This window comes from Astatotilapia calliptera, chromosome 16 (assembly GCF_900246225.1).
Source record: "Astatotilapia calliptera chromosome 16, fAstCal1.2, whole genome shotgun sequence".
NCBI lineage: Eukaryota > Metazoa > Chordata > Actinopteri > Cichliformes > Cichlidae > Astatotilapia > Astatotilapia calliptera.
The window spans coordinates 21224089-21285036 of NC_039317.1; the positions used below are offsets into that span (position 1 = coordinate 21224089).

At 38.7% G+C, this 60948-nt stretch overlaps 2 protein-coding genes across 4 annotated transcripts; one reads left to right on the forward strand and one right to left on the reverse strand.

The window, feature by feature from the left end:
• Nucleotides 1–7121: 7121 nt before the first annotated feature.
• galnt13 (polypeptide N-acetylgalactosaminyltransferase 13) lies at nucleotides 7122–42221 on the reverse strand. 3 transcript variants are annotated; one of them, XM_026144574.1, is made up of 14 exons: nucleotides 41771–42221; nucleotides 36116–36396; nucleotides 31593–31761; nucleotides 29114–29280; nucleotides 28042–28249; nucleotides 24954–25124; nucleotides 24219–24336; nucleotides 23107–23287; nucleotides 21295–21434; nucleotides 19286–19384; nucleotides 18038–18172; nucleotides 17707–17736; nucleotides 14606–14828; nucleotides 8313–8375 (listed from the first exon to the last, which is right to left on the reverse strand). In XM_026144574.1, exons 2-13 carry the CDS (start codon nucleotides 36255–36257, stop codon nucleotides 14643–14645), a joined length of 1746 nt encoding a protein of 581 aa, XP_026000359.1. In that variant the 5' UTR covers nucleotides 36258–36396; nucleotides 41771–42221; the 3' UTR covers nucleotides 8313–8375; nucleotides 14606–14642. The 3 variants fall into 3 exon arrangements, with proteins under 3 accessions (XP_026000361.1, XP_026000359.1, XP_026000360.1); XM_026144575.1 differs by lacking the exon at nucleotides 17707–17736; XM_026144576.1 differs by lacking the exons at nucleotides 14606–14828; nucleotides 17707–17736 and having other exon boundaries at nucleotides 7122–8375.
• A 2107-nt stretch (nucleotides 42222–44328) lies between these two features.
• Nucleotides 44329–45528, forward strand: rprma (reprimo, TP53 dependent G2 arrest mediator candidate a). Its single transcript, XM_026145204.1, has one exon. It carries the CDS (start codon nucleotides 44639–44641, stop codon nucleotides 44945–44947), a length of 309 nt encoding a protein of 102 aa, XP_026000989.1. The 5' UTR covers nucleotides 44329–44638; the 3' UTR covers nucleotides 44948–45528.
• The last annotated feature ends 15420 nt before the right edge of the window (nucleotides 45529–60948 follow it).

A 60948-nucleotide genomic window follows, 5' to 3' on the forward strand; every position in this document is an offset into this window, starting at 1 on the left:
CAAAGAAAAAAGATCATGCAGTGTTAGTAAGTGTTTTTTATCCAAACATGCAGAACTTATCAACTGTAAGGGAGTCTATAGAAACCATTAATTGAAGCATCATTCAAGCATCCCCAACCCTGCAGACACGCTTCCTTAATTCTGCTCAGCACATACGGTAGGCCTTGTCAGTGACAGCTAAATCCAAGAAAGAGGTTAAAGTCCGGGCTTGTTCTTGTCACACACCAGGAGGCAGCTGATGTGTAACTCTGTGCACTAAATTGGAATATATGCAGATAAGTTCTCATCTAATAATGAGAGAATTTTAAAAAAGTAGTGCATTTTGCTTCAACAAAGAAAAAGGGGTTTTCTCCACCAAAAGCACTTCTTCCATTTGCCATCTATAACTAGCGCTTTCCATGCAGATGTTAGTTATGCAACAGCTAGTGTCATGTGTTAGTCAGTGATCAGAAATACTTTGATGATCTTCTGTAACCCATTTCTTAAAAATAGCCTGGGCAAAACCTGATGGGCGGGTGAGGATGGGATTGATTTATTAATCTAATCAGACCAATGTAGGACACTAGATGCATTTGTCCCCCTCCCTAAATCAGCTAGGATAGCACTTGAGGTTATTCTCGGAAGATCAGCCATCATGTCAGGCAATCTTCTCTTATTTTCTATCTTCCTTTATAATCTCTACAATCAAAGACAGTGCAGGGAAAACCGCCTCAGCTTTGATGCTGGCTTTGATGGATTTGTTCTTCTACGCCCCCCACAAATTTACGACTTCCTCACTAAAAATTCTCTGTAATCTTATTTAGCTGCTACAGTATTGATTTCTTGAATTTTGAACAAGCAATCCTCTTCTTATAAAAGATGTGTGCTATGTCTTTTCTCCCTGCAAAGATTAGGCTTTAACATGATCTGAAGCATGCTGATTGGATGCTGAAGCATTATCAGACTCTCCTCTATACTTGGCATGTAATGTAAAACCATGTGGTGGATAAGAAGAGCAGCATCTCTAAACAAAAGGGCACCCTGGGAGTGCATTCAATGAGCCCATGGGGCAATGCCCTATTTTGCAATTTAAAAGAAAAGGATATATTGCAGACACAAACCATACACATAAACTGAACGGCTTCTTCCTTTGCTACACCTCTGCACCAAGTTTCATGACATTCACCTCAGACCCACCTCAGCCCTTGCTTTGGTGGAGAAATGGGAGTAAAGCAATTGGGTCACAATGTGGTGCCTCCAAGGGACATATGAAATTGTCAGCATCTTGTGGTAATCAAATGACATTACAGCTTTTTGTCAGTGATTGAAAGAGATGGCAACATTTAACCGCAAAACAAACTATCATACCTCTTACAGCTACGCAATCATAGATTTAAAAAGAGATAAAAATTGTAGGTACACTGAACAGCAAATGGGAATATTATTCTGCGTCTGTTGGTTTTTCTGTCCCTAGCTGAAGCGAGACCTTATTAGTTGTTGCCTGGGTCAAAAATAGCATCTGAACAGGAGTGCTTTGTCGAACAGCTCCTGGAGATTGATGATTGATTACCACACAATTACTGCTGAAAGCAGCGGGGCCCTTCCTCCTAATCACTGCTTTCGTCGTAAAAAGGAGATTATCACATAGGAGAAGCTTGTTAGAGCCACTTCCTCCCTGAAAATCAATAAAAAATTACTCAAGAGATGGCAAGCATACATCAGAAATGTCTCAGTTGAATCCCTAGGCTGGCTCTGCACATCTACAGGCAGGTACTGTACATTATTCTCGGTATGTGTGGGTGTGTGGGTGCCTCCTGTGGCAGTGGATGTTACCCCATCTGAGATATTAGCCTCAAACTATGTCTAATTAAAGCTGCTTTCCAACGTAGGCGCTCTGGAACTTTAGGTCCCCTCAACAATTAAGTGCAGGATTTCTCCTTTGGTCTCAAGCGAGGCGAAAAGACACATTCAGAGGTTTGATTATCCCCTCTCTCTCTCTTCTACTACCCATTATTGGATTCACTTAGTTGATGGAAACCTATATATAGTGCAGGGGAGAGCCAGGCAGACCGGTATACAATCAAGCAAACTGCAGATACTTGGAGGGATAGGACACAAAATGTCCAGCCTTGGATTTGAAGTCAGGGCACGAAAGTGTTGAGTTTCTTGTCATGATGGTTTAATGGAAACGGGTTAGGGAGACTATCAGACTTAAGGAGACGAGGTTCAATTGCTCCTGTTGCGTCCTTGGAAATTCCACCAGGATGGGCTCAAGGAAAAAAAAACAACAAACAAAAATGAGCTTTTCTATAAGCAACAGTAGTCATGATTTAAAGGGGAAAAAAACTCAAGTTAATGCTTGGATTTACCTTTAAAAGGATGGCATTTACCAACCTTATTAATAGCACTATTTATAATAACCCACTAAAACACATTGATGCACTTCAACACAATTATTCTATTGTTCATACTGTTACTTTTGTATTAACTATAACTAACTGCAACACACAAGACACAATTTAGTGCACACAAATCACACACTATCGTCTTTTATTGCCACATGTAGCTGAATGCACTGCAGTAAGTCTCACACACCGGTGCTGCAACTTAAATATTTCCTTTGCACTCATTTGATTTTGCTGGTGACACAAATACTACTGTAAACCTAAAGGTACTTTTATAGTGTGCATGCTTGGCTTCTGAATGAATTCACGTTTTTGAATAAAACATTAAATAATTCCCTTGTGTTTTCTAAACAAACAGTCTCAGGAATAATAGGGACTTTGTTGTGTAAAATGGGGGAATTAGACATGGTGTAATATGGTCTTTGGTCTCTAGATAAAACCACCTATTTATACAGTATTTCCTGAGCATAAAAAAGACCATGTTTTAAATAGCGGAGAACTGCAGAGTCTTCATCGTGAGGATGTTCTACCTTCCGGAGCGACAGAAAGCTGCAGACAGCCACAGATAAGGCTTCCATTAGGGCTATTATTTTAAAGCATCTCACCCCTTAATGGACCCTCCTGGTGTGCCCACAAACCCGCTATCTTATCCTCACAGGGCCCGTTAACCAGCCTGGGTTTCGCTTCCTACAGGTGTGAAACTGTCTGAAACCACAGTCAGTCCCCTCAGGGCAGCTGCTGGGAGCGCTGTGAGGCACTGATGTTTTGTCAGCCCCACAACAACAACTGTTAATACCTCTGCAGTGGGCACCTTAGAGAGCTTTGAGAAATACTGATCAAAAAGCTACCATAAGTGAGGACAATGAAAATGCACAGTATATCTGCTATGAGTGTTTATTATTTACCCACTATGTCTAATGAGACTTTAGGCACAAATAGTTTTTGTTTCTAATTTTATGCTTAAATGGTTATTCTTTCTTTTATTTGATGAAAAAATGAAGACTTACACCACTCTCCTCACTGTACTTTAAATGCGAAGCTGAGCAGAAACAAGGAACATCAGCACACCCAACACAGTCAATATTCATTATTGGTCTATTTTTATATTTTTTGTACAAATATTTTTGCATGGACTTTGTTCTGGATTGCACTTCGAGCCAACACATCTCTATGAGGCTGTCAGGTTTTATTCAAAGCCCCTCCTTGAGCCTGGTTCTGCCAGAGGTTTCTTCCTGTTAAAAGCGAGTTTTTCTTTCCCACTGTTGCCAAAGTGCTTGCTCATAGGGGGTCGCCTGATTGTTGGTGTTTGTCTGTATTACTAGGTCTTTACCTTACAGTGTTAAGTGACTTGTATTGACCATTGTTGGGATTTGGCACTATATTAAAAATATATATATATATATTTTTGCTGGATTAATGATGCTATACCCAACAAGTTAAAAAATTAGCTTCAGAGATTCTTTGTTTCATGTAGATGTGAGAAAGGTGTTGAGACTCACATACTTGCTAACATCATATCTAATCAGCCAATCACAGCCAGTGAATTTAGGCATGCAGATAATGACAGGATTATCGGCTGAAGTTCAAATCGAGCATCACCTAGGGGAAGAGATGTCATCTGAACATGGCGTTGTTGTTGGCGCCGGGTTGGCTGAAATTACTTATGTACTGGAATTTTCCCACACAACCATCTCTGGGGTTTCGCGAGAATGGATCGAAAAAGAGAAAACACCAAGTGAGCGGCAATTCTCTGGTCCAATGTCAAACTGGAACATGACAGTTCATTGTACTTAAACGGCCTTCATAGGCACCTGGTTACAATCTAATATAGCTCATGTGGTGGAAAGAGGCAGTTGCATCATTGATGTGCAGAAAACAAATCTATGCAATAGCAAATTCAATTAGTTCGCAAGGCAAAAGTGGGTACTAGTCAAGCCTAACTTACTGTATAAAGTGATGAGTGTAAGGATGTTCGTCAGCATGTTCAAATCGTTTCTTTAATTCCTACGCTCTGTGCTAACAAAGAGTGGCAGCAGATAATATTGTGCTGGATAAAAATGCCGATTTCAAACACATTTGCAGTGAGGAAGGTGTTTTATGCCATTTTTAGTCGTTTTACTAGTTTTTAGTTGGGTGACTAGACTGACACCAGCTGTTCTTGAAAGTATTAACATGATTTGCTATGAAGTCTATTATGAAGCCTGATTTGATAGCTATAATAGAAGAAGTTGGAAATGCTACCTTGTGTTATATCATGGTGGCCACTGGACTGTGGGCAGCACTTTGGAAATCCTGGTTCCAATCAATAAGCCTGACATTTATTGAGTAAGTCATCAAGCCTTTTTTTTTTCCTGATTCCAGCTTCTGAAATGTGCAGACTTGCTGTTCAGACAACTTTGCCTGTAAGAGGTTTGAGTATAGAAAACAAATATTAAAAATATATGCTGTCCTTTTCAACAACTTAAGGCTTCAAGGCTAAGCCGTTAAGTAATCAACTGAACAAAAATCAGAAAAATGAATGAATATTCCAAATAATAATTAGTAAAGTTGTATAATTCATGACGTCCAGTGTCTGCTGGGTATTCTGCTAGCTTTATTTTTTCAAAGCTTTGCTCAAAAAGAACAATTTTGTGTCTCAGACTTTTTCAGAGTCACCTGAAAGGTCGAGCCTTCTGTGATTAAAAGCACACAGAATAATGACAAACTCCTTTACACATAAAGCAAAAAACCAACAACTAACATTCATTACAATGTAACTCTTATAGTATCCTGTTGTATTGGTGTTTTTTTCTAGCTCATAATAAAAGAGACGGTACAATTTGCTACATTTAAAAAGGACAGAGTAACCCCGGGTAATGAGATGTACGTGAGGCCTTAAAAGCTTATTAATCAACCGTATATTTTGGTGCGACAAGCTGTCAGGTGCTCAACAGTGAAGCTAATCATTATTTTATGTTCAGAAGTTTTATTTTTTCTACAAAAAAAAAAAAAATTAAAAAAAAAAAAAAAGCGAAATGTACAAACAGATGACAAATGTGCAACCCACACATTGAAACATTACATTCCTGTTCTAACACCATGCACTTTAAGATAATGAAAAACAATAAATGTGTGTGCGTAATATCAAAGAGGTCACTGGTTTTCAATCTGAATGCCAAGCAGGCACCTGGCATCAGTTCAGTATTCAAGCAGCATGGGCAGTATACCCCACCCCTCATGTACTTAGTCCTTCAGATAGTCTCCGAATTGGTTTTTGTGGGACCAATGAGGATTTCCAAAACAGCACAATTTCAAAACCCACAGTCAGCACTGTTTTTATTACTTCCAAATCTATCACGTGGTTTCGTTTAATCATCATTCAGTATGTTTTGCAAGAATATTCCAGTTTTACAGCATCTTAGAAAAATAATTGGTTCTGTATATATAACATCTGAACAGCATTATGTACAATACAATTTGTTTGCCGAATGTGGTGAAAGATATCTGTAAAGGTAACGATGAGTACTGATATACTTCATATTCACTTAATGCAATGATCAAGACTTTGTATCATTTATTTATGAGATATGGTAATTATTTAATATCAATAAGCTGCAATATTTTATCTCAAACCATCCTTTTCAAACATAAAACGCCTCAACCATCCAAAATCACTAAAAACCAAACATGTAACAACTTTTATAAGGAAAGATTTGCACCCGGATATGTCATGATATCTCCTATGGAAAGAATTTGAAATCATATGGAAACAGACTTAAAAATAATCTTTTTGATGTAATGATGTTTTGATAGCTATAATATTACAGTGTGATTTTCTCAAAAGTACCTGTTAAAATCTACATTCATTCAAAATGTATCACTTGTATTTCTAGTCCAAAACCAACATCATATTTCTCATCACCTGTAATAGATTAACTTCCATGATGTAATTCCTGTTGGAGTAATACGGAACATCAACAGCTGCGTCAGTTAACAACCGACCTGGAATTTCAAAGATATGTTTCAGGTATAGTGCTGTGCAAAAGTCTCGAGTTGCCCCTCATTTCCTTTTGCTTTGCTTCCAAAGTAGTTAGAGTTTCATGCAATTTTTAAAGTGGTCTTGAGCAATAATTATCATTTGAATCTTTAAAATTTTGTCTTTGGACATTGACTGCTTTTTTTGTTGTTGTTTTTAATTTCAGACAAGTTCTTGCACCTGACCATTTTCAGACTAATGTTTTGGGGGGATTTTGCATTTTCTTTGGGGGGGGGGGGGGGGGGGGTATCTTTAGGCGCTTTGTTATTAGCATTCTGTTGCAAAAACATTTTCCCCACAATTTCTTTAAACCAAGACTATGAACAAAGGCATTCAGGAGAGAGGTTCAATAGTGAGTCTCTATAGCCATCTGTAAAACAAGGTGGCGGCTCTGTCATGGTTGTGACTGCAATTCAGCCACTATTACTGGGGGATCTTCAAAACTCATCAAAATTGATCAGATTTAGATCCACCATCCCCAAACACACCGCCAATGTAGCAAAAACATACCTGGATAGAAAAGCACACAGTGAAACACTGTCAATCATGGACTGGCGTCCCCAGAGCCCGGATCTCAACATTAATAAAGCAGTGTGGGATCAACTTGACAGAATGGAAAGAAAGGCAGCCAACATCCAAAGACGACCTTTGAATGTCTTTTAAAAAGCCTGGAGAACTATTCCTGAAGACTTACTTATGGAAGTTACAAGAAAGCTGCCTAAGAGAGTTCAGGCTGTGTTGAAGAATACTAAAAACTGATTTTTTTTAAAGCTCCCTAGAATTATACAAACTGTTTTGTCTTATACTGCATCTCCATGTATGTTTGCATACTTCAATAAAGCACTGCAAATATCAAGAAGTTAAGGGTGGCTCAAGACTTTCTGCACAGTACTAGAAACTTTAAAGAGATTAGTACAACTCTTTAACCAAGTTTAAGGGATCTTCATAAAAATGGCACTCCTCTTAAGTTAAACTGTAACAACTGATATGGGTGTCAGGGCTTCAACTGAAATTTGATTGTTCAGTTTGTTAAGGTTGGGCTTCCGTTTTCTCTCGAGCAGATTTATTACCACACGGTCTCATGAAATGTGATAAAAAGACACGTCCTAAATAGCTAATGCTACAGTGGGCTTGATAAAGAAGAAGGAAAAGCATTTGTAGGTTATACAGGGCTACGACTTTATCCCTTCAGTAAATCACCTTAAGAGGGTAACACCTATCAGTGCTGATCTCCATATGTTAGTCAACAGTTGCAGTTAAAATGACCACCATTCTGCTTCAAGCATAGACACAGTAGACACCGACACGAAAAGAGAATGAGCAGCAAACCAGCTGTTTTCTTTTACAACTGTACCTATAGTAGATACATCAATGCCTGTCTGGATACAGTGGTGGTTATAGAATCTCAACCATTGCAAAGATACGTCTCAGAAAATGACAAATGGTCTCCTGTTTATGTTTTTCCAGAAGCTAATCAGCAGTCAGTGCAGCAGATTCACAGCTAGCAGGTGTCCATCACAGTGTGACTCCTTTGATGTGAGTGTTTTCCATGCACGACCCGATACGTCATTATCCTAGTTCAGATCTGTAAAAGTTCCCAAAGCTACAGCTCATCATATTTTTAGAAATGCAGGTGCCAGTGCAGTTTATCCTCAAACCTGTGTTGAACTGTAATACGATCAAATGGAAGAAAAGCCGCTGCTGCCCAGTTCTCTGCATTTCTTGGCCAGGATGTAAAAGCAAGAGGTGCATGATGTGTGGTAAGAGCCATCTGGTGAGGGTAAGGAAAGCCAGGACTGGTTGGGTGGAGAACGACAGAGGACTGAGGTGAAGAGTCAGACGCTAAGGGTCATGTTACGGAGCAGCCACTGCTGGGAACGGCTGCCATTGCAGTCTCTCAACGTGGGGACCATCTTGTCGTCCTCAGAGGGCATGTCCAAGCACTGGTTGCTATTCACATGCAGCAGAGTAAGTCGCTGGAGAGAAAAGATGAAAAAACAAAACAACAGGCAGTTACAACTGATGTAAATATATACGCATGACATTAAACAATTACAAGTTGAAGACCAACCTCCCCTGTGTTTTACAGTCATGTACTCTCAAAGATGCAGGTCATCACTGAGGGCATCAGTGTCAGCTGCCAGTGCCTCACTGCTTCAACTGTGGTCTGAAGAAAAGCTGAATCTATGCGCATCACTCAAACCAACCCTCAGATTCATTTTAACTACCAATTTCCCAAATTTCAGCTTTGTTGTACCATTGACCCAGTAAATAAACTTAAGTCTGTGCCTGCACCATTTATTAAAACAATAAAAACAGAATGACAAAATAAGGAACATAAAAAAGGGTTACCCCTCATACAATACATCTCTCACTGTGAAACGCTGTGGAAATCGAGGCTCCTGTCGGGGGAGAAACTTGTCATTGGCACTTTAACAAAAGGATGTTTCTGTGATTGACTGAGCTTCAAAAGCATCAACCTCTCTAGAGCCAACTCCCCCCCACATTCAGTGGTAATGGGAAAAGGAGTTGTTTTAATGTTAAAACCACTGCAACAAACTCGCTACAGTGTTTTCAGTTTTATCACTATGTTTAGGTTTGCAAACTCCTGTATGTTCATTGAATAGCAGGTGAAGACACATCATGAACAAGTGGATCGCATACAAAGTAAACGTAGACCTGTGCATACATTTGACCTTAACAAGGAGGTCTACTGAGGCGTTTTCTAGTCTTTAAAGCTGATTTTTGGACCATTAAAAAAGTGATTATATTCTGATTACGAATGTAAATAACACATTCTTTACACATCCCGAAATTACAAAGCAGCTTTAAAAATTAATGTAGGGTCTGTTTATACTCCGTTTTTATCTCTGTTTTGGTCTGTGCCATCAACAAAGGAAAAGATCCGGTCCTGTAGCTCCTAATTTTCACCAACCATTCACTGCAGGCCAGAAAATCAAACCAAAGAGCTGAAATGATAGCGATGTGAGGTGATAATAATGTTTGTTCCTCTGAGTGACCCTTATCACATACATGTGGTGATCTGGTCCATTCTCAGGAACAATAATAAACAGTTTTAAATATTTATTTATTCCAATTATTAAAATAACCTAGGAAAAAGAGTTTATTGTTAACACTGCAGCTCATTATATTTACTTTTTGATCAAAGTGCTACAGTATAATAGGCACCATTAGCACCAGCAGTAATACTGCTGGTGCTTGTTAGCACTGACCACATCACGATTATTTATTCAACACCATGCTTGGGATAAACTGTGTTTTTATTGTTAATGCGACACATTATAGCAGCATCTTTTTTCAGAACACATAAGTAACCAGGGATCACGAGGAGAAGAAAAAGGTTACAATGTGACATTAGTTGCAACAAATATCGCTACCCTAATGATTGTGTGTGCCTTAATCAGTACACCACAATGACCGCCTCTCAGTTGCAAATTGTGTAAAATCTGATAAAAATTTTCCATTTTTGTTACTATGGTTGCTGTAGCTCAGGAGGTAGAGCAGATCATCTACTAATCAGAAGGCTGGTGGTTCGATATCTGGCTCCTCCAGTCTGCATGCCGAATATCCTTGGACAAGATAGTAAATCCAAGTTGCTTGTATGGATGGGTGAATTAGGCAAGTTGTATAAAGCACTTTAAGTTCTCAGTTAGAGTTGAAAAAAACCTATATAAGAACCAGTCCATGTATTAGCAGTGTGTCACAAAAAACAAACAAACAAAAAAAAAAAAAAAAAAAAAAAAAAAAAAAAACACAATTTGTTGCCATTTTTCAGCTGATTCAAAGACAACACAGTTTGACAGCATTAAATTGCGTCGCCAGGTGTTTCATCGGATTTGAGGTGTTACCTCCTTTGACAGTATCACAGTATCAGCTTAAAGCACTTGTTGCAGGCTGCTGAGTTTGCATCTTTTGCTGTGAAGTACAGCCAGACTTTTGACCGCTTCGCCTTGGGCATTTTTAATCTGTAGCTCTGCTCTAAAAGAACGTAGGTACCTGGACCCGCCTACCATCCTCGGAAACGTAAAATGATTGGCTAGAATCTAAAGTGTATCACAGCTCAGGAAATAAAGCACCGTAATAAAGCACCGAAATGTGCGCTGCTTTTCGGTCTGGTTACTACCGTTTATGTCAGATGGCACCGGACACCGGTACCCATCCCTACCAACAAGGTGATTTGTAAAGAGTTATTAGCAGAAAACCTGCCATATTTGAGCAGGGTGTGCAGTGTGTCCTTAAAATTTTTGAGGAAACTAGACAAGTGAAGGACAAAAGAAGTGGCTACAGCAGATTCACTGTATTTGTCGTGTCCTTATAAAATAGGGGGGGGGGGGAATCCAGCAAAGACCTGACACAGAACCAGAGAGATGTATCTGGCCATTGAACTGATCCATCTCTTGTTCACTGACACATCATAAGAAATTGTTTGAAATTGAGGCAGAGAAGATAAAAGGCCAAGACATGCCAAATTATATTTATAGAGTGATAAATCCAGTTTAGAAAATTTAGGTTCAAATCATCATGAACAGAGGAGTTCAGGAGAAAGGTACAACAGGGAGTGTCCACAGTTATGTATTAAACATGGCGGAGGATCGGTCATGGTTGGGGGTTCAATTCAGCCAGTGGTGCTAGGGACCTTGTCAAAATAGATGGAATTATTGACACCGAGAAGTAAAGTCAGACTCTGACCCACCAACAACTATAAGGCATCTGATTGGCAGCAGCTTCAGTTTTCAGCGTGGACTCAAACACACTGCAATGCAGTAAAAGCACGGAACAAAAGAAGAGCTTTGACTGTCCTTCAAGAGGCCTTGAGAATTATTCCTAAAGACTACTTTAACACAGAGTGAACTGTCTTAGGCAGCTTCCATGTCATTTTTTAAAGTATAAAGTCAGTAACACCAAATATTGACTTTCAAGCTCATTGCAATTGCTCAAACTCTGTTGTTGCCTTATAAACTGTATTTCTATGTATGTTTGCACGTTTTGAGAATCACTGCACTTAGTTCCCTTTTTCCTAGCAAAATATAAAGAAATAAGAGGTTGCTCTAGACTTGCACAGCATTGTATACCAGTAAAAACACCTGTACAGAACTAATGAAGGTGTGTAACTGCAAAGCTTATCATTATAGAAGTATTTTAATAACCTTACATTTCTCACAGTGGCTTCATTACACATCACAGGCCAAATATGCCATCATCTGCTAACTAAATTGACCGTGGGACAAGTTGGATTGGGCTCTGTCTAACTGGGCTCAGGTGACAATGACTGATTAACTGGCTTTCTTCATGAAAGACATTTTAGTAAAATAATGATGAGTGAAAACCATTTACACTCTCAGGGATCTGGTACTGTGCATACTGGCTCACTATCACTGCCATAGCTCATCAAGACACTTAAATAGAACAGGGTCCCCGTTAATGTAATTACAGTATTCCTTCTCCTGCTCCACTCCATCGCTCCTGTCTGTCCTATGTGATGCTTTTTCGTGGAAACCAGAAAGGCTAGAAAACAGGACAAACTGGACCAGACTGGAAATAACACACCTGTTGTGATGAGCTCGAACTCAAGCACCACACAAGTGGTATGTACCACAGGAGAGAATCTGTGGCTATCTGCCACACGTCACCAGAGATAACACCCCCCACTAACAACTGTGAGAGAGCCCTCAATAGCCTTGATTAACCATTTATGTTTAAACCCTCAGTAGTAACATGCTTCCGCAATTTCATTCCTCACTTGAGTTGCTTTTCTCATCCTAATGATCACATGCAGAGGAGTAGGGGACTTGAGAGTTGGTTTGTAAAGAGAAGCAGAGCCTCTGCAGAGAAAAACAATGCCACGAGAGAAATTGGGAAAATTATGTTAGGAGCTACAAAGATGCCATGTAATATATGAAAATGTATAAGCGTATAAATGAAAACCAAAACAGAGATAGCCTCAGGTTTAGCAGTTTGCAGCTTAACACAATGTTATATTGGCATAAAAAAGAAAACGCAGGTGAACAAGTAACCTAAAAATACATCATGGCATAAAAACTGGTCATTAAGCATGATTTGGGGGGTTTTAAATTCTGCAATCGAGGCATAATTCTTCATTAAAACAAGATTGTGCTTTGACAGTTAACAGAGGATATTCAGACTAATGAGCTCACGGAGACGCTCAGGCCATGTTTGATCTCAAGCTATAAAACACAAGGGCCCAACACTATCTGCCTGGATACAAAGAAGTGCATGCAAACACAGCCACACACACACACACACACACACCTTTCCTGAAGTACACATTGCAGACTGCCCTACAGGGCACACTTGTTCAAACAGAGTGAGAACAAAGAGAGCAGGTGGCACACAACCTCACACACCTGTCTAAAAACAAAGGAAAAGAACAGTAAGCTTGTGCTACACTATACTTTAATTTAAAAAGTAGTTCTTTAATAGTAGTTGTAACTTCATAGCAAAGTTCTCCCTAAACTATTGAGAAGAAGAATAAAAAAGAAGCAAAGATCAACAATTTTTTCCTAATCCAGACTGAATGAATACTACATTTTTGAGCCATGCGCAGGGCATAATCATTTACAAAGCCTTTCTAAACAGCCTTAAATCATAAAGATACTATTTTTCCTTTCATTCAAAATCTAAATTTACTCCAGGGGAACATGTGGCACAAGAAAAGTATGATTTGAAAAAGAAAAAAGTTCCATGTTCAATGAAATTACTCGAAATATGGAGGCCCTGTCCTTTGCTCATAATTATTTCATGCTTGCTTTGGGGCAGAGAAAACTCCCATCTTCCTCCCAGCAAACCAAGCACAGTCTCCAGAGCAAGAAACCGAGTGTGTGCACAGCTGAGACCAGCTAATTAAATGATGACCGTTTCTAACCATAACCCAGGTTGAGGAATAGCATCCTCTTTATCACCACACAGCACACTGGACTTGCTGAAAGGCAGAGAGGTTCTTGTTTTGACGTGATCTTCTGTGCTTGCTGCTGGGGATCTAGATAGAGGAGTGGCTTTTTTGTGGGATACAAACACAGCAGATACTTTTGTATCTCAGGGCAGATTCAGCAACAGTGTCATTTGCTTTAATGGAGCCCTTCTCTTGTGTACGTGCTCCTCTCTGCTTGCTATGCTAGGAGGACATCTGAGAGTGAACAGCAAATCAGGCCATCTAACAGCAGGTCACTATACTGCCACAACTCTGACACACACCAGCAGTCCCGGGAGCTCCTTACCCAATTTGCCCTGCTTGGACACAGAAACTGTGGCATGCTACAGTGAAATTGCTCTTTAGCGTTTTGAGAGATACAACAGTACAGGATTCTGAGATGTTCACTCCAAATTACTCAACAGAACAGAATTGGCTACAGAGAGAATGACTGACAGACACAAAGCCTGGAAAAGGCAGGAAAATAACAACTCCGAAATGGACAGAAATGCTGAGCTGAAGAACATTCCTCACAAAAGTATGTAAATAAGAAGGCTTAGTGGAGAAAAAACACTGATAATGAGCATTTTACAATGTACATGGAACACTGTGTACACAGCTGCTTTTGGCCAATAAGAGAGTGGCCTGAGCAACTACAGCCATGAAAGATGGGTTCACAAAGAAGGATCACTTCAAAAGAACTTGTAAACAATGGCGAGCCCATTTGAATAAGCTCCGCATGCAGATAATCAGCTAAAAATAAGCACGTCCTCCATCTCGGCCATCATTCATCATGTGCAGGCAGTCCAGGGGACAGCCAGTGAATTTTCACATCAAAATATAATATTTATTTTGGAAAATAAATGTCAATTGAGATGTAATTTAGCAAAAAGATTAGCTAAAGGTCTTCCAGATAGCATCTTATACAGAGAAGCATCTTGACAGGACATCTGTCATTGTGTAATGAAGCTCTTCCCACGTCTCTGTGCACTCCCCCCTTGAAAGGTCACCAATAACAAAAAAGTGTTAATGCTTCCTAAAACACATGCACATTCAGGCGTACACCTGGAAGAACCACAAGTCTACTCTCACTGACAAAAATCAGAAAATCAAACATACTCTCAAAACAGCCAAAGTTGCCTATTACAGCCCAAACAGGTCTAGTGAATTCTAACAGTGTGAAACTACATTGCTACAGAGCAACTATGATGACCACCAACCTCTAATTCTACACCTAACTTGTGCTAATCTGCTCACCTCACGCCCCCCGTAGCCCCCGAGAGCAGACTTGAGTTTAGAGAAAATAATCCGTGGGACTGAAGTAGAGGTGTCTAGCGACCTCCAGACGAGTGTAGTTGTGGAGGATCCACGACTGTATTGGACTGTTGTTACAGTACTCCACAGTGGGGCCATAGGTGCCGTCCTCCAGACGGCCGATGGTCAGACATGATTGGGTGATGATGTGGAGGAAGGTGTGCTTCTGCAGTGAGCCAGGAGGGAAAAGGGACAGATGGTTTTCAAGGTAAGTCACAGAGTCATAAAGTAATTCTTAAACTGATGCGTCTGTTCTTCGCAGTAAACTTTCCCAGACACTGACTAAATGTCTGACTTATTTAGTCCATTTCTTGTTTTATTTAGTTATTAGATGGACCATATCTTCATAAGCGATATGGGTCATGTTTCAAATTATTCATGTGACTATTGGCTCAGTCACCCACGAAAAAAGGTAACAGGATGGCAACCTCCTTGCATCAAATCAGTAGCAACAATCACTTGTAGGCAGATCTCATTGATGCAGACAGATTGGCAACACATTAAAATCTGTCTGCATTTATGAATCTGAGTGTGTTTGCACCAATAAGCGCTTGCCCATTGAAAGTCTCCTGGTTAAATTCCTATATAAAAGCAAGCAGAGTGCCTATGTCATTCTTTAGTTAAACTGCCATCCTGCAGCAATTACATCACAGTTTAATGTTTAATATAAAGGTGCCATATTCTGCTGATTTATCACAGTGAATCCCTCTGTTCTCACAGATTGCATGTAACTGCCAACTTGACCCCATTCAATGGCAGACTGTTGACAGTCTGATAGGAGACCCACTTATTTTTAATAGACATCTTGATGCACAAAGTGGCTTTGGGGTCAGCAACTGACTGCAAGTAGTTGCAGGCCTGGTTGCTGTCTCCAAAGCAACCACTTGAAAGTCTAGGAGGTTGGTTTCAAAGTTCAAACCCCTGAGAAAATGACCACATCAACAATTTGAACATGTCCTTACAATGAGGCAGACGATATTTGCCAAAATTAGCACAATGCAAATAATTTTGGGGGGCAATTTATAAAACGAGATGGACAATTAAAAAAAAAAAAAAAAAAAAGTTAGATGACATGTTTTTACTAAATATCTATGTTCTAATTCGTGGCAGGGCGTGGTCGGCAGGGAAAGCGGACCCAGCTGCACAGGATCGCAATCACGCCTCGGCAACTTAAGATCGGTATAGAGTCCTGTTGTGGTGTTGCTGTTGTTGTTGGTATGTGGCTGGCAGCTGGGAAGCTGAGCCGACTTGTGTGAGCTTCAAGCGTAATAAAGAGAATGTCCAACAGTGGTGAAACGCGGTCATGTCATGCCCCTTACCTGCAGGAATTTGAGTTTATCTATTTGATTCTCCCATTTTACTCCCTGATACAGCCTGTGGCTTAGTGTGCCTCACTTGTAAATAGCTATTCAATCAATATGCCAATCCATGCCTCAAACTCTTTATCTCCAATAAACTCATTACTTGCATTTTGCTGCAATAGTTCAAGTGTGAATTAAATAACGATTAGCTCAAATATTTTAAGTCTTAAAAAAAATAAAGAACATTCTGAGTTTCTTTAGCCAGAAAACTGGCTGGAAAAAAAAAAAGTTTAAAAACTACATTAATTAGACTCTACTAAAGCTAAAACACAACTTGACAAGCACAGCAAAGTTAAAAAGTACAGATAAATTGGTGAAAACTTCAGCGCACTTAGAAATTTTGGCTATCATGTGTTTGAGTGGGATATCCATGCGAGGGAAAGCACAGCAAATAGAACTTATTGCTGGCTGAAACAGCAGAGTAGGTGAACAGGAAAGTGGATGTCGGTCACAACTGTAAATGAATACAGGAGGAATATGGAGAAGCCAGGTATTTCTGTGAAAGTGAAACTGATGACCAGATGAAATGTTAATGGTACTGTAGTCATCCAGGATTCAGTCCCTGTCAGTCACACCTGGGCTAAAAATAACACCGGCTACTGACAGCGATGAAACCCCAGAGCTGTTTACAACAGAGACCGGTCCTCTTCGTTATGAATTATTCATTTTATTCTCTTTTTTTTCCCCCATTTTAAGGAAAACACACTGAGAGCAAAGTGTAATGAAAGGATTTCTCCATGGATTTGTTCAATGCTCGATGGAAAGGCCTCTGAGCTTCCTCACTTTGTCATACCGCCATGTCAGTGATAGGACATCTCAATCACTCATAGACAACTCTGCATGCGACGCTGCCTCGTCTAACCATCTCCCAGAGGATTAAAAATGCATAAATTGTTCATATAAAAATGCTTTTTGAGTTGTGTAATCCATAATGTATTTTGATGTATTCTAAGGAAACAAGGCTTGAGAAGAATATTTAGTTTTCCTATGAGATTCAAAATGTCTTTGTTTCCTGCCCACAACATCTGTTTCTTCATTTGACTGAATATCAAAAATGCAAGCTTATTACTGCTTGCATACCCAGGAATATTAGGTAAAGTGAAACCCTGGTGTTCAATATGCAGCGTCTAGCTTTGTCAATTATATTTTCTAATTCAGTGCTATTGCAAAAGGAAAAGACTTTGATACATACATATATACACACATATAGAAATACCTGTAATGAGCAACACAGCTAAAAAAAAAAAAGAAAAAAAAAAAAAAAGAAAAAAAAAAGACATAAGGTTATTATTTTTTCATCTCACCATTTTGCACCTAATGCATGCAATCATTTGTCTTTGATATTTGTAGGTGATACTTGTGTTTTGGTTTGTTTGCTTGTTTTTGGGGTGGGGGGGTGGGGTTATAGGTTAGACTTCAGTTTCTCTCTGCGATGTAAATTATTTGGTGACTTGATTGTTCTGCTGCACATACAATATATTTGTCTACAAAATATAAAAGGATAAATTGCAATGCGTGATTCCAGGTCACCGATGTAGAAAAAGACTTCAGTACACATCCAAAAAATATATTTATATAAACGATCTACCGTACTAAACACTAACACTTCAGCGTCCACACACTCATACTCACAATACTAAATCACAATGTGGCACTTCAGGAGGGACAAATTGAACAGCTTACCTCAAAATCATATTCCCACTTGCCAACATACTACATAATGAGACGAGAAAAGAGAAACAGCTGCTGGGTTGAAATAGCAACTCAACTTCCGTGGTGCTTTAAAAAAAAACAAAAAAAAAACAACAACAGCACACAGCACCATCTTGTGGCAGAAAACAGTCATTCTAGTTTTCCCACGACCAAAGATCCTCAGTGTCCTATTGCTCATGAAATTACCTTTTGACAGGTAAAGGTACAAACGTTAAATTGAGGAACAGGGGAAAAGAATGGCCACTTGCTTTAGAACCCTTATTTTGAATTATTTGGATCCTAAAAGGGCCACAGATCCTACCTCAGCATCGTACTCAAACATCTGATTGCCCTTCATGTGGTGACACTTGAGCATGACAACAGGCCCGTTGAGGCGGGAGACATCCAGGCAGAGGTCATCTGTTCTGATTTCTTTATCCGCAGTGTACGAGAACACCTACAGGAAGAGGTTTTATTTAGCTCTTGAAAAATATCAGTAACATCAACATCACAAAAAATAAAACAACAGTATTGTAAGGGGTTTTAGGGATAGATGACTAAACTGTAAATATTTTTTAAACCTTAATTTATTTTTTATTTTTTATTTTTTGTTTTTATTTACACTCCAGAGCTTTTTAAAAATTTATTGTGTACTTTATTGGGCATTTCCAGGATGTTCTACAGATATTTTTTATACAAGACTGGACAGATATTCTGTCTTGTGTGCTGCAGAAAAAAAAACTATAATGAGATTCGAGTATAAAGAATATTGATTGGACCAAAGTGAATTCTGGGTTAGAAATCTTTGAGTCTAATCAACACTGGGCTTCAGAAATGAGAGAGAGAAAGCATTGTATTGAAAATCTGCACATTGACTTAGAAGTTGGAGATTAACACACTCCTTGCTTCCAACCTGAAGTCAAGTTTTTGGGCAAGATAATGTACTGCTAGAGGCTGCACTTTAAAATTAAGTACACCCCATGATTTAGTAGCTTGGAGAACCATCTTTAGCAGTAATAATTTGAAATGATGAGCAATAATTTGAAATCATCATTCTCTCGAATCACTGTGGAGTAATTGAAGTTTGTTTCTGCGCAGCTCTCTTAAGCTCCTGCCATAACATTTCAGTCAAGTTGAGGTCTGATTTGACTGGACCATTGCAACACCGTGATCATTTTATTTTTCAGTCCTTCGGCTTTAACATGCTAATTGAAGCCTGGATGGTCTGAGATCTAGTTCTTGGGATTGTGCTTTAAATATCTTTAAGTATTACATGCCCTGACCTTGGAGTAAATTTGTTGGCATGTCTACTCCTGGGAACATTGTGTTAACACCTAAATGCTCCAGATCAGCAAATTATAGAGGTGCTCACACCTGCTAATGATCAATTAATCAAGTATGTTTAGTTAGCAACACCTGGCTGCTACCCAAGTAGAACGCTTAAGGCTGTGCTTAGTTTCATTCAGATTTAAAGTTACATTTGCAAATTCTATTATAATATAGACAATAGTATTTCTTTTCACAATTAAGCATAATACTCTCAATACAGTATTTCCTGTTATCTCCTCACCTGGTTTCCACCCATGCCATGGCAGTTGAAAAAGCCAACCTTCTCGTTCTCCTTTCTCCCCATGTTGTCCATACACTGGTTGGTTTCAACATTTCTGATCTATAGACAGGAAGTTCAGATTTACAAATAAGAAGTACAAGTTTATTAACTTTGTAACACTAAAGTCTTAAAGGGTTACATCATAGCATTTTATTTATGTTTCTTTTGACAACAGCTAGGCTACAGGAACAGGAAAAAACATACATTACCAGAATAATGACGTCCCATTTAATACATCAATAAAAAAAAAATTCCTTTTCTAAGTCCTTGTTTTTTGTCCTCCCTTATTGTTTGAATTCTTCATCCAAGGATCTCTTGTGCAAATTGATTATCAATCACTACATCTTAAATATTGTCTTCCAAAGAAATTAATCTGTTAATATATAATTAGCAACAGCATTTTAGTTCACTCAGTTGTACTGAGTATCTTTAGGGTTTGATTAGTTTTTTAATTAACCTTTTAAACCCAAATATTTGATCCATGAGTTTTGGAAACATACATCAGTGTTTTGTTTTTAATTCTTTGTCAGAAGGTTTAATAATCACTCGATTTCCAAAATCTTTAATTTTCTGGCAATTATTTCATGGTTCAGGCTTTAAAGGGTTAAAAAATTAACCTATTTCTTGGCATTTGATAAAATAATCATATAAGCAAATAACAGAGAATAATGTTAGTTGCCACCCCAGGTTTGCAAATATTGCAGCATCACTAATGCTGAAACCACTTTAAATGCAAGTCACAGATTTAATGATGCTTTCTTTTTGGAAACTGGAAAAAGTTTGTCACCATCTTCCATAAATCCTATAGCTAAAATCATGTATATACCATGTCACTGAGTTAATTTAGTCCAACCTCTGCTCATTATATCCACTTTTAAAGATGAAACTGAGCTAAGTTGACTGCACACTTCTCAATAAGCAATTATCACAGCTCCTACTGACTTCCAGTCAACTCAGCTATCTAATGAACTCCTACATTCACAGAGCTGAAGCGGAGCTGACTATGTATGTTGCCTAAGCCATTACCATGCCTATCATGCAGGAACGGAATGGCATTCATAATAATTAAGTGATATAAAACCTAATGGTTCCGGCTGTTAAGGAAAGGCTGACTGTGTGTTATGGGGGATGAGAATCAGCCAGAAGTAGTCTGGTTTAGAGGAAAATGGAAAAAAAAAAAAAAAAAAAAAAAGGTGCTGCAGTGGCTAAAGGGAGATAGAGAAAACCAGTTTTTACTGCAGTATAGGAGAGCAGTGCAAAGGAGAGAGAAAAGTCCCCTCATCCTCAGCTGTATGAGTGTTAGAGGATTACAACCTCATTTCACACTCAGTTCTTAGACTGACATTACTTTTACATGACCTCCATCTATGTCCAGATAGCACGGCCCATGTTAGCACTGAGTTGACCCCCGCTTCAATGCTTCCCGCACAAAGCTATGTTCATCAAGAAGCTGATTGTGGTCACTTTAAAAAAGCAGAAGGGAAATAACTAAAAAAATCTCTCGTAAAATAAGCTGTGTCAAAACTGTAAATGAGTAGTTATCAAACCATACTACATGCTTACAATTTCTACATATTAACAACCCTATGAAAAATCTGATTTCTAAGGTAGGTACTCGGAAACAGTCTTTTTTTGTTCTTTAAAGAGCAGAATACAAAACTATCTAGAATGCATACACGAGCTTTATCTCACTGCCTCAACATGTGGGGGGGATCAATACCGACTCCTTGAACAGCCAAACGTCTGTTTATTATGCACGTTCAATACAAACTTGGTTATTTGTTTTTCAGCTTTTTTTAAGCCTTTCCTAGATCCTGATATTTTCAGGCTATATCTCACAGAGATATTGTCTTTCTGAAAGAAAATGAAAAAAATGAGGCCAGGCGCTAAAAGGATATATCTGACTGAACGCAGAAGGAGCCGGTGTATGCGATACATTATAGAAGATTAGAGTATAAGAGAGCTCATACTTCACCAAGAGAGTAGTATCTTCTTGGGATCTGGGAGTCTGGGTAGATGTTCTCTAGATACCAGGAAAACGGTTTGCACTTTAAGGCCTCACGGAGGGTTTTGCGAGAGGAGACGTCTCCGTACTCCACCCGCATCACGCCTGCAAATGAAATGTCAAGACAGGAAATGCAGCCATATGTATCAGTGAACATCATCCGTCACATTAAGAGACACATTTTCTGCTCTGAAAAATAGGATGGTTGTGTCTGTGCACCACCGAGACCCGACACCAGAGGGAACCTTTATGAAGGGAAACAAAGCGCTTTACCTGAAAATATCCCAATCATAATGTTAGCCTGCAATCCCATTTACAAACAGTGTAATGTGGAAGATGCATCTCCTTCAATAGCGCACAAGTGCAAAAGCTGTGCAATAACTGTGGGCCATGATGTAAGTCACTTTAGCCAAATGTGAACTGCCTGATGTATCAGCCTTGATGAAACTAAAGACTAAGAAAGGATTAGACAGCGACTGGGCACAGACACTTACAAACACATTAGACAGATGGTTTCTTCCTAAAGTGCCGCTTGAGGACTCGTAGCTTGAATGCAGATAGACTCAAGGTGGTAATTTAATATGAAAGAGCATGATTGCAATGAGGGAAAATAGAGGACAGCTTTCAAAAACCAGTCAACATGTAAGACATACAGCACTGTATGTATCTATCTATCTATCTATCTATCTATCTATCACACATAACTAAGATATTGCAAACAGCTTACCAATACCATCTCAGGCTTTAATGTGGGAAACAGAAATATCAAGTTGGCAGATAAAAACAGTGAGCTGAAGTCTACTTTTCTCTCCCTTTCTTTTTTCTATCTGCGGGGGCTAAGCATCACATATTATAGCTCATGATGAATAGCCTCTTAGATCCAGTGCAGAGGAAGGACAAGGAAAGGGGTACACTTTTAATAGGATCACCAGATGCCACTCCCAAATTCAGCCTGAGCAACCTACTGTGCTCTTCTCCACCAATAAGGGAGGTCTGGCAGCAGCACAACCCAGATCATTCTCCCTAATGTCCTGGAGGAACAGACAGTCATCGCGGGGCCACAATATACAGAGAATCATCCATCACAGCCCTGGCTCTGTCTGCACACATGCCCGTGGAGAATCCTGCCTGACTGAGAGGAAGAGAAGGTCACAATTTGTGCCGTAAGATCGAAAGATTGGGGATGATCCCTTATAGGTTGGCTGGCATCTAAAACAGTTAACCCGAGATTTCTGGGATACCGCTTCCTGCAAAAGGGTAATCACATTACTAAGTCGACAGATGGAGGGGTACTCATCTCTCAATCTGCACAGTCGTATTGTTCTAGTTTGTCCATATGTGTTTGAGCTCTGTTTGAAAGATGGCCGTTCGTGACTAATTTCTGAACCCAAGTTCAAGAGAGCACTAAAAAAAATGTATCTGAGAGAAGGAATTAATTAATCCCACTTTGAAGATGGCAAAGCTGCATTAAATTCAAATATAAAAGTAAAAGAAAATGTACATTTGCATAAGAATAAAAAAAAAACCTTGCAAGAGAATGAAAGACTAAAATGGAAGTGACATGTCTTTCCTTTTACACCAATTTGCTAAATTAACCACACAGGGGTCCAGCAATGAGGTTTGTTCACGTCTTCCTTTGACCAGCAGTGCACACTGAAACCTTTTTTATAACATGTAAAATCAGCAGAGCTGATTTAAACTCTTGGTTTTCAGTTTTCTGCATCATTTTAGTGGCTGAGAGTAGTAGTGACATGGTGGCGGTTTCATTGCTCTGTACCTGGTGATATGATATAAAAGAAGTCTTTGAAATCATCCATCCAGACTTCGGCCAGGCGCCTGTTGTTCTTGTTGATGACTTGGCCCGTTCCTCCAGGGAAACTGTATGGGGTGGCCTTCCGGAAAACATGGCCCACATGTGAACATGTTACAATTTCCAAGGAGCCACCGCATTGCCAAATCTGCAAGCGTAGAGACAAGGCAGATTTATGTAGTATGTGACAGGAAAGCAGACAAATAGGCTGGATAAAAACTGATGAAACAGTCAGTGAATGCTTGTTCCCTTTGTTCTACCCCCTTGATGCTTAGGTGACCTACATAAATGATAACGTTTGTTACCAGTAAAAAGATTTGCTCTTAAATTTTAACAGCGTACCATCGTACCACACACACACTTACTGTAGATCTGTTTGTGACTAGATGCTGCAGCTCACAGGCATGCCTTATAACAGCACTTCATGTTTTCTGATTACTAACGACAAGCTGTGACAGGAAGACAAAAACACCTTCTATAAACTGCCCTTGTCATAGTTTCTGGTACAGTAAGTGTCCCCAGAACTAAATTTTCAATGATAGCAAATTCAGAGAGACTCATGAGGTGAAGTACGAACCACACTATCACTAACTGGTAATAATAACATATACTTTTTACAATAAACTGTACAAACATAAAGCAAAGAGACTAAATATTTTTCCCTAATGTTTGTGTAAGCTCAAAGCTAAGTACACACCAACATGTAATATGAGCACACACATCTAAGGCTTTCATGTGATGTCAGTTCCACATCTGCAAGGTTTCATGAGTACATCCTGTACAGTTGTGACATTACAACAATGACAAAAATCTGTCCACAGATGTCTGCCAAAGTGCTCAAACCCATCAATGTACAATGTACATTTGCCAGGATGATGCACAAAGAGAGACTCTCACAAAAAAATCAGCAGCAGCAACCACATGGTTGCAGCAGGAAACAAAAAATGTTTGCAACAGTGTATTTTTTTATTTTTTTTATATTTAGAAAGATCATCCAATTTTATAATATCTATAAATATCTATAAAAAGGGAACATCAAAAGGCAGAAACATGTGCTGGTACACAGAGAAACCACTCACTCTAAAAGACATTTCCAGGTTTTCTCCTCCCCAGATATCCATCCCTGGATCGTAACTCCCAATTTCTTCAAAATACGTCTTGTCTATAGAGAATAATCCTCCTGCCATGGTGGGAGTCCTGCAAAAAACATAAATTAAGGCAACAACACAAAACCTTTTTGTAATATTTCATTTCCTCATACTGAATTCGTTAGCATCTTTTTGTAACTAAGAGGAACATTGAGGATATAATAACAGGCCAATTTGTTTGACAATTTGAAACAAAGCCTTAGAGGGGCAATTACTTTTATCTTTTAATTCATTCTATACTCAAGTCAGTCCTAAATAAAGGATATTGTTTGCTGCTTGGAGTGATTTGCATACAGATGAGTTTTGTGAAGCCAAAAAAGGCAGCTCTAAGCAGTTTCTATTTTCCTGTTTCAAAATACATGGATGCTTATACTACAAAGAGAAACATCACAACTCTGTGGATGCCATTTAGGCAGAAGCTGGCATCAGTGGGACACAGAGGGAAAGATGATCTATTTCTAGCTCTAGATAAAAATGGAGCTTTTTATAAAATAATATTTTGTAGAGAAATTTAACTTTCAGCATTTCCTCTGTAGCCTGCTGTACAGAAAAAAAGCTGCATTTAATTAAGCTTACAAAATATTTCCAACTTTTTCAGCGTTTAATCTGATCTCGCCTCTCTTATTTCAAGACGATATGCAAGTGCAAAGCCACACACAGATGTACCTGACAGGGAGTGTTCTATCCCCTTTGCGTCGATCCATCTCCCGCTGGGGAACAGGATACCATCGAAAATTCAGCTTCCAGTTGAATCCACCGTAAGTCATATCAGAGCCTGCCATGTATTCAAATGTCTCGTCGCTGATGACATCTATGATAGGGCACACCACTGCAGTCCTGAAACACACAAAGTGCCATAATGTTCACATGTATGATGAAACAGGCTTGACTGAAATGAAGCATGTGGTTCATTATCATATTCAACGTGCCTCAACATCCCACCATCATAAAATCGACCGCATACTGTGAAGAAATCAGGTTCTGGGTTGTAACTGCAAATTCTATGCACACCATGCCAGCAACTAGCTATTACTCACATTATTAAATGTTCTGAAGAAAATGATCATTAATCGTAAAGCGCTGCAATCAGCTGAACATTCACGTTTTGATTAATCAATTAACTGGTTAGTCTTTAAAAAGTTACAAGAAAATATGAAAATTAAATCATCAAATGTGTTGTTCTCCTTTTGTCCACTCAGCTGCTGTAATATAAACAACATTTCTGTAAAAACAGAGATGAATCCCAAAATAAAGACAATATATTGAATATTAGGTGGAATATATAATAGCTTAATATGTTGAATTTATATCTAACAACATTTTTAAGGTGGAGCTGGGGGAATGAGGATTGTGTAACAGTTTGAAGGGCAGAATGACATTGTGTTTTAAAGGACAGGGATCTGAGAGGCTGATTGGCTTTGGAGAAGGAGTCAAGAAGATTACGGGATCAGAGGGGATGACGACAAAATTAAGAATGAGTGGAATTTAAAATAGTGGGAAAGCGGAAGTGACCAAAGAAAAGATCAACAGTGACAACAAAAACACCTAGAAAAGCAGGCACATGGAATAACACAATAATTTCATTTCTGAAATTATGCAAGCAATATTCAGAAAATCCGGGGAGATCTCGGTACACAAGGGACACGGAGAAAACCAATATTGAAGCTTGAATATTTTGAATTTGCCCTCAGGCAACACTGCAGTAGAAAAAAAAACAAAAAAAACAAAAAACAACAGCTACAATTCTGTAATGGAAATCACTTCACGGGCTCTGAAAATCATTGCAACTGAACGCAATTTTATCGCAGCTAAAAATTTACCATGCAAAGAAAAACGGAGCCCGAGCTCATTTAAGATGGATTGAGAGGAAGTAGGCAAACTGTCAGGTGGTGTGATGGAAATCACAGATCCTACATCCTATGGGATAAAGAGGAAAAGGACCACCCAACTTATTACCAGCGCAGTTGAAAGGCTAAAATCTTATGGGATATATTTTTAAAAAGATATATTCTATGTTTTATATGCTGCCATCCAGACAATGTCTATGTTTATTTGATCGAGACAATTTTCTTGCATGCATTACAACAGCACAGTAAGACTGTAGCTACCCCACAATAAGAGGTTTTATTTAAACATTTTACATATTATACATTGAACAAAATCGAACACAGGACCACCGAAATTCTTGGGCAGCTGACAAACAACGATAAACATTCTCAGTTCTGTGTGTTGGAAGACAATGTAAATACAGTTTCTTGGAATCCCTGCGTTGTTTTTATTGAAGGGCGGTGCAGATGTGTAGGAAGTATGGTTGCACAGGTATTATTTTGTAAGATAAATGCATGTACTTCCTCTCAGGATAGTCACAGACAAAATTATTTCTTTATCAAAAAGAGCAGGTCTGGAAATTTAATCTTTGAACATACAGTGTAATTTCTGCACCATCTCAACAGTCTGCACTCAGACTTAAAGACATCAATACATGTGCAGCAGCATTCAGTAAAAGTGTAATGGCTCCATAATACAATATTCGGAGTCATATGATACCAATTTCCTCCTGAGGGTAAATTAATGTGTCTGACCTCAGATAAGGTAAGAATCACAAGAGGATCATCATCATTCATTACTGTCACACAGAAACAGTGGATGGCATAAATGTGTCTACAGAGCATGGGCAAATGCCTTATGTAGTATCTTAATATTTTGATAAACAGCATAAATTAAATGAATTCTTCATCACTTTAAATCAAAGCTATTTGTTTAATGGTTTTACAGATGCAGCAAACTCAAACCTTTGCCCACTTAATACAGATACTGCGTAAGTCATATAGTGTTGACATGATGACGGTGTTAATTGTCATGGTCCCAGGATTCTTATTTGTTGGTGGTTTTGTTTATTATTACAGTTTCTTTTTTGATGCTGTGATTATTTTGCTTTAATGACTTTCTTGTATAACTTTACTGAAATTTTCCAGTATTTGCCTTAGTGTAAAGCTGCTGTGTGTAGGTGTGTGTCTAATCTCTGCATTTATTAGCCATTTCCCTTTTTTTCCCTGTAATGATTCGTCTCCGGTGTTTTGGATTTAGTCTTACTTCCCCACCTGACTCGCTGTCTTTGATTATCTTCACCTGTGTCTCGTTACAGGGCTGTGTCCGCTTTCCCTTAATTATAAATACTGTCATATAAGTGTTGTTGTCTTCCCCTCTGTCCCTGTCTGTGATCATCACCCGGGTGGTTTTGTCTTCATGCTCTTGCGGCTTAGGTTTTGTTTCTCTTCGTGTTTTGCTCTGTGGACGTCTGCCATCAGCCTAATTAAACGGCTTACCTTTTGTTAAACCCTGCTGCCTCCTGTGTCTGTTTTTTGGGTTCTCAACCTTACACTCTACACAGTTTGCATAACCTGCAGATTGACAGAAGCTATCTTTTCCTCTGAGGTTGCAGCATAATTATTATCTCATATCAGCAGTGCCAGGCAGCGTATTAATAACTGAAAGTTTGCTTTCCCATCAGTATTCAGATAGTTTTGGCTCAAGTACCCAGTGATGCAACCAAGGCGAAATATGATAACAACTGCAGTAATAAAGCATTTTTAGGGCTCAATAGTAACACTAAACTGTCAAAACAATAGGAGGTTTTGCAGTAGTGTGGCGCACTGCTGCAAAAACGTCAAACATATGTGTGATTTCCTATCAGTGCCTTCAAAAAAACAGCATTAAATTCAAAATACTTAGTGATGTCAATTTTAGCTCCTACCTGTCCTCTTTGATGCGAGCCAGCAGGGGCTCTAGCCAGCCAACAGTACACTCGCAGTGAGCATCAAGAAAGGTGATGACCTGACCGGTGGTGGCGGCTGCCCCCCTCAACCTGGCTCTGATTAGACCTGAACGCTGCTCCATCCTCAGGATCCTCACCGGCACCTCCAGAGTACGCACGTAGTTCTCCAGTTTCTTCTTTAGGAAATCTGAAAGAAATTATGCAAAAGAAAATTCATAACAAGTTAAATATGGACAATATGATGATGAGATTTCAATCAGGTCATCAAATTATCAATTCGAGCTAGTCAGCTTATGTCCAGCTGAGATCTTATGGATTCCAAAATAAAATAATAACATTTGAAAACAAGGTTTTTAGCTACTACCTATTGGGATTATATGTCATATTTATGGGTTACAGAACTGCAAATTAAAAAATAAGGTAAAGATAGTAAGACCATAATTACTTGAGCGCATAAATATTGTTTCTTGACTCATCAGAGGTGGATGTGCCACCTAAAATAATAGCATAACCAATAAAGGAAGAAATTCTTTACTTACATGTCTTTCAATATTTCACGATTCCTTAAACTGTGATATGGCTGAATCAAAACCTGGAAACCCGACCGTTATTTCTATAATGCTCAAAAATGTACTTATCAATGTGTTTTTACTTGAGTCTTCAACATCACACTCCTCATTTGTTTTTTCCAGGGTTTAGTGAGGAGTTCTCAGAGTAAAAAACCCCAAAATTATGTAAATTTGAACCACAAACGTTCCATTTGGCTTTTTTATTAATCTAAAAGATCTTAAATGGTTATTTGAAGATTACAAGAACAAATGGGACTCACAGCCTTACATCGAAGGTTAATTGGTGTATTTATTCATCAGGTTCTAAAAATAAATACTAACACCATAAAGTCCTTATGTTGTAATTTAAAAAAAAAAAGCTAGATTAGCTTTAATTTATCTTGCTACACAGCCAGAAACGTGGATCCCTTTTATCATAATCATCCTACAGTACTTCATCACATACATCCTGTATACTTTGTTAACGTACACAGATTACAAACCTCGCTCGCTGGCATCATCAACTAGGATAATTTCCACCAGCAAGTGTTTAGGAGAGCGGTTGATGACGCTGTGAACAGTTCGCAGCAGCGTGCTCCATGCCTCGTTGTGAAACACGATGACAATGCTGGTGTTGGGCAGGTCATCTGAGTACACTTTGGTCTTACAGCTGACAGAGTAACACAGGGGGGGAAAAGGCAAATCAGTGACATAAGACTTTACAGAGGAAAGTTCCCTTAGATATGCAGAGTCAACAAACTAGGTGAAAAGTCAGAGCTTTAATAAACCCTATTAATTTAAATCCATATCTGCTGACAGTTAATTTAAAGAGTGTTTTTGTCCTTTGTTGATAAAATAACATTAAATTTTTATTTTTTTTATAGTTCAAATATTTCACAAATATTTTAACTATACTGGATGTTTTTCATACTGATAATTATTAATATGTAATCACCATTTTACAATATATTAATCTTAGACTGTTTAGATTTTTACACTGACAATTGTTGGAGATTGCAGATTATTGTGTAACAATATGTATTACTGTATAACAAATTTTAAAAATATTATTTCATTTTTTGAAAGAAAAACAATTATACTTTTAGTCTCAAATAATTTAGTCCTGTAAAATTACAAGCTGTGACAATTAAAGTTTCTAAAAGGTTAATATATGGTAAAACTGTAATGTTACGATAGCTGATGATCTGATTATCATTTGTTATAATCTTTGATATTCTGTTTATTAAAAGGATTCATACTTTGAAAATGTATCCCAAAACTAAAATGGTCATTTACAATGACAAACATAATTTCTCAATATGTTTGAACCACTGCACAGAGCATCTAATCTGTTGCTGTACTACTACTGAGTTAGTTTCAAAATGCAGCCCATTATTTTGTATCAGAGAACATAAAGTTCCCAAGTGTTATCCAGTTTCGCCATCAGTGCAAAAACACTGTCACAATAGGTTTACTGAAAGATATTGAGAAAGAAAGTAGAAAAAGTTAAACCAGTGTTGACAGCTATGTCAGCATGTCCTTGGATTAATGTGACGTCTGTCAAAGCCAAAGGGTGTAAATGTGGGACGGTGCTGTAGTCAGTGCTGTTGAATAAAGAATTAGCTACATTACAGAAGAGGATGTGGACAGTGAAGGCAGCATGTATGGCTAGAGGAGGTGGTGATGTGGGGGAGGGGGGTTACCGGAGCAGGCAGCATTGCTAGTTCTGTCCTGTCTATTCAATGTGACAGCACTGACTGACATAACTAGGCCAGGAGGCTGCCTTGAAGACATAATGCTGGTGAAATTTTGCACAGCTCAGCTGTGCGCTGTAATAAAGATGCTGTATTATTTATATGGACCCATATTGGGCAGAAATACAGAGTTCACATCATCTGAATGTTCAACTTTTTCTCTCTAATATAGATCTTCTTTTGCACTGTATAAATTTTTATGTATTGTATTTTATACAGTTTTTCCACATCCCAGACAATCTGGAGTGGTCTTCTTCTTGAAACAGGCAAAAACAGGAGCTAAAACAAAAAGAATGTAGGAGTTTAGAAAGATAATTTTGTGGCTTATTTCTCATTTGACAGGTAGAGACTCTGATAACCACTTAATGAAAAGTGCCGTGAAGAACTCAACTGGAATAGTTAAACATGAATCACTTGGATATTGTCTCCGCACTAGGCAAACGTCTGTGCATATCAGCAGCCTTAAATGAATGTGCCCATGTTTCATACAAGATGCATTTTGAATTTTCATTAGGTGTTCAAGAGGCTCTTGAATGACAGTAAACAAACCCTACTCCCATTCAAATGTCAAGCCTAATGCAAAACGCGAGGGACCTAATAGATCCTGCATGGAAATGATAGTCATTATTAAAGATATCTTTCACAGTGGGTACAGTTGTTATTACTAATAACATGTAATGGACCCAACTGTTTAAATTCTATTTAAATTATCATAAAACTTTTCTTACATTTCCTTAGTTTCTGCAGTCCTTATGAGACTAGATAAGCATCTTTCAATCAATTTGATAGCATAAGTTCTTGATTTCACTTTCAGATATCATTAAGCTCTCTCTGCAGTCTCCTTCGCACTCAAATAGTCTCCGTACAGCTTCATTCAGCTCTTGCTCAAAACTGTAAGTGCGTCACATACTTGGCTCTGGTTTTTGTGTAGCGGCTTATCACTATAAAAATTCCTCCAAGAATAAAATGCCAGATATGGTGTCGACCATGGAAGTCACCTCTGTATTCTTACCAGGCTGTTTGCTTTGAGTAGAGTGAGTCAGTCTTGTTCTATTATTCTCTGTTGCTTTCTCAGTAACTCTGAGTTAATTATATGTTAGTAAAAATCTGACAAAAAAAACCAAAAACAAAACAAGCCTCTTAGCAATGACGGTAAAAACATTATGTGCCATGAAATGTGATGGATATCAAAGATCTGCTGTTAGTGAGGACACACGAGCCTACGCACCCATCCAGCCTCACATCTGGCAGACTCCTGTTGAGTGCAATCATATCACTGGCCATCAGATTGAACTGGTTAATCTTAAAGAGCTCCTTCATTTTCTCCTGGTCATCCTTAGGGATGTTTACCGCTTTGCCCATCTCACCTGGACCCTCGTGGCTCCGTGATATCACTGCTGTAACGTAACAAGGACACCACAGAAAAATATTTGATAAGAAAACATATTTTTTCTCACCAATGAGGCAAAAAATTAACATCAAACTGCATCATAAAACAAATCCTACTGCATAAAAAATGGACCTTGTGGAACAAGGAGAGTGCAGAAAAGCGTGCGTGTTCTATTTCTGTCCACTTTGTAAATTTTCTAAACTCATATAGCACCCAGAGCATGAAAACCTAATTTTCCAGATCAATGTGCATGTGCGTTTGATAACAGAAATAAATGTACTGGCAGCTGGTGTTCACATATGAACAGTACATCATGTTCACATTTATTACATTATTATAATACTGTATATACAAAAAAAAAGTGAAAGCCTCTAAAAGCCTGTGTTATTAAAAGCAAGGAAAAATGTGTTTCTTCAAACATCAGTGCATGCTCAGCAGAGAAAAACCTTTAACACAGCGACAGTGCATCCACTCCGCTTAAGCCCTCTCCTGGTGGTTCTGGCTTAGGCTGACAGGGTATTAAGCACTGTACACTTTGCCAGCTATATTTAATTTAAAAATTTAATCTATTAGGAGGTTTTGAATTCAGAGATTTAGGCCGATGTATTAATAGGTGAAAAAAAAGCAGCATGACAGCAAAACAATTGCTACAGTTTTTGCTATGAAAGGCCTGGAAAATATCAGAATTGCTACTGGTGCTGCACAGCGCAAGCTTCTTTCACCGAAGGTAAGTAACCACCCATTGATTTATGGCTCTGCTCTCTCTCACTCTCTTTCTCTCTAATAATCTCTTAGAACAGAGGCTGTGATTTCCATGAAAGGGGGACACATAGTTCACATTAGCTGCATGGCCTCCTGCTAAGAGGATTTCCTAAGACCCCTTTGTGGAGACGGACTGGGATCGGTCGGATTATAACCTAAACTGATCCTGGGTTTTCTTTATAATGCTGCTGACACTCTTCATTTGGACACCAGCTGACATCTGATGGACACAGCTCTCGAGCTGCATGACTGAGCATCAAAACATTCTCAGCCTGCTCCAGCCATACTCCAATCCATCATTCTTTGTGTGTGGATAAACGTCCTGCTGAAAGAGAGAGAGCACCAAGCAAACCATCAATAGTAGTTTGGGTTTCTAAAGAAATTGTAGTGAAATTGCCAGCTGCAAAGCTGAGACTGTGCAATATTGCTTGATAGATGGATGGCGGCCAAGCAGCAGTGCAATGACTAAAAGCTGGAAGCTGTACAGTACAGGTTTGTGTTATCTGAAAGCTAATTTGTACTTTTTGCCTAATTTATAGCGGCTGACAAAGTATTAGATATGCTAATGTGAAAATAGGGTTAAAAGGGCAAATGAAAGGCAGCGAAAGGTGCTAAAATGAGAGTTAAATGTGTAATTATGCGTAAATTCTCAAGATCCAACTTAAACTATACAGGTAAGAGTTGTCATGTTTTGATTGTTAGCTACGAACCATGTGCACTAAACACATCCGTGCATCTTTGTTGTGAGCTTTGTGTTGGCATTGTGATTTTTTTTCCAAAGCCTTCAATGGTCATAAAGCTTGTCCTAGTGGAAAATGCAAGCTGGAAGGGACATCTTTTAATAGTCTTCCCCTACTCTGTAGGCACCAATTAGCTTCACTTCACATCATCGGTCACTTTCTTAAAGGAGCCCATAACATTTGAAGGGCCTGATAATTTATCAGTCTCTGAATTATCATAAACTGACACTCCCTAATGACACTTCTTGACCTGGTTTCCAAGTCCTTATCAGTTGATTAGGGCCCAACTTCCTAATGACGTTCTGAGCCCGAGTCAGTGTACGCATGGATAAGTGTTGAAACAGTCTGAACCCAGGATTTTAACAAAAGAGAGAACCTAGAGGCCTAAAGAAACACTTCAACAGACCAGTGCAATTAGCAATCTAATTAAATTGCTTGGTTTTCTAGAATATTTCCAACCTTCTGTAATGCTGTGGTAGCTAAATCAGAAAGAAAGGTTCTGGAAGAGAGAAAGATGTAAAAGTGGAATATCAGAACAGTAGCCAACATGCTATTTAGGCAATGCCAGGTAAGAGAAGAAGCCACAGCTGAGACCAACACACACGTGAGCGTGCAGATTTTGTGCAGTCATCATCACATGGCTCCTAAGGTTCCCCTGTTGTTTTCATTCTCGTTTACGTAGAAAAAGATCTGTGTAGTGTTACACAGTTGGAGTCTCCTCCTTAGGCTCAATCCATTCTTTTTCATCCAGACATTACCTCCTCTTCTTCCCTCTCCTGCTCTGCTCTGCTTCCTGCCTGGCACAGCTGCCATTTCATTAAAGATCAGAGAAGCTCCTCTTGAACACATAACCACAGAAGACCATGAACACACATCACACAGAGTGCTTCTACAAGTCTCTGATATGTACTTTAACTGTAACTCTCTCTGGTGGTACATGACAGGTAAGGGGCTTTGTTCATAGAAAGATTCCAGCCAATTAGAATTAATGTACCATCTGTGAAATGTAAGTACACAGAACTGGCTTAATTATTCTTGGCATAGATGTAACAAAGATTCCAGGAAGATTTTGGTCTATATTGATATGACAACATCACACAGTTGTTGCACATCCAAGAAGAGAATTTTCAGTTCCACCACATCCCAACGTTGCTCTATAGTATTGAGATCTGGTGACAATGAAGACCATTCACAGCTTGAGATGATCCGAGCTTTGTAACAAGGTGCATTGTCCTGCTGGAAAATGCCATCTGAAGATGAGCACATAAAGGAATAGATATGATCAGCAACAATGCAGAATGGAGATCAATCAAGTGAGACCATGCGAATTATAGGAAAACAGGCAACTGAGGCTGACTTGACAAGAGTGGCACCCGGTGTGGTCTTCTGCTTCATGGTTTGACATGTAATAACGCACCCTGATTCTACCAGCCTAAACCAGTGTGGCCATTTTCCTCTGACCTCTCACATCAACAAGGTATTTTCACAAAGACAACTGCAGCTCATTGGAGATTTTCTCTTTTTTGGACCATTTTCTGTAAAGCCAAGTTTATGAAATCTCCCCATCTGCCACCAACAACACCACCAAATTCAAAGTCACTTAGTTCACCTTTTTGCTCCCATTCTGATGATCCACTTCAGTGGGTCATCTTGACCATGTCTAAATGCACTGAGTTGCTACCACTTGATTGGTGTCATTGATTACACATTTTGTTTATCAAGCTGTTGCACTGGTGTACCAAAGCAGCCATACTCCTGATAACCTAAAACTGCCTTGTAGATATTTTTTAGAAAGAAGAAATTTGTTATGGAGACATATACAAAACTTATTTTTATATTAAACTGCAAGAGATATGAATTTTCTGTCTGAAGTTAAGCATTTTTAAATCATATTCTATAGGGAATACTTAATCGGCCTCGAGCAGTCATTCGTGGAACCCCAAGGGCTTCATTATTCAGCCTCAGAGCTTGTTTTGTCTACTTAACATACTAACACGTGCTTTATTGTGTTTTCAGCAGGTTTGCAGTACTGACAAAGCAAATTTTTCATGCAAGACTTGTTTTCACTAATGTGAATCCAAGCAAAGAACTATTTTAAACCCAAAATATAGCAGTGAATTTGTGCTAGACTAAAAATTATATTTTCATTTGACAGCTGAAAAAACAAAAACAAAACAGGGGTACACTAAACAAGATAAAACTTGAAACACCTGCAGAGACATTGCAAAATCCAGTGTTTGACAGCAATCCTAAGATATAGTTCATATACACAGAAAATCCTGCGATCTTAAATGCAAAATAACATCCAATGTAACTGCTGACTTTTGTATGGTAATGAGACAGTAACTTGGAGCTCAGCATCATTCTAACCTTAAAAGCAGATTACTAAGCTTCTTAGAAACCTGCTTACTTGAGGACATGTGAGGAAATTAACTCTCCAAGAGGAAGTGTGTTAAAGTGATTTGAGCAGCACACCTTTATACAGAAAAGCACAGTTTTACAACAACAACAAAAAACTCAATTTCATCAGTTTTGTTTCATAGTCCATTGAGCAAAAAAGACACTACATCAGAAATATCTAATTCCTATAAATGTATTAATGTTTTTGTAGTTATAAAACCAGAATTCCTACCTTTTCTTACATTACCATCAACTATTAACTGTTTCATATGTTTTATGTGTTTTTCTGCTCTTTCAGGCAAAGCTTTCCCCTCAGTGAACACTGTTTTAATAGGATTTGTCACAGATGATGAATATTTTACACTCAAGTGAAATTTTAGAAGGTATTATTGTCTCCAGCTTACATTCTCATGCATGTTTGATACAAAATAACAGGGAAATTCTGCAACATCAACTTACCTCGAAGAGCAGGGAGCAGCGAGCGGTCCTTCCTATCATCACATTTGTTACACTCGCTGAAGTACAACAGCAAGAACACATCCACCAGCACCCACACTAAAGAGGTGGTCAACACCACCTTGCAGTAGACAAACCGTCGCATCACCTCTCTAGGATGACAGCCAGGCAAGTTGATAGCGAGCACTTAGGAGCGCTCAGGCTGCCAGTGAAACATCTGAAGTCCAATGACAGGGTGAAGTAACAGGGACGAAACCAAGCAGGTTTGACCGCGGGGCATCATCCTTCAGGAGATGGGAGAAGAAAAAAAAAAAAAAAAAAAAGAGGACAGAATACTAAATTTAATGTGAAATGACATCATAATAGTTTAAGTATTCCTGCTATGAATCCAACTGATATCAATCCTTACAGTAAAATGACATAAAATGCAAAGGAGGAACTACATTAAAGTAGATCAATATTAACCTCTTTTAACCTTTCTCAGGCTTCACTTTATCAGTTCCATTGCTCTGTTAGCATCCTCTGTCAGAGGTTTCCAGTAGCTACTTAAAAGACCTGCAAAAACATTAGTATGAGTATGACCTGCTAAACTTAAGTAAAATTTCTATGATCTTTCTAAGATATTGATTGATCAGCTATAATCTAGTAATGACACTGCTTCTTCACTGTTTTAGGAGGAGGACCATTATGAAGCTCAAATATTTCCTTTTGTAATTTATTTTGTAATTGATCTACTTTTTGCTTTGAGTCATTGCCCTAGAAAGGTTTAAAAATATCCAGGGGGTCTTATACAAGCTGCGATTTCTTTTTTTTACTAGTAGTGGTTCAGTTTGTGGCAAAACAACAATGAAGTTCATGCATAAGTTTAAGAAGTAAGCTCTCTATTTACTCATCTGTGTGTTTGACCTGCTAGTCCATTCTTAAAACACTCGAGTCTGTCTTCATCACTTTAGCCCATTCATTTTCCCACTTTCTACAAGCTAGTGACCCACTTTTTCATGTCCTTCTGATCTCAGCGCTCTTCTATCATTCTGCCTTTCAGAGTCTCATTCGTGCGACCTGCCTCCTCCCTGCCTCCACCTAACTAAAAGATCTTCATTTAACTTTTCATTACTTCTTCTCCACCGTCACCAGCATCTGGGTTCCAGGGGATCCTGTCCCAGCATTGTTGGGACTCCACTCTGCTATATGGAGTCACTGTAAAAGTACACTGCTCTTTCAGTTCAATGGTTTTCATGTCAGGACATAATAAACATATGGTGAGATCTGCCAAAACCAGCTGTTAGTTTCTGTGGAGCAGTAAGGATGCACTTGCATGTGACACAGTGCAACAGCTGAGAGGACCACCAGGCTACACCCCATGAAAAATGATCTTGCTTGACAGTAGCCTGTTTTGTATTCAACTGTATATCACACTTAATTTTTCATTTTTTCTAAGCATGACCTCCCTGTACTGATTTTTGCAAATCATATTTTCTTCCGGTGAAGTATAACTGACAGCATATACAGACAAAAATATACTCTTCTTCAATGCAACAAATTCCTTTGTTGGATTATTTTTTCTTGTTCAGCTACATGAGTGTGACTTCAGTGTCTGATCAGGTTTTTTGATAGGAACATTTTCGTAGTGGTCCCCTACGCTTTGTTTTGGTGAACTTTGGGTCTTCGCTTACAGTGAAGAGCTTTCATGCTAACAGCATGTAAGTGTGTGGCTGTGAGTGAACACTCCACGTTTTTTATCACTATTTTTTCCACTGTCCACATGTTATGCAGGAAACCCATGAGCTACATCTCAGACTCAGTTAAATGTTTAAGTTTAAGACAATATGTTTAGAAAAAGACTGAACAAGAATGAATGGCTTTTTCTCTCAAAAAAACAAAAACAAAAACATGTCAGCACAGCCTAGCTTTGCAAAATCTGGAACAATTTCCTTTGGACAGATGAGACCAAAGTGGAGATGTTTGCACATAACCACGTTTGGTGAAAACTAAACAGAGCAAATCAGCACAAACATGTCATGCCAGCTGTCAAGTACGGTGATAAATTGGTGATGATTTGGGTTCGTTTTGCAGTCAGAGGATCTGGGCACTTTGCAGTCATCGAGTCAACCACAAACTCCTCTGTATGCCAAAATATTCTAGAGTCAAATGTGAGGCCATCTGTCCGACAGCTAAAGCTCAGCCAAAATTTGGTCATGCAACGGGAAAATCATCACAAGCACAGCAGCAAATCTACAGAATGACTGAAAAAGAAAACAGGCTGTACCTTAAGAAAACTGTGCATGAACAAATATCTGCAAAACTAAATGAATTGAAGCAACATTGGAAAAAACAGTGGGACAGAAATCCTCCACAGTGATGTGAGAAAGTGAACAAATAATACAGTTATTGTTGCTAAAAGTTGTTCTATAAGCCACTAAATCATGTGGGTATGTAGCTTTTCACACACCGATCTGCACTTCAGTTCATTTTCTGTTAAATAAATAATAACACAGCGTACTGCAATTTGTCATGTTTTATAGGTCATCTGATGTCGTATTTACTTAACTTTATGACCTGGTAACATTTACATGCTATGTAAAACCATAGAGTGTAAAACCTTAGGGCATACTTTCCTTTTATCATGACTCTAGGTTCAGCTGAGTCTAATTCACTTTAAATTATATAGCGCCAAATCACAACAACAGTTGCCGAAAGAAGCTTAATATTGTCAGGGAAAAGACCCTATAATAATAGAGAGAAAACAGAAAACCCAACAATCAGACAGCGCCCTGTGAGCAAGCACTTTTGCGACAGTGGGAAGGAAAAACTCCCTTTTAACAGGAAGAAACCTCTGGCAGAACCAGACAACCAGACAGGGGCGACCTGTTGGGGGTGAGGAGAGGAAGACAGGGCAAAGACATATGGTGGAAGAGAGCCTAGATTAATAATAACTAATGATTAAATGCAGAAACGTGTATAAACACATAGAGAGTAAAAAAGGTGAGTAAAATAATAGCCAAATAGCTTATTACTCAAACTCTGTGCTTCTATAAATCACGGTCAATTCTCAAGCAATCTTTGCTTCTCTACAGGTGTTTAACTTTACTGCAAACATTTTCTAATTATAACTAATAATGATGAGCAACATATGAGACAAATAGCACTACACATAGTATATTTTCTTCATACACGGTTCTCATTTTCTATTTCCATTCTTTATTGCTTTTACAAGAATAATAAATAGATAAAAATTAAAAACTGAGGAATGAAGGTCAAATCCAGTCTCCCACATTGGACTGACCACAGTCCCTTCGCATTCTTCCATTTGAGAGGATGAGTGAATGCTCATTTCCCTTGTACAGTCTTCACCCACTTCATCAGTAGTGCTGCTAAGACCATCTGGGATGCTTAAATACCAGAGGCAATTTGCAGAGGTTAAATATCTCATTGGCATGGAAAGTGCGCCTCACAATATTTCTGATGAAAGACAACATAATTTTCTGTCTAAAAGGATACTTGACTGAAATTATAGGTTTTTGTTAACTGAAAGACTTACGAAAGTACAATCTGGATGATATTACAGTCATGAATAATGCTTACATTCAAATACACAAACCAAGCACAGAAATGGTCAGGAGTTTTTTGAACATCTGTAACAAAATACACCACAGTGCTTTTACATTACTCTGGGTAGTAAAACAGATCAAAAAGATTGGATGGTCTACAGATTGTTTCCAGCCTAGGATGATGTGGTACATCCCATGTATTAAAGCCACACGAGCCTCTTGATATTCTCAAAATGTAAAATACATTAAACATAGTTTCCATAAATAACTATGCATTTAATTGCCAATGCATTTAGATATAACTTACCTGAGTAGTTACTTTCATAACTAGCTGAAAAACGCCTGCAGAGGAGTAAGGACAGATTTCCTTATCTTTCGCATGCAGCATGGTAAAGACTTTGCACTACACACACACACACACACACACACACACACACACACACACACACACACACACACACACACACACACACACACACACACACACACACACACACACACACACACACACACACACACACGCATCTCTCAGTCCAACTCTGTGCCCCCTGTCTAAATGTCCATCACAGAGGCTGACACGCTTACCTTAGGCTAACTCTTATCTCATTCAAAAACAAGGCAGCCTCTACCCAGCTGCATCAAGACTGAAATCACAGTGCAGTGGATGATTTCAGTCACTCAGACAGAAACTGCACACTACTCAATAAAGTAGATGGATGCAGTCTACACTTAATGATTGTAATGAACAAAACTGTGACATTAAAAGCGAAACACAAGTCTGCATCTAGCATATCACCTCCACTCACACTGTAGACAGATCAATGATGATTCTGCCTTTATGATGTCTGTTTGCATCTCTAACCATCTGCTTTGCTGCATGTGTGTTACAAACATATTTGGGTGACTATGACTGCACCAGCCACACCACCAAGAGTTTGCTGGTCTGAAGAAGTCTGACTCAATTAGTCCCACCATCTGGAGAGATGAATATTTCCTGTCTGCTGTGCACAGCTCTAAAAATACATGTCTACATTCTCGACTTGAAGCAATTTTTTTTTTCTTTCAATCTTTTCAATAGGAGTGTAAACCACTGGCCATTATTAACTGCTTCTCAAGTGACACTTAATTGTGTTGTTAGCAACACTCTTTGTTGTGAAATGTCTGGTGCAGTGCTACAAGTTAAATTATGTATTCCTCGCCCATTCAACAGGAGTGCTTCTACTGTATGCAAATGAAAGGCTGTATACTTAAGCTGCCAAACTGCGTTTCACAGTAATATAATTGGACACGGCTCACATCAGCATCTGACAATGGAGCTGTGACAGTAACAGGAGACTAAAAATTTAATAAATTAAAAAAACATAACATTTTTGCATGAATCTTTTTCTCCTCCACATTTACAGTACAAACCCTGCTGACCATCAAAGCACCCACTGAGGTTTGGGTGCTTTCTTAGGAGTAAGAGAGACCAGGCCAGCTAATAATTGACTTTGATATTTTCCCATCACGCACCTGCATCTAAAAGGTCACAAGCATCATGTAAAGCTGCAGTACTTTCTTAAGTGTTAAATGAAAACTGTATTTGTTATGTATGGTAAAAGAAAAAAAACTGGCATACAAACAATTAATAATTGGGTTAAACATATTGGTACAAACTGGAAGTCACACTGGCAGTGGCACTGAAAAATAACAATACATACACTGATCTTAGATTGCCCACTATGCATATGCAAGAGATTGTGGCAGCAGAAAATCATAGGCTTACTGGAAGAAAAGACTCCATCTATATAGCTCACTGTGGTGGTCTTAAAAGTGTTGATTACCCTCAATCTGTCAATCTTTCATTCATGTTCAGGTACATTAGGCCTTGGCTTCAAAGACTGGTTTATTAATTGTTAGATGTCACATGAACAAGACGACAAATACTGTAAGAGCAGCCAACCAAAACCACTCATTTTATGGTAATATAGATTAAATCTAAACTATAACCAAGCTCTCGACCACATTAAGATCACGGTTTAATGGTGTGATGTGTAACCATAGGAGCCAAATTTTAGTCTTGCTATGCAAGGTGTGCACGCAACAGAAAACGGGGACACTCTTTGCTTACCTAAATTATGGATGGAGTGAACCATTGACCTGTTCCTGACTCGCTCCCGGGCAACGTGTTGAACGTGGACGACATACCCAAATCTAATGCTAATTACTGGTTTTAAAAAACGGGGCCAAATTTACCGCGCGAGCGCATAACATCTCGTAAAAAGACACCTAAGTTGCAGTCCATCTCAGCGCAGAGTAGTCCAAAATCCAGTCCGTCCAGTAAACCTTCTCATGGTACCTGTGTGGACTCCTTAATGTGATAAGTCTCCGGCTGAGCCGCACTAAACCGGTGGATATGAAGAGTCTCCATTATTTTTCCCCTTTTGCGTTTAAATGGATATGCGGTCACTGCAACAGACGCCTCTCTCCGCGCACCTGTTTTCCGAGTGAATATTGTAACGCTAAGAGGACAGGCTGAGATAATAGTCAGCACAATCTAACCTCAGCTCAGACCGACCTGCATATATACCGAGTCTCCTCTCTGATTGGCTCACAGCGACGTCGCTCACGAAATCCCTTTGAAGTAGGGCTTCACGGGCGTCTGGTAAATGTAGGCGCGTGCATGCCACCAAATATAGTGTTTGTTTTTTTAAATCATATATTAACATACATTTATCGAAATACGCTTAATTTGATTTTAGATACTTGAATTTTTATTTTGTTTTAAATTCGTTTTCACGGAATCTTCTCAGACATATATTAGGAGGTCAACTTGATGACAGTTATTTCCCATACTTTTCATTTAGCATAGGTTACCTGCAGCAAGAAATACAGCTATAAAAGCAATCAAAAGAAACGCCCAAATACCTATGCTCTTTGTGAAATGATCTTTTATTGACATTCTCGGTTTTAACTTTGTCCTAATATTCTGAACTAAGCCTGATTCCTCGTGTGGTTTTGTAGTTTCGCCTTTATAAAGCTTATAAGCAACTGTTAGAGCGTTTTCCTGTTTATGTTTCCAGTAGGGACAAGGAGAAAGCTGGTTAAAATGCACTCTAAGGCAGATTACACCCGGTCAGGGTCTAAAGGTCAATTCACTGAAAATTTCCAAACGACACAGACACTTGTGTACATCACAGCTATTTTGAAGCAGACTTTTGGTGGATCGTGTTGAACAATGCTGCCATCTACTGTTATTGATAAGAAACTCGGTTTTGCCCCTGGGCAATTAGCCAGATAAAATCTAACCGAAGCATTTAATAAACATTCAGGGAATCATAATAACTCTGATGTACTGTCAACAATGTGCAGCCACAGACTCCAAACTCTCCTTTATTGCTATTTCATTTACCTCAGCGACAATAAAGAAGCTGCAATAAATACTGCAATCTGTTTTCTGTGAAATAAATCTTCCGTTCATATCTGCAGTGTATGCAGATGAACACTGGCTTCAGATCAGACCCAAATTATCCACTAGATGTCACTACACGCCCTCCTTGAGTTAGAAAGTAATAAAAAAAAATTGAAAATAATACTTCTATTATCATTATTATTAGTAGTAGTAGTTTTAAGACTTTGAGTAACTAGATGGCTTTGGGGAGTATGTTTTTCTACGACAGCTGATGTATAGTATAAAGTTTTTTTCAAGTTTTAGAGTGAGCTCTACTGGCTGGGTAATTGTGAGGGAAATGTAAAGTAAAACTCAGTGGAAATAACCTGAGTTTTGAACTCAAAACTTTATTTCAAAAAAATTCAGAAAGGATTCCTTTTATTGTTTATGACAGGCCAAAGCTGTGAGGTGTGAGGCATAAACCTCCTAAAGGCAAGATAGGAAAACACTGTGCTATAAGCAGGCCTTTTGCATGTGGCAGTGGAAAAAACACTGATTCATATTATTAAATTTGCCTCCAAGCCATTTCAGGGTCCTCATATTGTGCATGTTGGTTCACTGTCATGAACAAAGCCATTGTTACAAACATCTGCAACACTTGTGTTCTTATTATTATCACGGGGAGCTTAAATCAGCCAGCTAAGCATTTAGTCTGGGCGGCTTTAGATCATGTGTAGGAGGGAATATATTTTGGACTTTTAACTTATATTCATAGGTTTCAGCTTTTCCGGGTAATCTGATAATCATCGTTGCCATTCATAAAAAGGAATTAAGTAACAGATCAACAATAACAATTAAAACTACAGAAATTTCTCTCTCTCTTTCGTTTTTTGTTTGCTTTTCAATTCACAGACAAATTCATCAGGACTTTTTCTGTAATTTTACGCATGTATTAACTACATCTTACTACATTTACTACATCATTTACTTCATGTAGAAAAACTGAGACGTGCCGTTTCAGCTGCAACACGCATTTGTAAAGCTTATGAAGCTCACTTTGCATTCGTATATTGAACAGTTCTGGTCTTCAGTATGGCTGCAGGAACACGATGCAAGCTGCTCTGGCCTCTCTCTGACACGGGGTCAGCAAAGACCTGTCAAGGTTTTGAATGAACCACCAACTCAGTAAACCATGCATGCATACACACACCAACACACAGATGGCCGCAAACACCCAAACATACGTAACAGACAGTACGTAATGTCCTACATACATGCACATTAGTATGGTCGTATGGTGGCGCTCTTGCTGTGCCTTCCTGCCACTGGAAAACAGCGACAGTCTGGCTATTTAACGGCGGGGCTGGTGGCTTCATTCCGCTCTGAAACTGGCAGCACACCACATGAAATCCCCAGTAATGCGATGCCAAAGCAGCTTGTTAAACTCAAGAAGAGCGCTGTCTGATCTGAGGGAACTTGTTCAACTCGCCGCCTCCTCATCTTCACTTTTCACTTGATGACAATTTCTGCCGGATCGTGCCCAGCGCGTCTTTCTCTCTCCGCCTTCCGCATCTGTCGCACTGAAAGTTTGGTTTTGCGAAAGTAGACATGAATAACACCGGCTTCAACCAAACAGAGAGCGGCCTATTCAACAAGACAGAGGAGGTTTTTTGCTGCAACTTTTCATCCGTGGTGACTGATAATGGCTTTGTGGCAGCCGCTCCGGATGAGAGGAGCCTCTTCATCATGAGGGTGGTCCAGATAGCTGTCATGTGCGTTTTATCCCTCACGGTGGTGTTTGGCATATTTTTCTTAGGCTGCAACCTCCTCATAAAGTCAGAGGGGATGATTAACTTTTTGGTAACGGACAGAAGACCGTCAAAAGAAGCGGAAGCAGTTATTGTTGGAGCCTACTGACTGATAAAGACATATACAGTGATCACACTCTGATCAGATGGCCACAGATCGGAGACAGTGTGATGATCAGCCGCCAAAACCGGGCCCCGTTTTCATAATGGTACTTAGAAAAAGAAACAAGAACTCAGAGGAGCGGTCACCTTGCAAGAGGTAACTGAACTCTGCTGGTGGCTGATACTCACGGGGTGGGTCTACCTTATTTCTGCTGGCCTTTAAAGCCAAGAAAGACTCATTCATCTTCTAGAGGTATAGTGCGTTTTAAGCCTATTGTTGTATTAAGTACTGTAGGCTATTTAATCACGCACTGTTGTCATTTCAGTATAGTTTCCCTGTTTGTAAAGCAGCATCCTTTGTCAAAATAGTGGCAAAGTCTTTGTATTTGCTGCTTAGAAATACCTCCTTGCATCGAAAATGCAAGGGCAAAATACATGAATGTTGTATGCCTCTGCATGCAACATGCAGCTCTCTATTTTCTGGTGACAGTTGTTTGCGTGTCTTTGTCGGCAGCGGTGAAAGTCCGTAATGCTGTGTATCATGTTCATTTGAATAAATTCATTCTGTAATTAAAGTTTTCTTCTTAAGATCTGCTTTTCTGTCATATCCTCCACCACGCCCTCTGCCAAAGTAACTGAGATCTCAGAAGCTAAAATTACAGCAGGAGAAAGAGCTCTTTGATTCATACTGTGATAATGACATGATGTTAAAATACAACAGAGGGTACTGATCCCGATGAATATATATTTTTAAGCTTTATCTATATCTATGAAGAGTTGTACAGTTACAGGGAACAAAGAAATAGCTGCTTTTCCCTCTTTTGATTTTTTAAATTAGATTTAGATTTAACATCTAAATATGAATTATTTTACCCAAAAGGATGCCTTAAAAATGCTCTAGAGTCCAAGAAAAAAAAAAAGCCTTCCCGCCTTCCCAAGAGAGCCCTGTCTGGGTCAGATTTTGATCCATGCAGCTTTTTACATCCTTCCTCCTTCTGCCAAAACATCTGTTATGCTCATCCCCTGCTTCACCTGGATTCTACCTCCCCTGGAGCCTTAAAAATGACTTGCTTTCTCAGTTCAGAGAGGATGAAGCTATCGGACAATACGCTGCTGTCTGATTGCCCACCTGTGCTCCGCTCGCAGTTAAATAGAATCAACTTAATTTAAAATGCCCTTCACCCCAGTTACTCCATCTGTTTTACCCTTTCTGATCTATGCATCTTGTCTGACACGGCCTTACTCGTCTGATGAATGTTTGTCAAGGTGGAAACTGTCTCAGGCCACATTTGCTGTCCTCATGCTGGATCTGAAGAATTCAAGCAAGCACTTATTTTACTAATCGTGCTGAGGAAAAATAAATGAGTAAGCAGTAATTAGATTTTATACTCTTATAGGTGGAAGACCTACACATGGGTTACATGAAATTAAAACAACTGCTATCAAATATGGCACAATCCAGTAGAGTGGCAATAAATGCTGCATTTGTGAAGCTTATGATGTTGACTTTACTGCGGCTATATTTTATAGTCTTCAACAGTGGGGGGCAAATATTGCCTAGATTCTTTAGAAGAGAGGAGTTTAATGAAAAACCACCAAAAACAACAGCTTGAGAAATTGCAACAACTGAATCAACACCTCTCGGAGTCAGCCTCCACAGAAACCCAGAGCTGGAAATCTTAAATATACAGCTGAGCTGGGTTTATAGGGTTCATATTCTGTTCTTGTCTTGCCTTCTTCAAATTTCTAATAAGAAATAACTGCAAAAGCACACAATCCTGGGAGGTTATTCATAGCAAGTTAATAGGCTTCTTTACATGTAAAATTCACACCCCATAAATTTACCTCTGAATAATTAAGCCACATTTAGTTTTTCAAGCTGAGCAATAGATTTTTTCACATTTTCACCTCAGGTATGACTCTCTGTAGTTAGAGCAACACATTAACAAAGCAAATGATGCAAAGAGAAACATGTCTTTCTCTGTTAATAACAGCATGAAGTGTTATTAATATAAGTAAACATAAAACATAAACACAAAATTTTTTTTGGCCTAACTGAATATGGGATACAATAACAGTAAAAATGCAGCAGGTATAATTGTATTTGTATATATGACTCCAAGTGTTTCTCTTTTCTGTGATTGCTTCTGTTAGGTAGTGCTGAGAATAGCTCTCAAATATTAAATATCCAGCAGAGAACAATCTTCTGTCTGCAGCTGAGCTGTAGTTAGTTTATCCCGCAGTGCTTCACATACACATTTATATAGGCTGAAATCTGGCTCATTTTAGAGATCCTGAAAGAAGATCCTGAAAGAAGCAGATCTAAAGTTGGAAATTCAAGTTTAAATACTATAATTTTTCTTCTTATTTAGGATTTTACTTTGGATTTACCACTAGAGGCCATCTCAAAGAATACACACACCTGTCACACACCAATGCTGAGGGAGATTTAGGAGATTCTAACAGCAAACAGTCATCTATACCGCCGGCCTTCCTGCTCTCAGCAATCTGATAGTTCCCCGCAAAGCTTATGTTAAAGTCCTCTCGATATATTTAGGCACACATTAAGAGTTTTACTCGGTGTAAAACAAAAGCACCAAGCTAGGGCTTCATAACATGGTTCAGTTTATAACTTGATGTTACCTGGTTTTGTGTTAATCATCATTTATTCACAAAGTGTTTGGGATTTAAAAACAAACAAACAAACATGTTCTTATTTTGTTAATACACTTGCAGTCTGGTTAGAGTAACTTATATCACAACCGCAGCACAGGTAAAAACAGCATTAACTCACTTTATCCCATGTGGACTGTATGCCAGCTTTGTTCAACTGTGACTGCATCTGCAGGGTGTTGATTGTGGGCTAAAAGAGGCTTCGGGTCCTGACTCGCTCTCATATGATTGGCTGGTAAGCAGAGATTCAGTCGATGAACTGGATAGTGACTAAAAGCTCCAAATAGCAGCAAGGCACCACAGCCACCTCCTCGGTTTACTCCTATTCTCCCACAGCTTTATTCCCATTCAGTTTATTTTATAGCCGTGATGTGGGAGAAATAAATCTGTTAATGTCGTCTTATGTTTATCTCATTGAATTGTGGTTTGATGAAGTTTTTCTCTGCTGTGTCTTTAAACAGTGAGATGTTTCTTCTCAAAACTACTCAGGCTCAATGTAATTCTTTATTACTTTCCCATTTTTAAAGAGTTGGTACACTGAAATAAGAGTGAAAATTAAAATGTGAAACACATTTTAAAAAGAGGAAAAAAACATAAGCAAATTTAGCCAATTCTCTATTGCTGAATGTGATTAATTTAATTGTATTTAAAACAAAATAGTGTTTGTGCCCATTTCAAAAGAGTTAGGACAGGGGCTTGTTTATATCTACAATTCACTTCTTCTTTGAAAAACCTTGCATAAGCATCACAGGCAAGAGATTTAACTCGTACTATATTTTTATTACAGATACATGCTGCTGCAGCATGTGCAGAATCTGGTTTGACATTGTCGTTCAGAAATAAGCAAGCCTCATCTGGGTACCATATGACACTCCTAAATCTGTATATAATGCAGTTTACACCCAGAATATGATATTATTTTAATGCAGTGTTATCCAAGGGCCTTAAGATTACAACCCTTCTGTATTGGTTTTCACCCATATCACTTGTATGTGGACAGATTTTTAAAGATTTTACATACCACAGCTGAAATCTACTGAAATCTAGACATTTAGACATTTTATTTTATCTTTTATTTTTCTAAAATCTCAAAGCATTTACCGACACCAACTTTCACAGAGACCTGAACCCCCCTTTATCTGTACTTCTGAAAAACACAGGATTTATGGGATTTTCTTTTTATATCCCGTCATTTTCCTAATTAGCGTCATTAATTGTGAGACGTTCTACCAGGTGTTTCTTTTGCAGTATTTTCATACCTCTACTCCAGTTTTTTTACAATGTTTGTCTTGCACCCAATTCCAACTGAAAAACATTTTTCATTTTATCTTTGTTGTGCTATTAAATCAATGTAGGGATTTGCCAGTCATTTGGATAGTTTTTTTTTTTTTTAGCATTTACCACAGCCTTCTTGCTTCTTTGGAAACATGGCTGGAAAAAAGCTGAATGCAGACTATAAAATGCAGATATTTTCATCAACAGTAAAATGTATTCGGTCTGAACCAGCTGGTGCAGATGTCATGAGATGCCAAAATCTAACAAAAGCAATAATTGTGGAAGACAAGTTGTGATAAATCCACGAGGACTAGTTCTGAAGACTGATTGCATTACTTCACATCTCGAACAGCAGTTACAGGATGAGTCATGGCTCTGTTGTACTGTTGATTGTTTCACACTGAAGCATCACTGGGATTTAACATCTGAGGAATCCTGCCACTAACACTTTAGTGTAATCCAACGTGTGTGTGCATACATTACTGAAAGAGTAGGAGCAAAAGTCTGTTCACTTTTAGATTACTCTCAAGCTGAACAACTCGTTCACTTTTTGTTTCTTGAAGTGCAGCTGGTAATGAGTAATGCAAAATCCCAACTTGGCTGAACATCACAGCTCCATGAAGCATCATTTTCAGTTTACGGAGTGACTTTAACTGCTTAATGCTGTTGTGTTCATTCATGTCAGGTTCCCGTTTTTTGTGAAAAACCTCTGATTAAGTTACCGTTCAAGCAATTTTACCACTCAATGTAAGGTTTATGGCACAGCTGCCTGAAATTAACACCATTGTTAATTATTGAAATAATTTTTTATGTTTCTGTGTGCCAAATTACAGCTATTTGCTTGCACTCCTGAACAGGAAGAAGTGGAGGAAATTTGATTAATTTCATAGAAATCCAGTGTGCCTGCTCAAATGTTGGTATAAAAACATGAATTCAGTTAGGTTTTTGTTTTTTGACTAATATATAACAATATGATTTATAGTTATAAACAAGTTTTTGACAGATTTCTAAAACATTTGTTGCAGAAATTTAACAAATGACGGGTTGTTAAGAACGCTAACTTGGACAAAACAATAACTGACTGACAAGACTGACAAGATTACTATCTCATAATATAAATGCTAGAATCTATTTATTAATCAACCAACAGGAATACCACATGAGAGGTACCCTGACACTCATGTTGGTGTGAAAAAACAAAGCAAGTCCAAACCCAAAAGCTCATACACTGCATGTGCTAAACAAGAAAGAAAATCTCATTTAGTTTGGCCAGCAGACGCCTTGTTCGTAGAATGTGTCTTCCAGCTGTTATCATGGCTGCATCAAGGAGGAGATAATACAGGGATAGAGAAACTGCATCCATGCATGCTAGCCTACAATTTAATAAGTATTATCATCTCTCAGTCTACTTACATAAAACTTGATGTTGTGTATGCAGGTTTGTTATCCATGCTGGACAGCGTGGCCTGCAATAAACTTATAAGACTTCTGAAATCTGACAGTCAGTTGGTGCCTTAAAAAGTAGGTTAATATGAGTTTAAGGACAGAGTTGGGATAAAGGTGTGTGTGTGCATGTGTGTTAGTGTGTATTGAAGAAGTAATCGGGTATTTCTATTTTCTAAATAGACACTTGTTAAGTTTTGTAACAGGATCTTACACCGGTTGTGATGCTATCGTGTTGGGAAAATCCACAGTGATAATAAAAAGAACCTGTCAACGTACTCAAAACCTCTTTTGTGACAACGGCCATAATAAAACATCAATAAGTGAAAGACATAAGATACATTATCATGTAAATAAATCTTTAAACATTTGATAAACTTACAAATACAGTCAAAATTTAAAAACAATGTGGGAAGAAATGTGAAGTGTCCCTTTGTAAAATAAAATGTCCCCTTACTCAAAATTTATGGATGCTCTCAGTGCTCTCTGCCAGCTCATATTTGACCTGTAACGCAACAAATGGGCCTTTTTTTGAAGATCTTTACTAAAATGGTGAAAGTGAAAACACATTTTTGTTGTTACATCACTGTTAAAAAACCTGCTTCTGAAGATTGACATGAACCCTTGTTTCAAAAAAAAAAAAAAGCAGAGTGCTTTTCACATATCTAAACTTGAAAACAAGTCAAATGTGACCCAAACACAATATAAGCGTTCCTCCCTTGTAGTTTTAGGCTGATCGACCACCTTAATCTTGATTATCCTCACTCCATGAGGCAACATCTTGCATGGACCTACAGGCTGAAGGCGATTGATGGTCATTTTATATTTCTTCCTTTTCCGGATAATCGCACTAACAGTTGTCACCTTCACACCAAGCTTCTCACTGATGGTTTTGCAGCCCATTCCAGCTTTGTGCAGGTCTGCACTCTTGTCCCTGATGTCTTTTGACAGCTCTTTGGTCTTGCCGGTGGTTGTGGAGAGTTTGGAGTGGAAGAAACTGATTATGTGGACGGGTGTGTTTTATATACATAGCATTTTTTATTTATTTATTGTGATTGATTGATTGTAATCACAAAAAAATCAGCACACAGCTGATATGTAGGACTCTGGATGAGTTGTAGGGGATCAAATTTCACTCAGTAAAATACAAATCAGTTCATAGCTTTTATTTAATGTGATGTTTTTTTCTGAAATTTTTGCTTAATATTCTGTCTCTCACCATTAAAATGAAACTGCCATAAAAACTAGAGACTTTTCATTACCTTGTAAGTCAGTAAACATACAAATTCAGGAGGGGATCAAATAATTATACCCCCCACTCGGAAGACAGACAAAAATGCACCTGCCAAAGTACGCACAGCCACCTTTGTCATAGATGCGGCTGTGGTAGGTGTACCCAACACAGCGCAGTCACAAATAGACTCACAAGGTAAAAGCAATACCAGCTTTGCTATGGCAGCTTGTAATTAGAGGATACATCAGATTTTGCTAAACCAAACAATTTTCACGCTAAAGACAAGATTCATGACAGACAACAGCAGGAACTCATCATTCACTGCAGTCATGCAAGCACAGTGCAGCACAATATGTAATGAGTCTTTGTTGTTTTAAAATAATAGTGGTGTCGATGTGTTATTGAACCTGCAATCCATTACAGCTGTTGCGTGAGTGCGTTTCAGACTTTACTGACCTTCTAACCATGCCACTCTCTGCCAGCTACAATCAGAACAGTGTTGTCACCGAAAGGGAATTATTACTTGGCTTTCGGGGGGAAGTTTCTCTATACACCATTACCACCAGGTAATAACCTTTTCAAGAGACCACTCTGACAGAGTATCAAGGGAGGGAGTTGTTTTTTTTTTTGCTTTTTTCTTAAATTGCACTTTCAAACTGATTTTTGATGAATGAGAAGACTTTGCTATCTTTCATTCCTGATATACAAACTGTTTTAGTGTAGTAATATTTCTGGGTAATGATTTGAATCTGTAATCTGTTCATGTGGATGTAGTGTTTTCAACAGCGAGAAGTAATACTGTAACGTGACAAAATGTGGGAAAAAGTGAAATGTTGTGATTATTTTCCACACATCGACAGTCAAGAAGTCGAGCTCACTAACTCAAATCACCAGAATAAGCTACAGCTCCTGTCAATCAAAGCAGCCACACCCCTAACTTATTGTCTTATAGATAAGACACACACGAGGGATATCAGTGGCTGCAAAAAGACCCTCAGTTCTGTATGAATCCATAAGAAAAACAGTCCACAGCCCTGACCTGAATGAGTAAATGACTTTAGATTATGGTTTCAAAACATCAAGATGGTGATTTCAAAAACACTCATTGTAAAGCTCACAAATCAGTAGATGATCTCACAGTAGGATCCATCTATTATATACCTTTAACACAATGGACTGAGCAGGAGAGAAACTACAGTTTTTGCCATTTCTGCAATGTCTTCATTTTTACAACTGCTTGATTCTCCAAGAAAACCCATGAATTTGAAAACATTTGGTAATCTATGAGGAGCTGGGCAAGTTTTAGTCTGTATTTCTACTCTACCTGAAGCATTCATCCAAACTACTTCAAGCTTGGCTCTGCATTATCAGCAATAGGCCTAAACCCACCAAGTGTAAAGCAGACTGGATGAATGGTACACAACAAAAGCTAAGACCAGCCCCACACAGACAGATTCTTTTATTTATTAATGAGATGGTTTCAACAGAACAACAAAAGACCTTCTGCGCTCTTCCTGCTTTTACAGTTTGCTGCATCACATTTTCCCTGACCTGTCACCATGACCAAAGTGTATTTTTAATCAAGCGGTCTTTATTTTGAGTCAATTGTGTGTGAAGCTGTTTGTGCACTTTCAGTGGCCAGGAAAACAGCTGAAGACCTCAGTTTGACATCTGGCTCACACTGGCATCACACACCCATCTGTGGGCTTTCATCATCACCACCACCACCTGCTCTCGTGAGACCTGAATGACATAGAGGAGTACTCATTCGAGTGCTTTACCGTTTGAAAGGATAGAGAGAAACAGTGATGGTGCAGTACAATAAAAACAAGCAATTATAAGGTCACACAACCTCTAATTAATAGAGTTAATAACTATTCTGTTTTCAAAAGTACAAAGTCTTCTGCAGCGTTTATGTGAAGAGCTAATCTTTTGGCTGAGCAAAGATACACTGATGAGAAGTGTACTCTTCATTCCTGACCGTAGAAATGAGCCGTGACAGTTTTGGCCTCCCTGCCAAGCACCACTGTCCTATCTGCCTATGCAGTGCACTCCCATGCCCCAGCTGTCAGCTGCACTCAGTCACTGTACCATTAATGAACTACTTTTGGCCAAGCCATACTTTACTATAACATACAGTATTTCTTAACCTGATCATCTTCATCCAAACTGCATCATTTCTACGCTTTGGCCACAACAGACTTTATATACAGCTATACAGTTTGCCCCATGCAGTATACAGATATAGAGTCAAGTCAAGTCATTTTATTTATATAGGAAATGTAAATACAACAGATGCTGACCGAAGTGCTGCACAATGAATAAAATCATCAAAACACAATGTAAATGATTTAAGGGCAATAAAATGAATAAAAATAATAGTTCAATATTTTAAAAAAACATGTAAAAATCTAAAATGATCACAGTAAAAACAACAATTAAAATAATAAACGTAAACAAGAAAGCACTAGGGGAAATGCAGCATGTTCAAAAGTAGTACGAAGCCCAAAAAGCTATTGAAAGGAAATATGTCTTAAGATGGGATTTGAAGAATTTTAGCGAGGTAGATGGCCTAATCTGAGGAGGGAGACTATTCCAGAGTGTTGGTACTGTGACTGAATACACAGTCACCTTTACAAGCCAACTGGGAATTCATAATAATAATAATAATAATAATAATAATAATATATTTTATTTATACCACCTTTAAAGAGCCTTAAGGTCACCTTACATTAGTGCAGCAAAATAAAAACCTATACAATAAACAGAATCACAATTATAAACCTAATGAAGGTAACAATAGACTAAGACCAAGAGATACTGGATGATGATCCACAACTCTAAGTGAGCAATATGGGGCATAGGAATGTAAAAAGAAATCCACTAGATAATCTGGGGCAAGCCCTTTTAAGCACTTGTATATCACTTTTATATGAGCAAATATATTTTAAAATGGATCGAATATATTATTACAGGACAGATCTGAAAACAGAATGACTACATTTGTAACCTATTCTATGCATCCAGTATGAACAATAGGTCAAATGTGACTTGCCAGCTGGGCAAAGTGTCCTTTCTTTCCGATCTGATGCCGTACCTTGGGAATTCATGCCTAATGGTGCACCTTCTGATTCTGTCACAGCACATGAAAGCCTGAATGCTGCATGATAAAACCTCTACAGGGTCATGACTTATTGAGCTACCTCAAATTGCTTCTCACGGTGTTGCAAGCTCTTCCTCCCCCAGGCCTGGCTCCATTATCGCCTGACTCTGTCTGCAGGTTACGGTCACATCCCTGACTTCCTCTATTTAAGTTATACTGCAGCTTAACTCCACAGTGCATGCGATTGATTTGAATTGAGAAAACTTTTAAATTATCACAGGAAAAATAATAATGCCACATGGCTCAGTTTGTGTTAAAGGTGAACACATGAAAGTATACTACAGTAAGCCTTATGAAAGACAATAATTACTCCCATGTATGACTTTTCTATTAAAAGCATCATATTTTATAAGAAAAAGACAGACTTGGTGAGTAAAGATAAGAAGTTGCGTTGACAGAACAGATCTATCATATAGCCGAGGAGACGTGGCGATAGAGAGAGCGAGCAAGAAGAAAAAGTAAAGATAAGAAAAAGATGGAAGTTGAAGCAAATGAGTCAGAAAAGCAGATAACTCGAAGTGCTCTTTCTGTGCAAATGATTTTCATCTGAGTGCAGAAGAAGAGTGCCAATCACTCAGTGTCAAAATTATCCAGCGCACAAGTAACGTGTGTGACATTCAGAAATGTCACTACTGTAACATATAACAGTGCTTCTCCCACATACAGTAAGTGCATGAGCAACAGCCGCTGGGAAGCTGTTGTTGTTGTGTTGCCAAAATAGAAGTAAATAATCTGGCAAATTGATTTTGACTACAACCGTCCTGATAACATCTTCCTTTCAGGTCTCTTTTCTTCAGCTTGAGCTGCAGTCGCCGCGGTGTTATCTCCACCATGTGGCGTGCGTCTTTATGTGTGTGACACCTTTCTCTCCTCTGCTCATACACTATAAGGGTCTGCATCGCAGGTGCAGCTGCGACCACAAAGTGTTGCAGCAGCGCGTGTGCGAAATGACTTCTCGGCCTAGCGGAGCCGCACCTTACCGCACAACAGCTGTCGCAAAAGATCAGCGCCCAGCCTGCCACACTCCAGGAGCTGCTTTCTGAAAGACCTCTGCTGTTCTGTTGTCCGAGCTGCTTATTCTTACCAATGAAAGGTCAGCTCCATCATATGACAAATAAGCGCCCACCTGTTTGACTGTGTCGGTTTGCATCAGCTCAGGTGTACGGTGCCACAAAGAAGTGTTTGTGGGCTATTAACGGTATAACTTCCAGGTAAAATTAATAAAGAAATGAAGTTTTTCTTCAAAATTATCAAAACATACTTTGAAGTGTTTAAGAAGCTCTTGCTGGATATTAAATATAATGTGCAATAAACGTCTTATCTAAAGCACCAGTCATCCAATCAGCCACCTCAGATGCTCAGATATTATTAGCCTATAAATGGCTATGGTGAGTGACGTCGCTGCATTTTAATTGCCATAGAACCACCAATTTAAAAGACAAAGTCTGACTATAATATTGTGAATTAGCTACACATAAAAGGTTTGATCCCAGAGCTTTGCACCTGGCTAGTGTTAGAGACGCTTTGATCTATTTCTCTGCTTGTTTTCCGCTTTTTTGTAACCATTAAACAGCTCTCTGGTTCCTTTGAGGGGAAATTGATTAGCGATTAAAAAAAGAAAAAAACAGGAAAGAGGAGGAGAGGCGTCTTTGTGTCTGAACAGACTCCCGGGTCTGTGGGTGGTTTTTACAGTGCAGAGTCACTGTTTGGAGAGGACAGCAAGAAGATGTCCGCAATATAACATCTATCTGAAGCTGCTAAAGCAATCGTTTTATGCATATGGAGGTAGTGAAACACTTCACTGTATTTCACATGTACTCTTACTTCCTCTGTGTTAGAAAATTGAATAAAAAGAAACTGATGATGTGATCTTGGCTCATGCAGTAGACAGACTGTGACGCTGGCTGCAGATTCTGAAAGTACTCAGACCCCTGCGCATTTTGCACTAGATTTAATTCCAGATGGATGAAGCTTCCTTTTCAGTAGAAGGCTTTACACATTTGATTTTAACAGCAGTGTAGGTGATTTTTGCTTTAAGGATCCTGTCCAGCACCTTGAGATTGGGTGGTGTCAGTTGTTACATAAAATCTAAAGGTCTGTGCACAGTCAGGGTTCAGTTTGCTAATATTTCCACACATTACCTATTATGTGGAGGTTTGAAGGAACACTTATAGAACAAAGCAGACAGAAACAGAAAAGAAGCTGTAAGAACTTGAATGAACTATTCAATAAAGTGCATTCCTTAAATCTGTATGAATTATCTGATCTCTGCATTGCACTACAAACAAATGTTTAAAGCTCACATTAAAGTCCATTCAAACTGTATTCAAAGATTGTTTGAAAGTATGCAAAGTAGGGCTGGGCCATATCATACCGTTCACGGTATGACCGGTATAATGTTGGGCAACGATATGAAAAATGAAATATCGCGATAGAATATGGGTAAAACACGCATGCCTTTTTTCATACACACCGTGGAAAAAGCATGGCGGTGACGCAGAATGAGAAGGGCGAAAGCAGATCGTTGAATGAAACGGATGAACCAGAATTGGTTTGTAAAAATGCTGCAACTTCAGGGGTGTGGAACTGGTTTAGCTTTCGTCCATCAGATACACAACAAAGCACTATTTTTGGTAGAGCATGCTAGCAGGCCGTCGTTATTACCGTGTTTCTTGGAAAATACGGCACACTTAAAATCAATCCTTTGATTTTTCTGAAAATCAACAGAAAAATAATACCATGTGCCTTATGTATGAATTCTGGTTGTGTTTACTGACCTCGAAACGATTTTATGTGGTACACGGAGCTGGAAAATCTGTCAAATGTTTCAGTACGACTTTGCTAAGCTACGAAGCCGCACCGCTTGATGGATTGTCGGAGCATTACGGCTATCGTAGGCAGGAGCCTCGAGGAGTGATACATACTGTGCTTCAACATAATATTACTGTATTGTGTGTGTATAACCTCTTTTGTGGATATTATACATGGTTATGCTCAGTGTTGGTCAAGTTACTTGAAAAAAGTAATCAGTAACTAATTACTGATTACTTCCCCAAAAAAGTAATCCCATTACTTTACTGATTACTTATTTTCAAAAGTAATTAATTACTTAGTTACTTTACTTTTAAAAAACACGATTTACAACCTGAAGAGGTGATAAAGCGATAGATCTTTCAGCCCAATTCTACTTTTTCTGCATAATCCATCATACAAAATGTAATCAAATGGAAAAGTCTCTTTTTTTAACTTGTTTTATCAGTTTTATTCTTTTAACTTTATGCATCAAGCAAAAATTTAACTATAAGCAACATTCTCTGACTTGAATAAATTCGTTTAACATTTAAACCTATTTTCTACACATTCCAGCACATAAAATAAAATATTTTTGGTGTTTACACTCAGTCTTTCAAATAGATGCAAGTAAAACACAGCAGAAAATAAATAAAGTCAAAGACTCAGCGGTCCTGTTGCTCTATTTTCACCTGTAAAGCAGGACTGCGGTAGGCGGAGGTTTACCCTGGTGCAGGTGTGCCGCGGTCAATGGAAGAATCCGCAAGTTTCTCTGTGAATTTCCCATTACGTCGTAGCGCACTCGGTGCTTGCTTGGAAGTTTAGGGGTTTTTTTCGCTGTAAAAAGAAGTTTTCTTCCCACGCACGATGGACGCTAATGTTTTTGTCACTTTTTATGGAATCAAACTCAAAGTAAGGTCAGTACTTCCACGCTTTAAACGCTGCACGCTCATACTCTCTCTGCACTCGATATATGATCCATTGTTGATCTGCACACAGCTGTTGTCACTAACGGCGCACTCGCTTATGTCACTGTCGTGAGACATTCTCGCAAAAAATCACGGTTTTAGTAACGCAGTGTTCCTACGGGAACCATTGCAATAACGGTAATCTAATTACCGTTTTTGCAATAGTAATCCCTCACTTTACTCGTTACTTGAAAAAGTAATCAGATTACAGTAACGCGTTACCCATCTCTGGTTATGCTGAGGATATGTCGGCCAATTTCCACTGGAAATGCCTTTTGGTTAAACTGTCAGAAAGGAATTTGCATTTGCACTGTTACATTTTTATATAACTTTAATGCACATAAAAAACAGCTGCTTGTTTAAGTTAAAATACATTAATGTTGTTGTTGGGTTTTTTTTGCACTAATAAAGTTGTGGAGTTGTGAAGTATTTTGTCCAGTGTCAATTATATCGTCAGTTATATCGTTATCGCAAATTTTTAAATGTATATCGTGATAAATATTTTTGGTTATATTGCCCTGCTCTAATGCAAAGTATGAACTTGGAGGAAAAGATGTGTTTAAAAAAGCATGAATCTAGACAATTATTTAAATTATTTTCTTTGGTCTTAGAAATGCGTTGCCATTTGGAATATGCTGTACGCAAAAAAGGTTGTTGTAATGTAGAGTAAGTTTTTACACTTCCACTTTTACATTAGTTTATTTTCACTGAAGTTATGCAGGAAACAGTTGGTTTAATAAATATGGTTAATTTGTCTTAATACATTATGACACTACATTACACTTTTCTTCAGTTATCCGTCTGCTGCTCCAATCCTTCCTGGTTTAAATAAAAGAGGAGGCTCCTGGTTTTTTTCTTCTTCTGCTACTGCTCCTTCTTCTTCTTGTGCAGAAGGTCCCAGCATTAACAACCTCTTGCAACAAAATACCCAAAATTAAGTCTATCTTTATTTCTCTATTTCACCTTGAGAACTTCTAAAGCTCTTCTATATATTCATTACCAGTGTTGGGACTAACGAGTTATTAAGTAACGCGTTACAGTAACTACGTTATTATTGTGGTAACGAGCATAGTAACTAGTTATTATGCCAAAACCGGGAACGCGTTACTCGTTACTGGGATTTAGATAGGCTCGTTATTCGTTACTTCGTGTGGTGGCTATCGCAGAGCTTCTACAGATTCAATAAAATTAGCAAGTGGTGGAAGCCAGCAGGTGGATGAAGGAAATGGGAGGCAAGAGGAGAGACCCGAAGCGGCCGCTGGTCCGAGAGTGTCAGCTGAACTGAACTTCAGGTAAGAAGTTATGACCTGCAGTCTCTCTGGGTCAGATATGAACCAAGTTTAGGTGGAGTTTATTTTCGTTATTCTGACTTTTTCGTACTGCATGCTAGCTAGCATGACGGAGTTTCTATACAGCTGGGTGGTGCTATGTTACTGATGTTGAACTTTATTTTGTTCATAAGGTTAATTATTAGAGTTGCCAACCTTCACGTAAAAAACAGAATCGTCTCGTATTCAGAGAAAATATTACGCATTTCGTATTTAGGTGAAAAGAAACACAGTTTGTCCCGGACTTCAGCTACAATGAAAAATACACAAAGCTGGAGTTACTGTGTGTTTGCTGCACAGCTGCCTCTTCTTCTCTCCTGTTTCTGCTTCAATCATGAAACTGATCAATGATCAGCTGATCGGCTTTTCTCTCTTGTTTATTTATCGCCCACTTTGCGCCAGGAAGAGGAAACCAGCGGATGTCGCGCTAAACAACAGCAGCACGTTTAAGCTTGATCAGCTGTTGTTAGAATTTATTTAATATTAATTTCTAGTATCAGCTGATGTTTGCTGGAGCCACAGCTGTAAAGCTGCTGGTCATGATATCGGTTTGGTTATGTGGTGAGAGGGAAACATGAAGATGAAACCAGGAGATGTCCTTACTGAATCATCAGAGCTGTGATGGAGAAACAGGTTTACCTTTTAGGTGACATGAATGAGTTGAAGGGAAGTTATGGACTGTTTCTGAGAGACAAATAACACCAGGATCCTTTTTTAGGTAGCTGACAGCTGGTAACTGTGCAGGGGCGGGTCTAGCAAAGTGTTGCCAGGGGTCCATGTAGGGCATTAAAAGGGAAAGGGGGGCACAAAGAAATACTTTCTTATTCTCATTTAAAATGTCTCACTTTTAAAAAAATAATTATCTGAGTCTTGCAACAAACAATTGATAGATTGATACATATATACCATCAGAACAGTGAACATCACAGTCACAACAGTGTTTATTTTCATTCAAAGACTTTATGATTTTTCCTATAATGGTGGGCCGGTCTCTAGTCAAAATGCCCAGGACGATTTTTTTGTCCCAGTCCAGCTCTGTATGCAGCTCATCTGCAGTCTGGTGTTACCTACATCTTCCTATTCAGAAGGCAGAATTTCTGAGTTCTGAGTACAATCGAAAGCACCACGACTGCA

Coding starts and splice junctions, on each gene's coding strand:
- galnt13 (XM_026144574.1), bottom strand. CDS start 36,257: ATGCGACGGTTTGTCTACTGCAAGGTGGTGTTGACCACCTCTTTAGTG. Junction 23,288..24,218: donor ACCTGGAAATGTCTTTTAGA/GTGAGTGGTTTC, acceptor CTACGCTTGCAG/ATTTGGCAATGCGGTGGCTC. Junction 21,435..23,106: donor CTTTTATATCATATCACCAG/GTACAGAGCAAT, acceptor TTTCATTTGCAG/GCGTGATGCGGGTGGAGTAC.
- rprma (XM_026145204.1), top strand. CDS start 44,639: ATGAATAACACCGGCTTCAACCAAACAGAGAGCGGCCTATTCAACAAG.